At 36.6% G+C, this 72,089-nt stretch overlaps 5 protein-coding genes across 5 annotated transcripts; all 5 read right to left on the reverse strand.

Annotated features, from left to right (window-relative positions):
* Positions 1–8,571: 8,571 nt before the first annotated feature.
* LOC121411667 (putative aldolase class 2 protein PA3430) lies at positions 8,572–19,067 on the reverse strand. Its single transcript, XM_041604492.1, has 6 exons — positions 18,700–19,067; positions 16,247–16,342; positions 14,961–15,153; positions 12,452–12,626; positions 11,394–11,644; positions 8,572–9,112 (listed from the first exon to the last, which is right to left on the reverse strand). The coding sequence occupies exons 1-6, from the start codon at positions 18,759–18,761 to the stop codon at positions 8,957–8,959; spliced, it is 933 nt and encodes a 310-aa protein (XP_041460426.1). The 5' UTR covers positions 18,762–19,067; the 3' UTR covers positions 8,572–8,956.
* Positions 19,068–20,434: 1,367 nt separating this feature from the next.
* Positions 20,435–35,723, reverse strand: LOC121411666 (agrin-like). Its single transcript, XM_041604491.1, has 9 exons — positions 35,658–35,723; positions 34,682–34,808; positions 27,707–27,900; positions 26,514–26,624; positions 24,933–25,286; positions 23,812–23,970; positions 22,818–22,967; positions 21,966–22,151; positions 20,435–21,113 (listed from the first exon to the last, which is right to left on the reverse strand). Exons 3-9 carry the CDS (start codon positions 27,732–27,734, stop codon positions 21,067–21,069), a joined length of 1,035 nt encoding a protein of 344 aa, XP_041460425.1. The 5' UTR covers positions 27,735–27,900; positions 34,682–34,808; positions 35,658–35,723; the 3' UTR covers positions 20,435–21,066.
* Positions 35,724–39,724: 4,001 nt separating this feature from the next.
* LOC121411668 (UPF0746 protein DDB_G0281095-like) lies at positions 39,725–48,510 on the reverse strand. Its single transcript, XM_041604493.1, has 4 exons — positions 48,194–48,510; positions 43,923–43,978; positions 42,746–42,757; positions 39,725–40,784 (listed from the first exon to the last, which is right to left on the reverse strand). Exons 2-4 carry the CDS (start codon positions 43,975–43,977, stop codon positions 40,171–40,173), a joined length of 681 nt encoding a protein of 226 aa, XP_041460427.1. The 5' UTR covers position 43,978; positions 48,194–48,510; the 3' UTR covers positions 39,725–40,170.
* Positions 48,511–50,439: 1,929 nt separating this feature from the next.
* Positions 50,440–56,125, reverse strand: LOC121412263 (antigen LPMC-61-like). The gene is made up of 3 exons (XM_041605161.1): positions 55,891–56,125; positions 54,584–54,638; positions 50,440–51,022 (listed from the first exon to the last, which is right to left on the reverse strand). The coding sequence occupies exons 2-3, from the start codon at positions 54,636–54,638 to the stop codon at positions 50,589–50,591; spliced, it is 489 nt and encodes a 162-aa protein (XP_041461095.1). The 5' UTR covers positions 55,891–56,125; the 3' UTR covers positions 50,440–50,588.
* A 6,941-nt stretch (positions 56,126–63,066) lies between these two features.
* LOC121412264 (antigen LPMC-61-like) lies at positions 63,067–69,622 on the reverse strand. The gene is made up of 3 exons (XM_041605162.1): positions 69,377–69,622; positions 65,552–65,606; positions 63,067–64,252 (listed from the first exon to the last, which is right to left on the reverse strand). Exons 2-3 carry the CDS (start codon positions 65,604–65,606, stop codon positions 63,447–63,449), a joined length of 861 nt encoding a protein of 286 aa, XP_041461096.1. The 5' UTR covers positions 69,377–69,622; the 3' UTR covers positions 63,067–63,446.
* Between the last annotated feature and the right edge of the window lie 2,467 nt (positions 69,623–72,089).

The raw sequence follows: 72,089 nt of genomic DNA on the forward strand, positions 1-72,089 counted from the left end.
TGTTTATTACAGAACAGCTACTACATTTCAGTAAAAACAGAAAATGACCAAAAATCTCACAAGTCAGAGCTGCCATAACGAGTGTTTCAAATTAAAATCCTTTTTTTTGAGCATTACCTTGCAAAATATGGTGCAAACTGCATGGATGCCTTATCCTTTTCATTTCCCAATATATTCTCTTATTCCTGTGACCCATTTCATAGAGTCACAACAAACATTACAATTAGTATGGTAACTTTGCGACAATGGCAACTAACGTTAGATCTAGTACAGAACTACATGTACCATATGATCGAGCAAATCACAATGAAGGTTAATAATATAAAGGCAAAGTTGAAAAAGCTGTCTTTAATGGTCCATTTTTTTATACATTCATTTAAACTTTTTTTTTCACTTTTTCGTAATCCTATCTTATAAGTAATACTAACTTGGCCCAGGGTTCACAAATGTCAGAATCATTTTGCATTCCAGTTCCTCACTCAACATTAAACTCAAAACCAACTTTTCTACATGTATCTCGCCAAAATCTCGGTGCTAGTCTCGTCATGTAACTCAGTGCTATATGAGTTGCGAGGCTGCATTTTGTTGTCAGCAACTTCAAACTTTCCAAATAATTTGCAAGTCGTGTAGAGATGGATGAGCTGCCTTAATTTTTAGGTCCTTGAATTTGAAAGTTTCTGTAGGGCCTAGATCTACTCCATTCAGAATCATTCATTGTCAATTTAAACTTAAATAAAGATATGAAGTGACCAGATCTGTATAATTACTTTTATACAGTTTAAGAACAGAAAAATCCAGTAGTAGGTCTAACATACGCGACGCATTATAATTATACGAGCTTGAGTCTATTTCAAATTCAACCCAAATTCAAGACTCGAGTCTCGACTCTTTATGAAGTCGCTTCTTCGCCATCCCATCGATGCTACACGGGTTTACATGCCGAAACTGTCGGCGTACAAAACCGCTGTCGTCTGCTGGTTACATGGGGTGAAAATGGGGTTTTCAAAATAGTGGTAATATCAGTGATAAAAAATGTTTCATAATTCCGTAAACATGTAATGGTGTGATCTGAATGCTGTAGTTAAATGTTCAATAGTCAAGTCTTTGACCTAAAAAAATAAGATATTGTCTAGTGCGCAAATTTACTAGAATGAGCCAACCTCCGGTCACATGTTATCATCACCCACGAGGGGCATATAGGAGTGCGCGATACAATACTGCGCGTGCATTTCCTATGCAAATTATTTATCAGAATAGAAAGCCATTGACGGCACAAATAACAACAAAATACATGGTACAATACGAGATATTATGAAAATAACAGGCATCGACAGTGTTTCGAGGTTAAAAAATGATAGAAATGGTCTTTACCTTATTGGAGATGCTCTCCCACAAATCATCAAGGCGTAAAAGAAACCGAAATCTGTTCGAATATTGAATGCAAAAGACATCGAGCCTGTGTACGGCTTCTCACCGGACCTGACAACGATAAACAATGGAAATATCCATGCGCTTGAAAGGGGATTTTTCGTTCAATTTTCTCACAATTATCTCCGAACATGTGATCACAAAGTACAAACATATTTGTTATTATGCCTTACGATTCAAACGAGTCCATATCAACTGGCAAAAAGTCTTCTTAAAGGGCAAAGATTAAATTTCTGGTCTACATGGTCGTGTACGAATTTTGTTGTTCTTAGGTGCGCTTCGTCTCCTATTCATGACGTCAACAGTGTCACCTGCTGTGTAAACAAACCATAATGCAACGTGTAAATTACCTTAAAATGCAGCGCATTGCTGTCTGTTATTTTATGGTGATGTCTGGGAGGTATCTAAAGGATGCAGTTTCGAGGCATATAATTGTCCGTATGCTCACCAATCTCATCGTATCTATTTTGCACGCTTTTTCATATATCGCCAGCTAGCAACTCGTTTCGTGTAGTTTCATTCCAACGCTGATAATTCACTGGCCCAGGCCCAGGGACCTGGTATATATAGGTCGAGGGGATAATACGGGGATATACACTTCAAAAGAGATGGGAGGTCCCTCCATCTCCGACCGATTATAAAGGGATTATAATAAAGTGTTGAGACCAACGACATGTTTGTCTGAGCTATATGAAGGGGGAGCAAATTTAACTGAAATTAAATGAAGATATTTCTTTGTCCAATCATTGTTGATGTTGGGATTGGGAGTCTCGGAGAAAAATGTTAAATGGTCCGGGTAAATGGTAACCGGCCGGGTATATCGCATAAATAGCCAAGGACATACAATTACAAAGCCTATCGTTCGACTACCGGGGTAAATTAATATGTTCTATGATTATTATGTAATGAAATATGATCAATCATAAAAATCATAGCGACGATCCAAAGCTTCGATATATTACGGGGCGGGCATGGATATACCGCACATCATTAGATAGGCATTGTTTTGTTTGTTTATGTTTTTGCTCGTTTTTTTCTTTATTTGTTTTTACTGCTCAATTTCCCAAGTGCTGCGGAACGGTTTTGCAGAGGGAGAGGAGCTGACCATAGAAAAAAAAGTCACAAGAAGTTGATTATTACCCTTTAAAACACGTTTTACTGCCCATACCCCCACTCCAATATAAACCCGAAGAGCTGCTTCTCGCTGGTAAACTATATAGTTTATGGAAACATTACTAACATAACCAATAGGCCTATCTGGTAGAATCATACCAATATAGGATACATGACAAATCAATAAAGAATATCAGAATAAGTCAGACAATACTTGAAAAGTACCCCAAACATTCCAAAAGTACACTATATCGTGATCGTCCGAAGCAATTTCTATTTCTACCGGCGAAAGCATAAAAATGTTAAAAATGAAGAATCAATATGGCCCGATTGGAAAGCAAGCGTTTATAAGAGCGTACCTCCATTCTATAAACCGGCTAAATTTATGGGACGATGGGGGGGGGGGGGGGTCAGGATAAAAGAGGATATATATTTTTTCTTTTAACCTCTCTCTCCTATTTATAGCCCTTTTCTCTACTTTTTGTTTTGTTTACTATGTTCCATCATTTTTTTTTATAAATCACCTTTAACTGATAAAAAGGAAAACAATTTCAATATGCCCGAGTAGACGATCAGTATATATACAGGGCAAAATAAAATGAATATACATAAACAGACATAAAGTTATATGAGCAAGAGATAATATGCACATGGATTCGAGTCACTTTCAATTCAAAACAAAAATCATAGTAAAGTACTAAAAAGGGGGAGGAGGGGATATGCTAACGGGTGGTTTAACTTAAAATAGGCATAATCATTTATGCCTATATAGTTATTATTTATAGGCCCAGAGTTGATTGTAAACTCTGAACGTGTCTTTGCTCGACATCATACAGAATATAGTCACGAATATGATATTGAATAATTATGTTTCACGACCGCACTATTTGTGTAATTCATCGACGAAAGTATGTTTTGTATAATATAGCAGAGCCCCTTGTTTCTCTTTCAGTAATTACAAAATCAAATATCTAATTCATAATTATTTATCATAGCGTGCAGGACATGGGCAAAATAATTATGCGGCAATAAACAAACAATGCGACAGTTATGGGTATTGATAACACGAGAAGTGAAAGTTAATCTATCATAAACACTGCTAAATGTTTTCTTGAATTATTATTTGCATGTCACGGTGTCAAGAAAACAATAATAATGCATTTTAAGAACGGTCAAAAGTGAAAGTAATTCTTGTTAATATATCATTATGCAAAATGAATTATACTATGGTAATATCAAATCATTATGGCTATTCACCGTGTTCATGTTGACATCCATGAGTCGGATACTAAAGCGCTGTTACTGTTTATTTTTTTTATTAATTTTGTCCTGTTTTATAACAGTTATATTTTAGACTTACCATTGGAAAATGGCGAACAGATGGGGGCCTTGGGGGCCATGGCCCCCAAACCATTTTAAGACAGAAAAAGTGACAAAAGGAATTACAAAGAAAGGGTTGAATGTGATATTGGTTTCTGAGTATAATTTCAAAATTTATTGCAAAATTTGATTTTTGTTTATTTGTAAAGGTCAATTATATGCCCCCATATATACACCACGTTGCCCCCCTCAAAATGTTTGGTTCATTACGCTCGTATTATAAACACGCATTTCTCGGTCATCTGAATGGAAGGGTGAATATGAACATGAAGTTTGTTAAAATTGTCAAGTCGCCAAAAATAACAGAAAAGGGCGTCATTACAATTTCTTGCTCAGGGGATGGGGGTGACACCCATTATTATTATTTTGGTCAGCAAATTTTCATACCGCTGCTGTGCTGATAAATCTGAAAATTAAAATATTTTGACGGCAGCTCAGGACAAGCTAGATTTTAGAGCTATAACGTAGGTGGCAACCTTTTTTTTTGCCTCGAAACAGGTCTTCACAGGTATCAGGATACTACTTTCAGGCAGTATATGAGAGAGCCACCATTGCTATATTACAGCCTTATCGAAGCTGCCCTCATTTTTTTTTTTTTTTGAAATACGAGGTTTCATTCATCAGTCCAGCCACGATATACCGTCGGGAAAAACAAATAAAAAGGGGAGGGAGGTCGGTTAAAAGCAGATAAAAGGAAAGAAAGTTATGTTCTCTTTCCTTCTTTTATTTTTTTCTTTCTCAATTCCACACGACAGCGTCAAGGTTTTTTTTTCATACCATTTATGTATGGAGTTACCAATAATAAATTTAGGGGGTGTCCACCTGAAATTTTGGGATGGACACATGTAAAAAATAGGACAAGCGCCCCAAAAATTTTTGAGAAGCAAAAAAAAAAAAAAAAAAAAAAAAGGTAATCAACCTAAATTTTAGGGGGGGGACAACACACGTGTCAAGGGGGTCCACGTGAATTTGGGGGGGACGCAGGAAAAAAAATTGACAAGCAAAAAAAAAAAAAAAAAAAAAAAAAAAGGTTATCGAAACAAAATTTAGGGGGACCGTCCCCCCCCCCACCTAAAATTTAGGGGGAACACGTCCCCCCCGTCCCCCCCGCTTCCGCCGCCTATGTTACCAATAATGCATATAGCATTTCCATTTATTTGAAAGCAGGATAAAAGAGCATTGTACTAGATTAAATGCTTTGCTCACGGGTATAGTTGCCGCGGCCGGGGATTGAACCCCGGATTTTTTCATGTAGGCCTATAGCCAGGCGCCTTAGACCACTCGGCCACGGCACCTTCTTCGGCACATGAAGGTGATGTGCCGAAAGGAATCGAAATAAAATCTCTTACAAGCACTCACTCGCTTCGCTCACTCCCATTGAATCTTAACCAACGCTGTTGGCAAACAAAGTTATATCAATTACCGAGAAAGCTAAGTTAGAAAACAAAACCTGTACACCTAAAAACCGCCAGTTTATGGAAATGAAAACACGTATACTAGTACATTCAGTTTATAAAATTATTATGTTCGGAAAAGAATAACGTGATATTACTATATCTTGCGATATTAAATCTTATTAAGTCTGGATGTATTCTTTCTGTGATGTCAAATTGATTCATGTTAAAGTAAATATGGTTGTACAGTTGCAGTAAATTGCATTAATTCAATTAACATGAGAATCGTTTTTTAGTAATAAAAAAAATCAGGTCGCTACGCGCTCGATTCAATTAAGTAAGATACGCATCCATTACGCCCCTAGGAATGCCCTGGCAACAACAATCAGTTTATATTATGAAAATGGCACAATCTATCAACAACATCAAGTTTTAAACCAATGAATTTACAAAACAGCATGAAACAATATTATCTCGAAACTAATTTACTGACAACCAACTTCAAAAGCAACAAAATAATTAGGAACATTAAAGGCTAATAAAAACTAATTTGCTTCCTTTCAACCAACAATTATGTCAAAATTTGAAAAGACATCAATATAAAGTGCACCCATATCAAGTTGTAATAGTTTTACTGTTGATTTATTTTCTTTTTAATTGGGTAGTCATTAAAGTTGTTGATTGTTGTTGGCTTATTAATTGTTTCAAATTTCATTAATGTTGGTCATAACGATCACCAGTTTATCGCTTTGGTCGTGTAGATTGAGTTTCGATCTGCCAATATTGTGTAGGAGAACTAATTAACTATTTTAATAGGAAGCCTACTTACTAGTTGTGTGTGTGTGTGTGTAAGTCTTTGGGGTGGTGGCGTGGGGTCATTCTCATCCCTCCACTTCCCCTCCCTTCGCCATTAATTCCCTACTGGCATCTTTCTTCATTCTATTCTCCATCTCTCTCATTCGACTTTCACCCGTTCCAATTACCCCCCCCCCACAATGTCTCTTATGTGAACTACGTATATATTTTATATGTGTGGGGGGGGGATGTCAGCTCTTCCTCCACTCTTTTCCTCCACCGTGTTCCATCTTTCCTTGGCCCGACTCTACCAACAGCCCTTCACCCCTTTACCCCCCCCCCCTCCATCTCTCTATTAGTCTTATCATTCCCACTCAGTCTTCCTATTTTTTTTTCTCTGCCTCTTTATTTCCCCAGATTCCAAAATCCCATTAATTGATTAGAAATGATTATTATTTCAGTTTCTCCACTCATTTCTCGCTCGAGAAATAAAAGGACTGAAACAGGTCGGGTTCATGGAGCTGATCAAACAATAAAACAAAAAGGATTGTCAAAAATTGGATCGATGGACAGCGCCATCTGTGTCAAGAAGCACAAACAACACGAGATTCTTTGGAATGATACAAACACCAACACACAATGGTTGTTTTATTTTTCTGTCATTCATAAATGATACAAAACTTTCACAATATACTAGTCAATATAAAAAATATATATTTCAATAATAAAATTAATGATACAAGGAAGTCATAGAATCTTGAGTAATGATAAAAGGAAGGCATACTATCTTGAATTAATGCAAAATAATAATAAAAAAATTAGAGTTCATTCAACACTTTATATTTGCAAAAGGGCCGTCATTATAAGGAACTGTGATTGAAAAACATGTCAGCCCCTAACAAAATTCATGAAAATAATTTGAATCATATACAATGCACTAAGGCCCGTATTCTGATCTCGGGTTTTAAAGTCTGTTCCAAAATTATGGCCTAAGGATTATTGTGTAACAAATCTCTAATAGTCAATGATTAATCAATAATGACTATTAGAGATTTGTGACATTTATCAAACAATTTGTCATCCAAAATAATCAACTTACTATCTGAAAATTAATCACTGTATTAGCTTTCTTACACCACACGGTCATGATGACTGTTGAAAAAAGCATACGCAGTGAGTAAGCATATAAGTAACAAACAATTATAACAAATCATTTTCGACTTTTCATACTTTTATCACACTGGCCTTACTAAGCTAAACCCGATTTCAGAATACGGCCACAATGGGTTAATATCAAACCGGTTTAAACGCCACACTGGAACTTTGTTTCTCTTTGAGAGTTTTAGGGTACAGCTCTTTTAATGAGCCCTTCTGAACCTTATAACGATGACTTTGCTACACTTATTACTTTAATGGATTGAGGAGATACATGCCTATTATTATGTACACTACATGTATTTAAGATGGCAAGATCACATTTATTGTTATGTAGCAATATGCTATTTCTAAACCAAATCAATTTAACTCACACACATGTAATCTATAATATTTACACAATGTACATTATAGGTTGTTTCATTTTTTTGCAGATTAAATGAACGTTATAAACTGATATCACTCCAGAATCATATTCTACATTTTTCATTATATTTCCATATCCACAATGAAATATAATTCAAGTGACAAAGTACATGCATTGCACAATATGCACAAAAAAATCAAACTTAAACAATGAGTTCATTTTTAATCTTGAATTTGGGTAATTTTATATGCCTAGATTCTGTTGATTATATGTCAGTACCATAGAGATATATCTCTATATATGGTCATTACAATAGCCTAATTAGCACGCGTTCTCATAAGAATGTTGAACACTCATGTCACTTTGCCGTCTGCTGTTCTGGCAACTTTCAGTTATTCCCTTGATTTTGATTTGCTGAGAAGCGCATTTCTATGGCTATATAACTGTCGGATAAAACTTGATTAAAAAAAAAGAAACCGACAGCTTTTCATCAAGATTTTTCGTCTGACAAACAAGTTGTCAAATCTGACGATTTTTAAATTATCTTTTTTTTATTCAATTCAGTTTTAATTCAAACGTTTTTATTTCTCATTTGTCAAATGAACAGTTATATGATGCAATATAAAACGTAACAAAAAATGGTACTTGAAAATTGAAGTAAATAGGCAATAACTTTTAGATACATATTAAAGAAAAGCAATATATTGACTGCATAAATTATGACGTAAACATGAGAAATGAGACACGAAAAAGAAGCACAGCTCGTAAAACGTCTGACAGGTCTTTTCATGAAACTCCCACAGCGACCTTTTAATCTACGTTCAAAAATTTACGCGTGAATAATTATTACATTCGTGAATTCTCTACACATGTAGAAAATTCACGAATCAAGACCGACACCGGGACCCCGTTGCATAAAAATCACTATTGGTATCTTTGCCAGCCAATGGTAACTACCATGGTAACGATGATCAATAGCCAATCAAAATCAAGGAATCCATGAAAGTTACCATGATGGTATACTTTTATGCAACGGGGCCCAGTTGGTGTCCCTCTTGGTGTTAAAATTACACGCTATAGAGTTGTAGAGAATATAACACCGAAGGTGTTAAAGTGAACACCCAAAGTTGTTGTAATAACATCTGTAGGGATTGAACAAACTAATACTGTAGATTTAACGCTGGTGTAAATCGATGACGGGTATAGTCCACTATAATGATGAAAACCGATTAACACCATATTTTTTATGTGCACAATATAGAATGCTACCGCCCCTTGATTGATCGGGCAGGACCGAGGAATGAGAGTGCTTTAGGCGGCCACCTCAGTCTCTAAAGTTTGGTTTTTCATCTTCCAGTAGTTTATACATACTTTCGAAATGTGTGATGGCGTTGTATGGGTAACAGTCGTGAGATGCTATCTCCTTGACGACATGAGGCGGTGATGATCGACTCTTGGCACCCGTCGAACGAACCAGCACCTGAAAAATATGAAAATTGTGATATATTGATAGGATGTATCTCTATTCCGTGCAATGCGCAATAACAAACAAACAAATTGATTTATCATTCATAACAACACTTACAGGTCCGGTGGTACATTGGGTAGGAGGGACTGAGCCTCTATGAATTCGGGAAAGAGGGTTTGTACCATCACATCGGGTTATTGCGCCTGTGGCCCATTTCAATTCAATTCAAATAAACATTTATTTTCTTCCATGTCATTACATTTTTCGTAAATATAAATTTATACATCAATCAATTTGTTATAAAATATATAAATATGTACATATTGGGTTTAAGGAATAAGGCGTATATCCTAAAAGCTGAGGCTTGTGGCGGGATACGCCTGTAGACAAAAATACAATACAATAAACAATACAAAACAAAGGAAAGGGCAGAGAAAAGAAAAGGAAAGGAAACAAGAGAGGGAGGCGTGAGCGGGGAGGCGGGCATGAATTACTAACTAAAATAGAATGCTCAACAAAATATCAGTGGGGGCAAATATAAATGCCGCAACAACAATAATTTGTCATGGTTCATGTTATCATGTTTAAAGTCAAAAGGAGACGTAAGATGGGAAATATTTATAATAATAATAATTATATAGCGCCATCTATCTAGAAATATTCTATTCCGAGGCGCGCGTTGTTATTATTATTATATATAAAACGACAGAAGCATTTTTTTCATTTTATACTTAAAGCTGTTCGTAAGTTACGAATGACTTTACGCACGACTGGTGACCATTTCTTGTTCTAAATTATATATCTATGTAACTGATTTAGTGCTTAAGAACAGGTTCCAGTCGTTCGTAAAGTTGTGCGTAACTTTACGAACAGCTTTATGAAACACCCGCCAGGGGAGCGTTTCATGAAAGGACTTGTCAGACGTTTTATCCGACAAGTCCTATGTTATCCGACAGTTACTATAGTAAAAGTGCTTCTCAACCAATCAGAATCCAGGAAAGTTGTCAGATCTGACAACTTGTCGGACGAAAATATTGATGAAACGCCCCCCTGGTCATGCAAACGTGTAACCCGACTTTTTGAGAAAAGAGCCCCTTATAAAATGCCGAAACGTCGGGTCCAGTTTACCCAACCATTTGAAAAATCATATGGCCGTAATGGCCCCCTAAATTTCCACAAGGTCGGACGTAATTCACCAGATATTTTTTAAAGGAAATTATAGCCAAGTAAACAATGAAAGGTCGGGTAATCTTAAATTTAGGGGTCCTTTTGTCGGATTACACGATTGCCCGACCGGACGCGATAACCCGGTGTGATGACATTATGGATGACACAAGCAGTGAAAAAGAGGGAAGAGGGGGGGGGGGGGGGGGAGGTAGTGAAGAAAGAAGGGGGGGGGTAGTGAAGAAAGAAGGGAGGAGAGCTTGGGATAGAAAGTATGACTTAGTTCGAATTACCTCATATCAAAATATTTTACATAATCAGATTGATTTAAGTAGAGTGTTCATCGCCAGGGGGGGGGGGGCACTTCCATGGACGAGTGTATACCATGTGTTACCAATACAACAACAACAACAACAAAAAAAACACGTAAAAAGAATATCTTCTTCAAGATATGGCATGTTACGTAGGTAACGTAACATTACTACGTGTTTACGGTCCAATTTGCGAGGGTATCACTAAAATACTTTATAAAGGATGTAGGCCTACTTTTTGCCCCAACACTACGTTTTTATGGTCCGATTTGAGCGAGGTGTGTGGGATGGACCCAATGAAAATAAAGGTAAAGCATTGATCACGTCCGTGACATATCAATTGAGATAGTTGTATAGTACTTGATAAGGGGTGCATTTTCAAAACATGGAAATAGTTTGGTGCCTTTTGAACACCATGGTCACGCATGGTCTCCACTCTACATTTGTCAATGGAAGTGCCCCCCCCCCGGGGTTCATCACCATCACTCACTGGTGCGTAAGCCATTATGGTCTTCTATATAGAAGAAAGTGGGAGCATTAATGAATATATACGGAGGAGGGAGGGGTCTACCACCAAGAAAAAATCAATAGGGAAAGAAAAGGAAATGAAAAATACGATAACATATTCTTCTAAATTAATTACTAAATGTATTTTCAAAATATATTACAAAATTCACTTTTTGCATGATATTAAAGGCCAAAAGCTAAAAGCTCGCGACTATAAAAATCCGTATACCATGTTTGGCTCTCTCAAAATTGTTGGCTCGTTACACCACACCCGTCGAAATTCCAAAGGCTCGAGGCTCAACCCCACCTACCTGAACTTGGGCAGCCCTTTCCATGTAGTACAAGGCATCGAATGCATCGCAGACTCTCTTCCCAGCCGTCAGGAGACCATGCTGGCCCATTATCAAGATATCACGATCTCCCAAAGCCCCAGCTAGTCTGTCACCTTCCTCCATCTCGTAAGCTAACACTTCGTAGTCGAAATCATAGGCAATCCGACCCGAGAATCGCATACTGTTCTGACACATAGTTTCGTCAAACGGCGATGGTTCGTCAAGGCAAGCTGGATAATAATGTTTAAAACAAGAAGAAAAAAAGGAAAAATGTTTTAAAAGTGGAAGTGAAATCCATTGGCGGCGGAAGCCCCCCCCCAAAAATGGGGGGGGGGGGGGTCTACCTGAAATTCTGTGATGGACACATGTAAAAAACCTAAATGTTAGGGGGGACAAGCGACATTTTAGGGGGGGTCCACCAGAATTTAGGGGGGGGGACGCAGGAAACAAAATTGACAAGCAAAAAAAAGGGTTATCAACTAAAAATTCAGGGGGGGGGGGTCTTCCCCCCACCTCAATTTTTTTTGGGATCTGTTCCCCCGTCCCCTCCCCCCCGCTTGCGCCGCCTATGGTGAAATCTCATTTTTATGTTTACTCGTTTTACGTGACACCATTCTCATCTTTAATATCAGTCCATAAAACTATTATCATTCACAATTTGACATCATAATAAATCCAGTCTTCGAGCAGTCTATACTTCTTTCTTTTATAATTAGACGCATCATGATCATCAAGAGAGTTGCACATTTAATAAAGTAAAATAGTTGTCATTATCATTCAATGCTCTACAAATTCAATTTGTGCCGTCAATGGAGTTAGAACCCCTCCATCTCCTAACTATAGGGGACACGAAAAATTTCGGCCTATTCAAAATGTAGTTTTGCGACAGATTTTGATAAATTCAATAAATAATACTGTTCCATGCCCTGTTCCTTTCCTTTTCTCTTTTCATAGGTCGTATGATCGACTCTTTTTTTTAGGTGGGTTGGGGCAAGCCCCTCAATTATGTACGCTAGTGTCTGCAGTCGTTGTCTTACCCAAAGCTGTTACGTAGGGTTGGTGTGTATGCATGACTGCGATGGTCCCGTGTTTGTCATATCTGGCCTCATGAATTGGGATATGGATGCAGACGGCACTCTCCAGTGCCACGCCCTCCCCTTCAACCTTTTCACCTGTCTTAAAATCTAGGCCGATCAGAGAAGATGCCGTCACCTACACAACGTAAAATATACAATTCATAAAAGTACTATAATAATGATAACGATAACGTCGTATAGGCTTACACGTTTTTTCGTTTCTTTCCCTTTCTTTGTTTTTATACATTAGTTGGTATTAAGCACCCCGCTGAAGATATTTGGTATATAAACCCCCTTGCATTCTAATATGCCAAGCGATCGGCTTGAAAAAGGAGGCATTTGGTGACATTTCATTACATGAAATCACAATTTTTGCCATTTCAGGTTACTTTGACAAAATTGATTGCCGATAATCTCTGCTGAAAATTATTTTGTTACAAGGGAGACATTTTTACTAATAATTTTATGCATGAAAAAATTATTATATCATGTGATAAACTAAGTTCAGGGAAAGTATAGGGACATGACAATCAGTCTATGCAGCATTACACAAAATATTGCTTAATTCAAACATTCATTAAATTCATCATTCTTTATCAGATTTTGTTGTGTTCTTAGCGTTTTGCTCATTCCGTTTTACTCCATTTATTCAGATGGTATTATTTCTTAAAAGTTATTATTTTCAGCCTGGAGTACCCAATTAAGCGACAGGTATGACTGGGCTGAACCCACAACGGCCAGTCCAGTGAGCCAACTTTAGTGCAACCAGAAATATATGCAATTTTTAAATCCAAACTAAATTGAAAACAAAAAGCTTTATCTAACAGGAATGAAGCGAGAACATGTCCACTTTAATAAGTAGAACAACTGCCCCCCCCCCAAATCGGCAATGTTTCCCCACATTAACCATGTTAACAAGGATCCCAGTAAACTGCATCAGGTTTATATACACAGACTACTTCCGCTACTCCCTAGACGAATGACCCGACATAAGGTCACGGATTGTCCCGACATTGAGGTCACGCGGTAATCTGATTTCGCATTACGTAATAGCCAATGATAACATCGTTTGGTTTGACAGCAGTCGTGCGTAGGTAATTTATTGGCAGTATTCATGCGATTGGAAGAGTGTCCTCGAGGTTTTTTGACAGGTCTCTGATCTGTGGTTTGATCAAGACACTCAATCAGAAACTTCTGTTATTTAGGAGAGCGCCACCTTTTTCGAATAACCAAGCATCATTTTGCGAAAGTTCGCTGATATACACCAGTATCACTGAGAAAGTGAGGACGTGAGAGAATGCGATGGGGGTGGGGGTGAAAGAAACATCAATAGGTGAAGTCATTTGTATCAATTTCAAATGAACACCTCGGGTATAGAGTTACACAAACCATATCGTGTTTTTTTTCGTTTTCAGCCGGAAATTATACTTTCGTAATCCCCAGTTTCTTGTTTCTTGTTTAAAAAATATCAACATATAAATTGATCAGGCAGTCTCCGGGTACTGAATGGATTATATAAAATATGAAAGTGCAAAATATTGAATATCATCTTTTTGGAACAGGGGCCTGAGCGAGCTCCTCCAATCACGATTACAGGGCGGTCTCGGTGATTATTTTTTTGGCCTTCCAGTTCATCCTTCGAATCCTTCTACTCTTCTCCAAGATAAGACTATTTTGTTGTTGAGAATTTATAGTGAAGCTGCAGACATCAAACCCCCCTCTCCTTGAAATAAGGACATTGCAAAAGACATTAATGTGAATATTGTGACCATTGGGTGCAACACCGTGAAAATAGTTTAATGCTTTAAAAGGTGGCACATGATCCCAGGGGGGAGGGGGGGGGGGTCACTCGCAAAAAAGTGGTAGGGGTGTGCTGCGGGCGAGACAAAAAACTGGGGCCTTGGAGCTTGGTTTATTGGCTTGGCTTATTGTAAAAAGGAGGATCCTCGGAACGGGATTCTGAACTACAAATTTGTGAAAACGGGGGTCCTTGGAACGGATCGCCAGCGTGTGAGTACGTGCGCATGCACCCTATATGGAACGGGCATGCGTGCATGATGCAGCTGGCGCGGCCTCCGCCGGGTGCGTTCGCGCAGAGACGATGGTCGGACAGCGCTCGGCGGCCGCTTTTCACCTAAAATTGCAGCAGATCAATGCGACCGGAACGGCGTAACCAAAAATATGCGAAACTTTGGAGCGGATTTCTTTTTTCTTTTTTTTTCTCGATAAGAACAAAATGCTATGCATTGGAGCGGCTTTCTTTTTTTTCTTTTTTTTCTCAATAAGACAAAAATGATAGGCCCTATGCCTTAATTGGAACGGAAATTTGGTGTGTAAAAATGGGGGTCCGCGGCACATACCCACTATGCATTATATACTGAGTGCCCCCCCCCCGGGCACATGATGTATTGGAATCAACAAAAATAAATCACAATTGTTTTAATCAATTTTCAGAGGAACGTTGACTCACTTTTTGCCATGGTAACCCATAAGGCACGACCAGCATGACGTCATCATCAGTAGTCCTTCCTGGAGCCCTCATGGTGAGGTGATTGCATATACCCTCTCCTAGATCGTAGTGATGAACGGCTCTGTATGCAAGTGCAAGCTCCACTCTTGCTTCATAGTTTGCCTTTTCTCGTGTTGCCTGGTCCATGGGAGCCCTATAAGGGGGGGGGGGGGGAGGAGGATGAGACTTTTTTGAAATCATGATTTAGGATATTTTGTGTATGCTCTAAATGATGCTAACGGAATGGGACACACACACACACACGTTAATTATAATATCACATTCCTCATTTTGCTAAGAAACCCATTCGGCAGAACATTATAATTCATCACTGACAAGCGGTTATCTAACATTTTCAGATTATATTTTCGAAAGGGGAGATAGCTTAAAGGAACTGGAGGATCAAATGGGAGGGGGCACATCAGCCGGCCCGTGCCCCCCCTTTTGAGAGGCACAATTAAATTTGTAAAGTAAAAATGCCGTTAGAACAGAAATGAGCCCCCCCCTTTTGAAAGTGAAAACGTTATTTTTTTTTGCTTGTCAATTTTTTTTTCGTGGACGACTGAATGTCTTTAATTTTTGAAAAATTTTAAGTTAAGACATTCTTAAGTTTTGCATTATTTTCTATGAAACAATCCTATGCATGACTTCATGAATATGCAATGACCAAGCTGATGATTTCATAGCCCCACTCATTCTTTTGTATTTATCATATGAAATTACATATATTCGAATTTTGTCCCACAGAAATAATAAAAAAAGTTGGATTGACTCTTGATTTAATGATTAAGCGTATCATTGCTGCAAGTAATCTTGTTTCAAGGGAGACATATACCATACACACTTATAAAACTATGAAAATAATAATTACATATATAATTTTGTATAATACCATAAGAAAAAGAAAAGTGAAGACACGACGTCATCCCACCTATTGCAAATTGAAAATCTATTGAAAATCTAGGTTAATGAGTGATAGATTCTTACATAGTATTCAGAAAATAACATTATTTCTTTATATGTATCATCATCGTTTTCGATTCATTTCATATCCTTTTCTCCTCCGTTTTCCTGATTTCTTTTCTTGGTCGTGGCACAAGCCCCTCCCCCATCTGTACGCCAGTGAACCTATTGTGATAAATTAAAAAGGATGGTCGCACTTTCTTATTTTCGCCGCTTTAGGGGAGGGGTTGAAAGGTGGAATGGGCTATCAGGAATAAAAATGAAGGAAAGGGAGACTACCTCACCTCTTTGTGTTTGGAGTGGAGACTGAGGATTGCCATCTTGAAAGCAACCAACTTGCTTGTTTCTGACAATTTGCAGCACCAGTCCTTCCGCTTAAACTATGGAGGAAAATAAGTAAATTGATGAAGAGCAACAGTAATATGACATCTTATTCTTACGCAAATCATGATAATCATGTAGATAATATTTTGGTAACGTCTTATTAGGCATTTTGTGCCAAAATGTATACGAGCAGAATGGGTTTGTACATTTATGATTTAGGTCACGTCACATGCCGAATCCGTTGCATCAGTATCCGAGGGCTGAGAGAGAATGGATTTTTTCCCTTTGGTAACAAGGTAACTCTATAAAATTCGCCATAGGACGGTGTGATCAACATACATATCATATTCACTTTTTTCAGTTTATCTATCAAAGATAGCTCTTTTTGGGGTAACACTAATTGCCGACCGAAGACCTTCTATTTTACTAAAAATCAAATCGATCGACCGATGTTGATATTAAATTTTCTCTCTCAATATTCGGGAATGTCTTGGCGGCGTAAGCGAGCATGTGCTGTCCCAGGGGCGGATCCAGGATTCCCCCCCCCCAAAAAAAAAGGGGGGAGCACATTTTCCCAAAGAAAAATTTGACAAGAGAAAAAATCACTTAAAAAAAGAAAAAAAAGGGAACTCTCGTTATCTATGGGGGGGTTGTGCCCTCCTGGATCCGCCAGTGCGCTGGCCAATTTACAAACCAATCCTTGTCATTATTACCCATTAAGTCAGTAGCGCAATGAGCCAATAGATTTCAGGGGCACAACACGGCATCATTGACAAAAAAAAGGTTGCCAACAAAAATGGGGGATCATCCTCCCCTTTGTTTCCGCCGCCTATGGATTTGTGCATGTTATCAACAATTTGCATAGCATCGCCGTGAAAGTCCCCCATATCCCAGAAACTACAATAAATTGTTGCCTAGAAATTTAGTTATGAATAGAATAGGACTTGTACTTTCATTTTCTGCAAAAAATAAACTAAAGATCGATAAGAAAAAACGACTAAAAAGCAAATTTACTGTTACGGCGGTTCGGTTAAACGCCGACGATAATTTATTGTTCATAGAGTAACATCACATCTTACCTTTTTTACTTTCCTTTTTTTGCCGTGTAACTTTTTTACGAGGGGGTTTCATGGCCCCTAAGCCCCTGTGCTTTGAATGGTGTATTATAAGTCTACGTTTATCGCACAAATTTGGCACAGGCCATTTCCGTTATCTCCTGAAAAGTCAACCTCTTTGAGGTGAACTTTGGTGCTACGAGTATAAACATGTACTTTGTGTTGTTTTGTGTCTTAATTAAAAAAGATATTCCAAAATTGTGATTTCAGACCAATAAAAACTAATTTTCACTTTGATATTATAAAATTATTTGATATATAAATATCTTCTTCTTCTTTTTCTTTGTCCTTCTCTTCTTCTTCTTCAGTTCTTCTTTCCCTCCTTCTTTTTCTTCTTTTGTTCTTCTTTTCCTCTCCTTTCTCCTATTCGGCCATTGGATCCGCAGTGCGTCATTACCGACACTTAGGCGGAGATACTATTCCTATTCCATCCCACGTCTATAGGTCAGCAGCGCCAAATGGGGCAAGGCAAAAGAAGTGATCGCGCTACAAGCGATTAAACATAAAAGAAAAGAAGGATCGAGGAAAAGGGAAGAAAGAAAATAAATGTAATTCAAAAGAGAAGATTGGGTTGCTGCACTATATAGTCCTTTTATTTTAATGGAGACGAATATGACGTCACATTATTTTATGGGAACAATTGGGGGTTCAGAAAATAAATTGACTAGCAAAAAAAAGTTATTGCTTCCAAAAGATGAAGATTTCGGTAAATCGAATTGATTTCCAGGGGAGGGGGGGGGGGGTTGCTTACACTCTAAAAAGATATTGGGTAAAAATGTTCAATGAAAAGTACTGGTACTGAAAATTTCAGGTAAATACTGCTCAAAATTGGTTGGACACTTAATTACCCTCGTGCTGGTTGAAATTTTACCCAATATATTTTACAGGGTATATGGTACGGTAAATAACATAAGCAGCACCCCGAGAAAAAGAAAAAGGTCTTGGGAGTACTGAAGCAACCCGCTTCCCAGCAGGGCATGCATGCACATTATTTTAGTTCCTCTTGACTTGCTCCCCTTTGTTTCACATTTTTTACTCATGTCGTCATGGAATTATTATAATGGTTCAATATTGAAAATGAAGTTTACATTAAATAAAAGTCAAACGCTATTCGGGTTGTTCTTTGCAGCGAGCTTCGCTGCCAATCGTTTGGAATGGATAGACAGTCTGCTTATCCAGGTATCACAAAGGTATTCTCTCACTGTAGTATAAGTCTAGCCATTTTAGGCCTACTAATGATTGTATTACCTGCGACTGATATTCATAACAAAATAAGATGAAAAGCTATAAGATATTACCTTGCAAACGATGCTCTCTGTAGGATGGTGGAGGCCGCTTTTTGAAGAATTTTTGCAGCCATAATGTCAGGTTCATGTGCAGATGACCCAATTGCATTGAACTATTATGATGTACAATGCATGTAGACTTTGGCTCATGTTCAGATGTCATAAAGGCAACTACATGTACAGTAGATGTATAGACCCTAGTAGTTGTGTTGAATAGCGTAAGCTGATACTTGACATCAAAGTACAGTATACAGTACAACCGATCTAACACAACACTAGCGCATTGTCCAAAATGCTAATATTTTGAATGGATTAAGCTATAAATACATATATAGGCCTAATCAATAGGGATCTAATTCATACACAGAATTTGTTTTTTATTGTATTGTATTGTCATTATTCAGTGGGCGTGTAGGTCAGCTCTACACGACTACACGTTTCAAATCTGGTTATCAAAATCAAAGTCCATACCTGAAACCCGATGTGAGGTAGCCTTTAATCAAGGCCATTGTTTATTCAAAATAATTCGTTCAACTCCATGGTACATAATGGTATCCTTTTAATTATGAATTCGTTCGAAAAAGTAAATCAGATAAATTCTACAGCGAAGGAATAAAGTATCTACCCAACATCGTAAGTAAGATATGTTGAAACATTGATTTTATAGTAACCAGCTGATATACATGTATTTATAGAGCTTTTTTATTCTTACAATTAAAGGATAACAATAACAGAAAGACTACTTCGAGCACTTCGATCGAAAGAATGCATTAGGTGTTGGAGTGGAATAATTACTCTTAAAATTATGTAACATGGGTTAAAAAAAATCTTTAGGCATACCGTATAAATGTCGATATGCTAATTTGAAATTTGAAATATTAAAAGGTCCGAAATAACAACAATGAACATAAACCGTCATAAGAAATAAAAAAAATAGAAAAAAAAGAACGATGTGCTTCGCAAGTGTTATTCGGTGTAACTAAACACGTTTGTCAATGCAGTAATAAATGACTCGATAATTCGATAATCTCGTTATGATATGACTTCGTTATTATTGAAAAACTTATAGGTTAAAAGAAGCAACTTCACTTTTTCACTTTAAAGTAATGTTTATAGCATTGGCAGTGATGGTAATATCACTTTTCAAAGACAATCCAAACGTAAGCATAAAATCATATTCTTACATCCTCAAACAACATTTTGGATGCATTATCCGATATATATTTTTAAGCTAAAATATTTTTTTTATGGTTTATACACTGAAAAAAATCCCAGAATATGGGAAAGACATCTTTCTAAAATTATCCGAAGATGAATTTGTATTTGAGGTGATATTGATGCTCAAATCTAGATTAACTATCACGCATTTTTTTTTTTAATTAATGGTGCTTATCCGGTTACAGCACAAAATAATATAAACTACAAAATGAATTTAAACAGTTTTGAAAATAAATAATTATAATGCATTTAACTCTCAACATTTGTGTATTTACATTTTTGTTTTAATCTAAAATACATGGCTAATGATCCTTTTTTTTTTTTAAATTTAAGGACAAAATCAAACATCATCTTTCAGTGGTTAGGTTTTCAGTGCATTTGCATATTGTTTAAAAAAATGATATAATTTGCTTGAATGATAACTATTATAGTGACCAGCATCAATATTGTTTATAATTTAAAAATGTTCAAAGAGGGGGAATATCTAATTGGAATTTATTTGATTAAAGAAATATAAATTTCTCGTCGTGCCACTTCATTTGTAAAAGTACATGACAATACTAGGGCACCAAAACAAGTTGCCGTTTACCATAAACATTAGTGTATGACTTGAACTATTATGATAGCGTGCTCTTGTTTGTCATTTTTGTTGTGTTTGAAACTAACAGATAACTGACCATATTTATCAATTATTATTCAGCTCCCAAATGAAGTTATTGGTTCCTCTTGCCTTGACATCGTGAATATCACGTGCGTACATTCCAGGGACCGTTGACCCCCCCTCCCCGTGGGGCATTGCTTCAGCCAAAGGCTTCAGCCCTCCAATTTACGTGAGAAAAATTATGTGCGTGTTGGAGGTTCAGCCCCCCCCACATCTGGGTCAGCCCAAACTTGTTTAATTCAAACAATATATCTTGGGCCTGAAATTTACACCATAATTTGATGACAAGTAGCCCATATTCACCAAATAATAAACCATAATGAAATGAATAGAAGAAAGTTCTTTCAACAACACAATCAATATGAATTAACACCATTCTTAGATCTTAAATTTCATAAGCATTTCAAGGCCCCTGTGTTATGTCGTATAGAAGAACAGAATAATATTCTGGAGAAAATACTCAAGGAGGTCAATAAGGCACCATGGAGACGAGTCTCTTATTATGGGAATCCGGTATATGGATTCTTGGACCCATAAGCTGTGTAGTCTGGAATAAAGAAAAAAAGAAGAAAAAAAGTCTGGAAGAGAATCAATATTTTCATCATGTTCATTAGGAACTATCTGCGGATTTATGATGTGCATCATATACCTTTGCATCATCATCATTGGACTCTGATTTTTCAAAGTACAGTTGCGTATCAGGGGGTTGGATGAGGGCGTGTGCTCCAGGCCCCACTTTCGGGGGGGGGGGGGCACAGCAACATAATCGAGGGGCAGACAGACAACTCGTGAACGTTTAATCTTACAAATATCCACTGAAGCTACCGGCGTCAATTAACTTGAAAAAGGGGTGCGATTTCAAAACTAACCCCAGGTAGGGCCAATTTTAGCACTAGCCCCATATGTCACTGAAAATAAAGCTTGAATATAGATATACCGGCATTGATCTTGTTATTTTTTTTCATAAAGCTTAATAAATGAATAGTATCATGAATGTTAATAAGAACTAATTGTTTGTAATCATTCAAAATTATATAGGTCCAAAGATGTTCTGATTTTGATTGATGATAATTTTATTTTGGGATTGCGGGCTTTCCAGTAAAGGGGAGGGTAAAAAAACAAATAAATTATTTTACTCTTTTGTTTACTCGTTCAGAGATTTTTAAATATGTTACCCGGTAAGATATGTATGTGATCCCTCAACAGTATTTGGCTGATGAGTACGCCACTGATGCATGCAAACAGAAGAAGTGATCTAATACCCAGTCTCCTTGACCTCCGTGACTGTAGGCTATATAACAAAGAGTTTCGCGTGATATTTCATATTTCTATTCCCTTTAATCAAATTTTCATTTTTTGCAATCTGTAAAATCCCTAAATAATTTATTGCTATACTTACATGGTTTGACATAACCATGACGGGCTCGGTTACTCCTGGTAGAACCCATACATATCCCACGGTAGGCTAACGTGATTGATGGATTATTGCAGTAGGCTAGCTGGAGAAGACACGGATTCCAGTAAGTCTGTCCGTCCGTACCGCATACAGGGTCTTCAAAACTATCACATATCCGAGAACAAGGGTCTGTTGACAAAATGACAAATTGTTATCGAACAGGAGCGAGGAAGAGTTCGAAAATGATCACAGGCATTTCATCTTTCTCTGTGTACCTATGATGCTCTTAGAGCAGCATGCATGGTTTTGGAATACGAAGTCACCACATTGCGTTTTTATCATCATCATCATCGTCATCATCATCATCATTTTTATCCTCCTCCTCCTCCTCATCATCAATATTATCATCATCATCATCGTCGTCGTCGTCGTCCTCCTCCTCATCATCAATCCATCATCATCAGATATGATGGGGGAATATGAATTATTAATCGCGAATTATTCATCACCACCAACCACCACCACCACTACCATTGCAATTTACCAGATCTGGGGCCCGTTGCAGAAAGAGTTGCAATCAATCGCAACTCAAAAAAATCATGCGCAAGTCCCGAATGCGCGTTGTTGATTGGTCGAAAATCAAATTGCGCATGATTTTTAGAGTTGCGATTGATTGCAACTCTTTCTGCAACGGGCCCAGAGGCCCGTTTCATAAAACTTGTTATAAAAACAAAATAGCAATAACCGTTAGAAGCTACTGAAATCCTTCAACCTGATTGGCTGATATTAATTCTCTTCTAGAAATTGGTGCATTATTTTGTTATTCTAAAAGTCTTTAAGGTTTCGAAAACTTACCTGCAGTACCAGGTACACATGGTCCTTTGTATCTGAGCCGCAGGGTGGGGTCTTTACAAGCAGCTACCCCGTACTCACACAGCGAAGGATACGTGACCCCATCACTGCCACAGTGAGGATCTCGAGATGGTTTACACAGGTTCGGACATCCTAAAAAATATATATTCGGAAACATCCTTAAGAATAAGAGAATCAGCACCCGTCGGAAATCGAGCGAATACCCCATTTTGGATCCTCATTTTTTTTCCCAGTGAACTCGCCTTCATTTTTGGAATGAAACTTCCCTTTTTTGGCTTGTCATATATTTTTTTTCGGAGGGGGGGGGGGGTCGGCTTGTCAATTTTATTTTTCTAACTAAAATGTCAATTATTTCCAAGCTATCAATCCCTCTTTAAAAATCGTTCCCAGGCCCTTGAAAGAATTTCTGTAGTTCTTAGTCTGACAGAGAAGCGCTCGAGCATCCTCAGGAAAGTTTCGATTAGTATTTTCTAACTTATCGACCCCTGTGGTAGTATCTCCTCAATTATTCTACTGTAGTTGTAAGTACTTCATCCATCTGAAGTGTGTAATATGAGAGCGCCACCTGCGGTATGATTATACCATTAAATCGTCCGCTGCTTCTTCTTTTGGGGAGGGGGATGAGGAGACCATATAAATTTGATTTAAATCTGCAATCGATGTTTATTTACTAAATGTAATTCTATTATTTTTTGATAACAATATAATAAATAAATAAATTGATACAATAAAAAGATGTCCTTACTACCTCAATTTTAATGTGCTCTTTTAAAGGCTAACTTTTGAAGAAAAATTGTGAATCAGGAACATGAAGAAATAATGTTATAGTTTTAATGTTAACAGTTAATCTAACCAAGACAGACTGATATAAATCAATCGCAAATGCGATTCACCATCTTTATGTCCGAGATGCAGCGCATGCAGGCGTTCTTCACACCCAATCACATTCCCCTCAAAATAAGTTTCAAGTACTTACTTATCGGTGCATGTGGACATGCCCCTATGTAAGCCACATCTGTTGTCGTATCCTGGGTAATACATTTATGTCGGCTCAGTTCACATTGACTTCGATATGTCACGTTCTTGGTGCTGCACACTGGTTCGTAGAGCGGATCACATGGAAAGTTACACTGTCCTGAAAACGTAAAAAAAATCATAATCATAATTGAAAATTCTGAGCAAAATCATAAGTAACATGCTTAATGTACCCATCATGTTATTCTCTCCCACTTTTTGAGGGAGCGGTGCCTGTTTCGTAAGGACTTATATGGTAACTTTACCATTATGGTCATTACCATGGAAACGCTGCTGAGTTCTGTTACCGTCTTGGTAATATATAATTACAATGACTACATAGTTTCGACTCATTTGTGAAACGGACCCCATTGTACACACAACAAATTAGCTAATTGTTACAAAGTTGTTATTAATTGTTATAAAATCGTCACCCCTATACAGTTCCTCGCTCTTTTCCCGTAAACTTGAATAAAAACGTGCAAATTAACGTTTTATTTGTGTTTTGCGCATGACCAGTCTTCATATTCAAAACCGCCCCGTGGCTCCTGTTATACACTCCAATTTCATTATTTCTAATTTCAGTTTTCTTTCAGAAGGCCCCATACCCCACCACAAGTACATAGAATATGTAGATGCGTACATAATTGTATAACCATAAACCTTAACTTGTCTTATGCAATCAACAGCGCTTTGTATCCTCTGGAAAACGCTATATAAATCCAATTATTATTATCATTATTATTACATTTTAGAGATAAAGGAAGCTTACCGTTGTAAGCGAGGTAGCGTGAATATGAATACAAGGTCCATGGTGAATAGACTTATATTTCATTGCGCAAAATAATAGGAATGTAACAAAAGAAAAGTTCACGGGGAAAGAATAAATCAAATAAGAGAAGTATAATTCATAATGGTGATGAAAGTATGCATAGCATCGTGTTATTTGTGTTGGATGCGACAAGTCATCGATGTACATTATAAGGTTAAAGGACGTGCCATTGCCCCCCATATTGCCGCTCCTTTGAATAATTATAGGCCTTACGGGGCCACTAACTTGAAAATATATATCTTCTAATATACCTTGCAAGTCGGCGACGCATTCTCCTCGATAAGACATCGTCATCGACTTATCACTATGTCGACATGCGTCCTTTTGCATCTCGCATTGGGACGTGAAGGTCCTATGATTCGGGAAGCCTGGTCTTGTGCTCATGGCACACACTGGCTCGTAGACCATCGGGCACGCCTCCGGGCATTGGCAAGGTCCCCTGTAGTTGACGACCAGGGATCGATCTCGGGTTCGACACGCCTCCAACCTCATATGGCACACGGAATCGTAGGTAAAGCCGTCGCTGCCGCAGACCTGGTCGGTGCTCGGAGCACACAGGAGGGGGCACGGGTAAGGCATGACCCCATCCGGTGCGAGGGTAGGATCTGAAATCATGGCAATAGATATATAAAATAATATATAGATAATAGTATCATTTGCTTTTCATATACGGGGGCCGTGGAACGGATTTGAAAGGGGGGGGGGGGGGGGGGGGGGAGCAGACCATGCAAAAATCACAATGAGATGGTCATTTGTACGTTTTTGTACACGGTTTTCGAAAAAAAAGTGTGTGTGTGTATGGGGGGGGGGGGGGGCTGAAGCCCACAAGGCCCCCGGTTCCGCGGCCCCTGATATATACTTTGAATTATTATTTTGGAGACCATCAATTCAATTGAAGTATCAAACATTATACATATCGCACGTCAAACTAATAAAAATCAAACACTGAACACTAAAGTTATACTTTTGTCAGGATTGCCAAGTAAAGGAAAAAATTATTGTTGAAATTTGGAACCCAACAAAATTAGCACATTTATTCAACCAAAAGTAAAAAGAAAGAAAAAAAAAAGAGGAGTATCATGACAGTGAACAATTGAGTTTGATACGAACATGTTATGTTAAAAACTTAAGGAAATAAAGCAATCATCGTTATTTTAATACAAAAATGGTAATGATATCTTAATTTTGATACGAGAAAACCAAGTTTATGCGGTTATAGGCCGAAGCCGACTTCATGTTATGAGGGGAGGGGGCGGGCAAAGGTCATCATTCCAATATATTTTGAGTATCGAAGGGTATTATTGATATTATACGAAAGAGCGAAGCAAGAGAGCTATGGGAAGCATATTTAAACTCCAAGAAAAGCAGTAATGGAAAAAATTTGTAGTTTTCCATAAAGATAGGCACATGACCTTCACATGGGAGCATTTATCTATATTAAACGTTAAAATTCTAGGGGGGGGGGGGGTATCCCAGGTATAAGATTGGGGTGGGGTGGCGACCTGAGACTAGCTGATCTGGATATTAAGTATTAATATATACCAAGTCTCGGCAATTAACCCTTTAATACCCTTCCTTCCTTCTTCCAAACTTTTGCCCAACTTTCTATTTGCACAATCTGAAAAACGACTCTTGTGACTTTCATAAATGGTCATTTTTAATTCAATCTTTAATTACTCATGCATGACTCAACCGATCAATCTTATTTTCCCCAGGAGTTGCTTAATGAGTGTAAAAAATCACCTACAAAATATCATATCTCAAAATAATTCCGTTCAAAAGTTACTGCAATTTGATTTAGGGGGACTTACTTTCTTTTGTTCCAAACTTACTATTTGTTGGTGCTATTGTCATGATTGTAGTTCCTCGAATTGTTGGTTGTGTAGGTAATATTACCTCGGTACTCATCTCCTCGCTGCTATGCGTTGCTGAAGCAAAGGAACCTATATGAAAACATTTACCCATATATCACGTTCAGTATTCACTTTTAATCTCACATAGATATTAAAAGAATACCACTCTTTTTGAAAATTGTTTTACAATTACATTGTGTTTTACTACTACTATACTACTACTACTACTACTACTACTACTACTACTACTACTACTACTATACTACTACTACTACTACTACTATACTACTACTACTACTACTACTACTACTACTACTACTGCTGCTGCTGCTGCTGCTGCTACTACTACTACTACTACTACTACTACTATAAACAATAATCGTTCACTCGATCATGAAATTATTTCTCTCTACATCTTATGATCCGTATTTATTGATAAAATAATATTTTGGGTCCTGTAAACGTTATTATGATCTATGAGCGTTTGATCATGGGTCACATTTGTACGATTGATTGCACTGATTAATACGAGGAGCGACAGCTCAGTCGGTATTGCGGGGGTTTCGGATTTTGGTGACCCGGGGGTTCGAATCGATTCTGCCCTTCGCAAAGCCATTAATCCTCATTACCAGGTACCTCGGAGAGGACCTTAAGTTGTCGGTCCTCTATAGTTGCTTGCTACAAGCATTCATTGCTTCCCTATCAATCAGGTAAAAGAAATCACCCCACCCCAAAAAAAGTGAATGATCAATTGTAAAAACAAATCAGCCCATGAAGAATCTTTCTGTATAGGCTTATGTTCCGGGCATTTGTATACTAATAATATATTCTTTCATCTATTTAAAAATACCTATTTGTGTCTTTAAGCATACCTCTTTCTTTCTCTGCTTTTCTGACTATTTTCAAGGTGCCATATGCGCTCATATAGATTTGTAGATTTGATACTATTCCGGGGTTAATTTTCATCTTCGTTTATATACGCTTCATCAAGGTCATGGGTTTTGAAAGTGAAAGGTGGGGGGGGGGGGGGGTGCTGACCATGCAAAAAGTTTTACTCAGGTAGTAATATTTACATTTTTGTACACGGTTTTGGAAAAAGTGGGGACTGAACCCCCTTGTTCCCCTTAGATTCTTGCTCGATTTTTAATAAATATATATATATATATTTTTACCTGGGTAGATCGTCTGCCTCTGTCTCATCTGTTGATCCACACAGTTTCCCGCATAGGCAAACTGTACGTAGAGGTACGGATCGTTGCATTGTGCCCTTAAGATGGCGCAACGATTATCCCATGTTCGACCGTAGGTGTCACAAACGGGCCCCGCCGACTACCGTACGGGCACCGTCGCCGAATTTGTCGACAATCTGAAGGTGAGGATAGTTGCAGGTTCACATAAAAAGAGAGAAAATACAAGTACATAAATGTAATGTTAAATATTCAATATAATTATCAGATGCAAGAAATTGGAGTAGCTAACACCAACTGTCGGTGAAAATGAGAAAACTTTTCATGGCATAGTCATGACCCCCATCATCGCAGTCTTCTATAACCATAATGTTACGTCATAAAATCAACTATTTATGAAAGATATTAATGACGAGTGTCATTAGCGAGTTTTCACAATTGAACCGGGGAAGGATTTTACAACATAGTAATTCTATTGAAAATGTCAGTCAGGTCACATTGAACAGCTGGCAGGTCTTTGTCGAAAACTTAATGGTCAATCAGGACAGCTGATCGACGTAAAATTCTGAGCTGTCGAAAAATTGCAAACATGCCGAAACTGTTGTTTCGAAGCACCGATCCTCGACAAAGACTTCATTGCCATGAACACGATGAAGGGAATTTGACTGGTTCTCTTCGTTCCAAAAAGCGTCTGCGTACTGTTGCGAAACTCCTTGATACGTCATTAAAACAAATACTTATGAACAACGTTAATGACGGATATCATAGCCTCTCATTAACTATGGCATTTTAAAAGGTTACATGCTTACCAAACAATGATCACGTTTTTACAGTTGTAACGATAACAAATCTCACAGGAAAATGACATGATGGCGACTGTATGAGACAGCAATGGTGGTCATCTTATCTCGACGTCGGATATGATACTTTCATCCATGCCATCCTTGGCAACCGTCTTTGTGTCTACGGTTATGGTACTCATTACAAGAGGATTTTTTTTTTTTAAACTTTAATATTGACGATTCAAATGCGGCAATTTGACTTTTTCTAGACACTCGAAAGACATAAGTGACCACCTTAATTTTCCTGTTCCTGCTTTCCTATATCCTAATGTGTTCATGCATTCCTGGGACTCCATCTGAGTAAAGCAGGTGCAGATTTCCTGAAAGTTGTTTGACGTTAAAATATAATTACTGTTTTAGAAGTTTTAATGTTATTTGCATTTGTCTAAATATCGTATCGAATTGAATTCAGTTGTATTTTGCTAGTATTAATAATCAAGGGAGTATGTTTATTGTCCTTTATTTTTTTTTTCGCCATTTCACTGCTTTTGAAATTAAAATCATTATTGCCAGAGTGGCTACTTCGTTTTTTCGCCCTCTTACCCCTCCTCCTATTTTGCTCCTCCTCTTCTTTTTCTTCTTCTTCATCTCCTCCCTCTTCTTCTTCCCTTTTTCTTGTTCTTCTAGTTCCTGTTCTTCCTTTTCTTCTTCTTCTTCTTGCTCTCCTTCCTCTTTCCTCCTCTTCCTCCTTCTTTTTCTTAATCTTTCTTCTTCTCCTCCTTTTTCCTCTCATCCCTCTTCTTCTCCCCCTCTTTCTTCTTGTTCCTGTTCTTCTTTTTTCTCCTCTTCTTTCATCTTCCTCCTTCTTTTTCTTATATTTCTTTACGTTTACTCACGTCATCTTCTTCTCATTATTCTGTTTTTATCTTCCACTTCATCTTCATCATCAAAATCATCATCATCATTATCATCATCATCTATTTCTTTATCTTAATCATCTTCTCCTTTGTTTCTTCTTCTTCCCCTTCTTCTTCTTCTCTCACTCTTTTCCATTTCTTTCTCAAACTATAACTTGATATATCCTGTCAATGCTGAACTGATCTCCATCGAGTGCTTTTCATCTTATGAAGAGGAAGTTTAATGCAACAGATAAGGAAATCAAGCATAGCACTATTATACGGTCATGACAGTGCGAATTGAAAGATTTTTAATGACAGCAAAACATAACCAACTGAATTCTAGCATAATTCATCTTGAATGGTATATTGTCTTGAAAGGATATTGTCTTTATCTTCTTTCTTTCTTTTCTCTTCCTTCCTTCCTTCCGTCCTCCCTCCTTCCTTTCTTTCTTTCTTTCTTTCTTTCTTTCTTTCTCTGTCTCTCTCTTTCTTTCTTTCTTTCTTTCTTTCTTCCTTCCTTCCTTCCTTTCTTTCTTTCTTTCTTTCTCCTTTCTCTCTCTCTCTCTCTCTCTCTCTCTCTCTCTCTCTCACTCTATTTATTTATTTCGTTTATTTTACATTTTTTCTTCCCCTTCTCCTTTCTCTTTCCTGTAATTTTACTTTTCTCCTTCTTTCTTTTTCTTCCTCGTACTTCTGGTTCCTCGTGTTCCATCTTCTCCCTCCTAAATTTCATTGCTATGTTTCTATTTTCCCTTCTTCTGTTCTCTTTCTCCTCCTACTTCTTCTTCCCTTTTCTTCTTCTTCTACTTCTTCTTCTTCTTCTTCTTCTTTTTCTTCTTCTTTTTCTTCTTCTTCATTTTCTCTTTATTCTCCTCCTCATTCTCTCTTTCTTCTTATTCCCTTTTCCTACTTTCATAATAATCGGACTGCTCTCAACTTGCTCATAACATTATCCAACGCTATGTAACAGTCCCAGCCGGAATCCCATGTCCTCTCCAAGATCTCCTCCTCACATTCATGGCTTCGATTAAGCTCCCTTGTCTGACGTCATAATCATGTCAATGTTCCAATTCACGTCATTTCTATAAACCAAGCTCCTAGTACATCGCCTCTGGCCATGGGCGAGGCTCTTGTAAGAATTGGCTTCAAGAATGAGTTGGCAAACACCGGTAGGCACTCACTTTGGGATATCAACGCATTTTTTTTTTTTTGGGGGGGGGGGGGGAGGGGAGAGGCAGTGATGCCCAGTAACAGATAAAAATGATAATAATCTTAAATACAAGTAGAACTGGGCAGATGTGGGGGTGGGGGTCCCGTATTGGGGCCTCGGGATGTATATGCAGTTATTATTCCCTGTCATATCAATAATGCATTTTTAGCATTACTTTTTTCAAAGGCCAACACAAGTGCGGTTTATACATGGAACTATTGGCTTAACACATAGTACAAATATCATAATTATATCATTCTCTATGGTATTTTCTAGTCATATGATAGCTAAATACTTAGCTAATATAAAAATAAATGACTATAATGATATGAATAAATAGTTAAATTTTGCTTTACACATGCCATTTCGACTGAAATATACATAGACAGCATTTTACATACTTGGTCATGTAACTTTAACATGCAACATTATTCATTTTCAGAAAAAGAACGAACTTATTGGAACATTGCCACATCAGCCCTAAAATTAGAAATAACTAAATTGCATCTTGAAATGACGACGCTAGACACGCCAATTAGGAAACTCAAATCATGACCAATATCCAGTAATCTTTACAAATATTTCTATTAAAAACCCAGCAAATATACAGGTATGAGTTCAAACCGAGAAAGTCTGCATTATGCGTATACATTCCGAGATTATGGAAAACCTATATGTCATCAACATCTTTTTATAAAGTATGCACCTTTTCATTTATGATATTATGATATTAAATTTTCATTAGTAAAAAATAATTCACCAATGACAGAAGTACAGTTTCGAACCACAAGCCCGGGTATGTTTTGGGGGCCAAGAAGCGCGCCAAGAAGAGAGATGACCTCTTGACTAAATTTAAAGGGATGGTCCGAGCTGGAAATATTTATATCTTAATACATAGAGTAGAATTCACTGAGCAAAATGCAGAAAATTTCATCAAAATCGGATAAAAAATAATTAAGTTATTGAAGTTTAAAGTTTAGCAATATTTTGTAAAAACAATCGTCATGAATATTCATTAGGTGGGCTGATGGTGTCACATCTCCACTTTCCGTTTTCTTATGTTATTACATAAAATCATATTTTTTCATTATTTCATATACTTGTGTGAATAATATGTCTCCCTTATAATGAAATAAGTTGCAGCAATAAATATCCAATGCACTAAATCAGTTGTCAATCCAATTTTTTAGTTTTTGGAGGAACAAAACTGAATAAACATAATTTCATATAATAGAATACAAAAGAACAAGTGGGGATGTGACATCGTCAGCCAAACTTTATTTATATTGCTAAATTTGAAATTCAAGAACTTTGTTGTTTGTTATCCAATTTTGATGAAATTTTCTGCATTTTGCTCAGTGAATTCTACTCTATTTATTAATTTATAAATACTTTTGGCCCAGACAATCCCTTTAAAGGTGTGAGGGTATGTGTGTGTGAGGAGGAGGGGGGGGGGGGAGGAGAGAGTAATATCCTCTAAAAGCCTTGATGAATGTTTTGTCATACTGTATGTAGACACACGTGGGACCTTTCTGAAATGATCTGTTCGTATTTTCTTCGTTATTGCGTTTAATATACTATCGAATTATCATGTCTGTGTAGATTGTGAAATGAAAAAAAAAAAGAATGGAGAAAGTAGAGGTTGGATGCTCAAAAAGACTATTGATTGTTGATTACTTCGTGGAATTTCCCTGATAAGGATAAGGTATTTAAATACAATAAAAGACAATGTACAAAATAAAGCCAAAAAACAAACAAACAAACAAAAACAAAACGTCAACAATGAATAGATGTATCGATATGAATTATGGAAATAATGATCCAAGACGATGAATGATAAAAATGATAGAAACAAACTTATTGAAAATAAATAGTAAGAGGAAGAAGGAAGGGAGGGCCCGGCAGCATTAATATTGGAGGGGGTGGGGGGTGGGGGTCATAACAGATCATAATAATGTCTTTCATCGCTACGATCCACCTCGCCATCTTTCATCATCATGGCTCTCGACACGAGAAATTCCATAATATTTCCGCTGAGGTTTTAATATCAAAGCTATATGGGAGAAAAGATCAGAGTTCACGTGGACACCCGAAGAGCGTTTCACGAAAGGTTTGTCACTGATTTTCATCGACAGATGTTATAAGCTACTGCAATTCCTTGCATCTGATTGGCTGAGAGCGAATTAGTTGGTGACAATCATGGACAAAAACTTTTTTGTGAAACACTCCCCTATGATGCAAGGAGGAAGGGATGACACTTGCCCGTCAAAAGGTTCTGAAAACATAACAAGGAAGACTCCTCCCTGTTCAAGGAAAAACCTACGAGAAGTTTCCCCCTCTGATCACCATGGAAACCGTCAACAAATCTCGTCAACCTTGCTTTTCTAAAAAAAAAAAACTGTCAAATCTAGAACGTTTCTTGAAACCAGTAAAATGTAAAGTAGGACTAACGCTGTACTTACTATTAAGAAACTATATGTATATGTATACGTGTACATGCATTATGAATAAAGACGATCTTGATTAATCATTATTTACAAAAATGGCGATTTATATTATCTTGAAGTAGCAGTGAAACCATAGCCTACAATACAGGAGGACCAACATACAGTTTATGCAATAAAAAGTGTGTGAAAATATCGACTTCCTCATTTTGCATAAACTGGCATTATCAAATTTATTGGAAATACAAATGATAATAATAACAATAATGATAATAATAATGATGATGATGAAAATAATGATAATAATAATAATAACAATACTACTACTACTACTACTACTACTAATGATGATGATGATACTACTATGATGGGGTGTCCAAACTTCGCGCATTTTTCAAAAATATTCATCAGGCTTAATTTTGTCCACAAATTATTCATAATTTATACAAAACCAATTCAAGAAATAGTTACCACATTGACGGCAAGATTGTAAACTATAAAATCATGGACGAAAATGTAAAGTAGGTCACGGGGTTTCGCCGGTATCGCGATCTCAAAATTCTATTCCGATCGGCGAATGCGGGCTGTGCTGGAAAACGTTCAGAAAAAGTGTGACCTAACTTCGCGCACCAAAGCTTTTGTGGAGATTTAAACAAAGACTCAAGCTCAAAAAATGAAATATTTATATCAGATTGATGGCAAAATGCTATGGAATCGGTTAGTACCACATTTAACTCACATTTTTTATGATTTCTGCTTGTAAAATGGTGATATCGTGATGCTTGTTGCTTTCTTCAAAACGGGCGCTACTGGTGACAAATTTGCCGATCTTTTGCCAATATTTTCATGACTACTGGACTAATCCTAAAGAAACTTTCAGCGAAGGGTAATTTTAGGTCGCTTTTCACATTGATGATGTCAGATTTTAAGGATATTTGCTAGTTTTGGAGATAATGACCGTCCGCGAAGTTTGGACACGCGCGAAGTTTGGACTCACTGCCATACTACTACGACTACTACTACTACTGCTACTACTAATAATAATAATATGATAATAATATAATAATAACAATAATAACAACAATAATGATAACAATAAATCATTGCCGATTGTTGCTTTAATGGTGATCAGGGGCAAACCTTGGATTAATCAAAAGGAAGGGGGTGGCACACTAACTTTTGCACAAAAAATAACAAACAGAAAAGGAAAGAATTTTCCATTAATTTTTTTTCTCAATATAAAAGGGGGAAAAAAAGAGAAAAGTCAATTTCTTAAGGAGGAAGAGGTGGACACGTTCCCCATCCCATTCATTTTCGCCCATAGTGTTTGATGAAAACAGCACAGCAAAAACTGTGGTGTTAACCGGTGTACATAGAGGACCACACCAGCTATTTTACACCGGTGTTAAATTGGTGGTGTTAGTTTTACACCTATAGGTGTTATTACAACACCTTTTGTTGTTACATTTACACTCTTTGGTGTTATGTTTAATCTCTAGGGTGTAATTTTAACACCTCAGGGTGTGGTCCTCTATCAACACCAATTGGTGTCAGTTTTAACACCACAGTTTTTACAGTGCAGTGTTTGATGAAACAGGGGAGGTTTCATATAATTGAATATTCACCTCTTTGTCCGAGCACATCTCGATAACCAATAAATAGACATACTAAGAGAAGACCATGCTTAATCATGCTGCTTTCAATCATCGTCGAAACTCGTCTTGATATATTTCCACACGTCACTCTTCTTTTCTGTTGGAGACAACAATAACAACATTTTTTATAAGAATTAATTTTGTTTTGGATTTTTATACTTGGTGATAGCGGCGAACGAGCACAAAAATACACTTAAAAACGGGGGAAACAACGAAAAAAAAGAAGCGAAAATATTCGTTAGATTTCTTTTCGTTCCTTTTTTGAATTGTGTATTTATCTTATATTTTCACATTTTTGTCACTTACATGCATGTATACCTTGTATCTTTCTGCTTCCAAAGAAGGTGTCGTAGGTTATTAATTGTAAATATGCCGTTATTCTACCAATAAAGTATATTTGCTTTAAACATATCTTGCATAATATAATCGCAAAAAAGAACGAGACTACTGTTTTTTAATCAAACTTTTTCAGGAACTTCATCAATCCCGTAGCCAGGGGGGGGGGGGGTCGGGGTTCGACCGAAGCCCCTAAAGTTTTAAAAGCAAGAAATAAAAAACAGGGGATGAAACCATTTTTTTTTTGGGGGGGTGCGAATTGGGCAACAGTTTTTCCTAAAAACATTTTTTTTTACCTGTCCAATTCTTCGGAGACGAAATACCTAACAAAATGCACGAGTGATGACCTTTTAAGTGTTATTTGAATCATCATTATTGTAATTTGGAAGCAAAATATTTAAAGTGGAGAGTGAATTCTTGTAAAAGAATGTCAATTTAAGATTTTTTTTTAAATGTTCTTCTCTACGTTGATTTTATTTTTTCGATCGCCGACCAACATGTGCACGGAGGAGGGGAAGGGGGGGGGTGCACGGTCCCAGTGCATCCCTTGTTAATTCCACTGATGAAGGAGATAATAAAAGAAATGATCACACTTCAAGCTGTCACTTACTCTTCTTGACTAATGTTCTTGAACTTCCACTCGTCCCTCACGTAGACCTCCTCCTTCCTAGATGTGTTACATCAGGACATGTCTCAGATGATATCAATCTTCGTGGTTGAGTCGCTGAACGATGACGACATCTAGAGGAAGAACGACCCTGGTGGAGATACCGATTATCGCCTCCGTAGACTAGACAAAGCAATCATTGCTGTAAAACACTTAAAAAGTGGAAATCACGAACTCGTCACATTAAGACTTCATCCCCACGCATTCCAATCGATGTTGGCGATTTTACCTTCAATTGTGCGAGTTCAAGTTCTTATTTTTTGGCAAGGTTTGAGAGGATGTTGGGTTCCGTAAGATGTAACCCGTCACTGCCTTTCCGACTTCATGTTGAGTGATGTTTCTACTTCGTCTCGTCAAGAGAGGAATGATTTGTTGGATGATGTATAAGAGGTATATACTTCTCGCAAAGAAACTGATGTATACATAGATAGTTCAAAGTAATAATTAGAAATACGTTATTTTTAGAACGCATATCAAATTGATTGTGGCCTCCGTTTCCCTTTTTTCCCTTTGTACTACTACAAAGAATTTAATTCATTTAGAACCAAATTATAGCATACACTTACATTGCTGTCTGATTCAACAGATCATTGAATTGAGATGATAAATTGAATGATAAATCTGATTAGAAAATAGATTGATCGAGCTGGGTTAGGTGGTGTTCCAACATGATGTTTTACATTGAAATGAGAAAATAGGTTACTCATTACGCTTGTCAAAAGTTAACGTCTCTTTCTCACTGATATATGCTGTCATTACACCAATGGCACGAATGGATTCAAGATTGAACCAGAGTACGGTATGGCTTTGTTTTAGTGTTTTAAGATCGGGAAATATTTCTTGTTGCATAATTTGATAGGAAAGAAGAGCGGCGAAAAAAGGGGGAAAAACGCAGTCGCAGTGCCCCTCTTTTTCTAAAAAAAAAAGATAATACGAGAGAGTGCATGTTTGAATTGACAATTAATTCAAAGATAAAACCATGGGTTAAAAAAAAGACAGTATATCGCTTTCGTTATAAAAAAATCCACCATTCAAAATTCTTTCTCCACCACTTCTTGATATTTGTACCCCCACAATTGTCGGCCTACTTTGCGCTCAAAACAGTATCATATTATGGCACGCAGAGCGCACCCCCCAAAACAACAAAGAAACAAACAAACATACAAACAAACCCAACAGACAGACAGACAGATAGATAGATGAATAGATAGATAGAGATTGCGCGAGAGAAAGGGGAGAGAGATAGAGGGGGGGGGGGAGAATGGCAATGGCGCAAGAGGGTCATCCAAATCAAAACAATTTCCCTGATTTATTTCTGTGCAACACATTCACGTGATCTTTTATCTTTCTACAAGATCATTTCATTTTCAGTTCTATTTGCACCACCCATTTCTCCCTCCCTCTTTCTTTTGCCTCCCTTTTCCCCTCATATAATTTCTACTCAAAATTTGTCATTATTATCGTTATCATTACAATTATCTAAACTACTTTCCATTTTTTGTCGTCGCTTATTCGCTCCATTTTGGTATTTTGTAGCTTGCATATTTTAAGCTCGTTTTCCGTCCGTCTCTTGTATATAGGTTATGTTAATTAGTATTAGACTAATACTAATTAACATAAGCTATATACAAGAGACGGACGGAAAACGAGCTTAAAATATGCAAGCTACAAAATACCAAAATGGAGCGAATAAGCGACGACAAAAAATGGAAAGTAGTTTAGATAATTGTAATGATAACGATAATAATGACAAATTTTAAGTAGAAATTATATGAGGGGAAAAGGGAGGCAAAAGAAAGAGAACCAAGTTTAGGGACTTGCCTTTTTTTTACAAGGTCTGCTTTTCTTGGCAAGTCCCTCCGTTCATTTAACTTCAATATTTTTTTATGAAATGTCTGTGAACTTTATGTACTATTTTTAACATGTATTTGTACTGTTACTCCGATTATGTTATTTTGTTGAACGGAAATAAATAAATCTTAATCTAAATCTACAGATTAGACTCACATCTACCGTAGATTGAAGGTAAATGAAGTTGAAATCATACATAACCTGCCCTGACGTCATTACTGTAGCCGAAGTTTTTTTTTGCAAGCTCTGCATGCACTGTTAAAAATTAACAAAAAAAGAGACAGATTTTGCAAAAAGCAATAACAGAATCATTCTGTAAATTCATAAAACATGAATTTTTCTGCAATTTAACAGAACAGGTCTGTTTAAAAAGGGTGTTTTATTAAAGGAAATTTGTAAGGTTCCATACACCAAATACCAATTTCCTGTAATATTACGCAAACTGGTAAGATTACAGGTGTTCTCGAGACTCTGCTGCAGGAACTTCTTTTATTTTAAGGAAAAATTTTCTAGCAGTGTGGATATTTCAATCCTCAATTCAATCACTCCCTTCCCCTCCCCTCTCTCATCTTTCTATTATTTGGGGGTAACAATGCATACATCTACATGTTTTTTATTCACATTATTTATTCATATAACATTTACCAAAGATATACTGCTTGGGATGTTGGCCTCAATATATAAAGTGAAAAGAGTAGAATTCTTGGAATGAAGGAAAGTTGGGGAGAAAGGGTGAAATACAAGAGAAGAGTTGAACAGATAAGGGATGAAAAGGAGAGAGAGGGAGAAAGAAAGAGAGGGAGAGGGAGAGAGGGATGCAGACATGAAAAAGGGAGTGAAGAGACAATGAAACGAAACGACCCTCTACCCCTCCTCCATGAAGTACACTCTAAAAATCAAGGATTTAAAGTAAATCCAGATCAGCTGTGGATAGTGACCGGCCGAATGTTGGATTTATTTGAAATCTTTAGATTAGCTTTCAAATCTCAAAAGATTTAGATTCAAATCTTTTATATCTATATTTAAATCTACAAGGTTCTAAACTAAATCTGATATTCAGCTGGTCACTAATCACAGCCGATCTGGATTTATTTTAAATCCTCGAGTTTTAGAGTGTAGCGAGGGGGGGGGGGGGTGGCTCGAGAATAGTCCAGAGCCGAAACGGCTTCATAATGATGATAACATTACTACTACTTCAACTACTACTACTACTACTACCAGACTACTAATGATGATGATAATAATACTAATGATAAATGTACTGATAATAATCATGATAATATGCAACATTTACAAGCGCTTAATACAATGTTTGTAGGCGCTGCATTACCCCGACTGTAACACTGCTACTCTGATTGAGTGCACAAGGTAAAAGGGAGGAGGGCAAGGAAATAGAGAAATAAATGACAATAAAGAAAACGGAAAGAGAAAAGGAAAGTGTAAGGAAGAGTTATGATTGATCCGATCAAAAAAGAAATTTTCCCAATATCCTTTGTAAACAAAAAGAAGCAACCTAAATTTTCAAGAAAGCTATATGTATGAATTAATATCTTGTCTAATTTTTTTTTTGGAACAAACACGCATGTTAGTTGACGTTGCTGGCCGTCCATAGTTTTGGTTGTTCGGACCAATCGTAACTCTTTGTAAGATGGGGCCCTTGGGCCTGTCTTACAAAATCACAACTATGGAAAGCCAGCAAAGTCAAAAAAATTTTAGATATGAATGTATATCCATAAATTCATTGATTTGTTGACAATTTGGTGTGATCTCCTTTCTTTTTATAGGACATTTTGCAAATTTCCTGTCGAAAAAATTATGACACTGATGGATTTCCATAGAGTTACGATTGATCGGATCAACCGTATCGGATCAACCGTAACTCTTTGGAAGATGGGGCCCAGCTGTTTCAACGAAATCGTGAATCTTGGAGCCGAAGAGCCCTTGCCTCAACTTTTTCTAAATTAGATAAGTTCGACAGGTTGTAACCGTATAGCATTACGCAGAATTTGCAGAAGAGGATCTTATCCACAAAATCTTGGTTTGTCCATGATTCTGTCTAATTTACTTCTCGAAAATCATCACTGTAATTTTCGTCGACTTAAATGACCTTGCTAAATCATCACAACATCAGAAGAATTACAACGGAAAGAAACGAAATGTAAAGATGAAAGACTTTATTATTTCTTTTCAATTGGCAGTATATATTTCATTTTCATATTTCATATTTCGATACATCCATCTATCTTTCAACTGTTCAATATTTTTTATTTTCATTCCATTTTGGTAAACTTACATTCTTATGGCAGAATGGTGGTTACGGATGCAAACAAGCTTCAACCACCCTGTTTCTCATCAGTTTATAGTCTCAAATAGTGACGATTTTACGTGAAATCATACAGAAAATATCCTGGATTGGAGAAGCCACTAGAACATGTAGAAGGTGCCGGTACGAGGCGTTGAATTGGGGGAAACTTGGACCTAACAAGATCTTAGTCAATCTTGATACAATAAAAAACTACCTTATGTTGACCTCTTCTTTGATATATATATTTTTCGGAAAGTAATGATTAATATATTCATATTTCTTCGTGTCAGAAGAAAGAGTCTAGATAAATGGTCCGGAACTGAGGTTGGAATCACTGGGTGAACTATAAGAAACCTCGACGTCCTCGTCTGATTCTTCGGATGTGTTACCCCCTTGGGCCGTCTGAGCCTGGGGTCCCTGGAGGTTCGCAGCGGCTTGTTGGTCCTCCTCATCCTGTAACTCCTGCTGCTCCTGCATTTCCTGCATTTCCTGTTGCTCCTGCATTTCCTGCAGCTCCTGCATCTCCTGCTGCTCTTGCAACTCCTGCTGCTCCTGCTGCTCTTGCATTTCCTGCTGCTCCTGCATTTCCTGCTGCTCCTGCATTTCCTGTTGCTCCTGCATGTCCTGCTGCTGTTCTTGCATCTCCCACTGTCGTTCCTGGGCCTCTTGCTGATACTCTTCTCTATTTTCCTGCCCCTCGAACTGTTGCTCATTGCCATCCTGTTGGTCTCCGTCATACTGACCCTGTCCCCATGGGTCTGGGTTCCATTGGTCGGGGTTCCACTGGTTGGGGTTCCACTGGTTGGGGTTCCACTGGTTAGGGTTCCACTGGTTGGGATTCCATTGGTTGGGGTTCCACTGATTTGGATTCCATTGGTTAGGATTCCACTGCCGCTGCTGACGAGGTCTTGAGCCTAAATAAGAGTTGTTTTGGAAAAAAAAACGAGTAGCACATCAATTGCGTGTTCCTATTGTCATTTATTATTTCTCTTTGCGAATAATCAAATGTACCACAATGCTATCGTCAGTTTCTGTTTATTTTGTTAAGTAACCTGATGGATGTTTCATAAAGCTGTTCGTAAGTTGCGATTGAATTTATGCACGACTCGGTAGCGGATCCAGGGCCAGGGGGAGGGGGTGGCGGCACATCCGGCCCGTACCCCACCCCTTTGACAGGCACCAAAATATTCTTTAGAGGAATATGATAATCATGCACATTCTACTGAGAACCTTTTATTTTTTGCTCGATTTGCTCGAGAAACCTTTTTTTTTGGCTATACAGTGCGTCCCAGAATAAACGAAACCAAGGTTTAGCGATCATTTATCATAACTTAATCATAAATAGAATAGACAAATGACCTACCAATTTAAAGCTTGGAATCTCCTCTTTCATCTGATATTATTTAGGTTATTTCTCATTCACGCATGATTGAGCAAAAACAACTTGAAGAAAGGATACAAAACTCATTTGACGGGGGGTATCTGGGTTTCAAAAAGAAAACCACATTTCTGAAAAGTTCAATATCTGCTCTTTAATTTGGTACCTCAATTACAGAAAATGGTCAAGAAATAAAAAAGTTCTGGTCATTTGAAATAAGGCTTGTATTTCCATAATTTCATGAGATAAACGTGTTTTCACCGGTTCCCACAGAAGCTTTCGCATGGTGAACAAAAGATTTAATGCATGGCTGATCGTCAACAAACGGAGTGTCGAGTGAGTTTGAAAGCCAGCTTGGAGAACCTCTTCATTTTATGAAATTATTGAAATTCAAGCCTTATTTCAAATGACCAGAACTTTGTTAGTTCTTGACCATTTTCTGTAATTCAAGTATCAAATTAAAGAGGGATATTGAACTTTCCAAAAATGTGGTTTTCTTTTTGAAACCCAGATACCCCCTGCCAAAGAGTTTTTGATATCCTTTCTTCAAATTGCATTTGCTCACTCATGCGTGAATGAAAAATAATTTAAGTAATATCAGATGAAAGAGGAGATTCTAAGCTTTAAATTGGTAGGTCATTTGTCTTTTTTATTCATGATTTAGTAATGATAAATGATCGCTAAATCTCGGTTTCGTTTTTTCTGGGACGCACTGTATAGCTTGCGTAAATTTTCCTGTACAAAAATGCCCCCTTGGATAATCCGGATCCGCCCCTGGCACGACTCGTGAGCCTTTCTTGTGACAAATGCTACATCCTCATGTTTAGCTGAATTGGTACCTAAGAGCATGCTCCACCCGTGCGTTAAGTTTTGCGTAACTTTAACGTAACGGCTCGTTGATTTTTTTTGGTTAACCCCCCAAAAAAAAGTCGAAAGGAAATGATTTTTCATCTGGATCTGAACGAGAAAAACGTCGGCCGACACATCTCACGGTGATCTTTAGCCTAATGTCAGAACGGTTAAAAGACTCCGGGTGACGAACATTAATTGCAAGTGGATTCGTTTACATTATTATTTTCCAGAGTGATTCTTCCTTTACTCGGCTTTTTATATGCAGCTGGTGGTATTTTTGTCTTCATTTCGAATTTGATCTGAGTTTTCAAAATTTCTATAGGATTTTGATGATGTAAAACATTGTATCTTTATATTATTCATTTTCTTTGCTGATTTCGTGTTTTCCTGAATAAACTTATTTCAAATAAAATAGAAATTGAAGTTACAATAAAAAATATGATTTGATGAATATGATTTTTATGCCGGTGTAATTTTATTTTATTTTAGAATATCTGAATATCTAAAAAAATAATGTATATAAAGATCAAAACAAACAAAGTACGTTGACAATAGTGTATATCTTATGGGTGGATGGAGGAAAAAAGAGGGAGGAGAGAGAGAGAGAGAGAGAGAGAGAATGGGCAAAGAGGTGATTACACTTACCTCGCGGTCGAGCTGTTGTAAGAAGTAATGAAAACAAAATAAAATGATCATTAGTGAACTTTTGACATGACAACGCCTTCAAAAATATACATACATGTATATACCCCGACAATATTGCATTTTTCTATCTAAATGCATAACTACTTTAATTTCCCACTAATATCAATACAACAATATTGCTTTAACTACTTGATATTTTTATTAAGCATTCATAATACCCAGTTCCCACGGTCACGATTTGCACCACGATCATGACGATTTAAACGATGGTCTTAGTCGTGGAGTAATCGTTTATTGATCGTATCAGATCGTATCTGATCGCATCAGATCAGTTGTGGCAATCGTATTGATTCTTTTAATGGTTCAAAATTAATTATTGTCGTGATCAGTTGCGAAAGGCCACTCGCCACGAGGTATAAGATCTAGAAGGCAAATTAATTCACTGCGATCCAAGGGATGAATATGCTATAGCATGCTAAAGTCAGACCAACGAAACTGACTCCAACATTTGGGTTGAGATCTGATAATCTTTGGAGATACCATTAAAAATGTGTACACAAACGTGTATTTGTTTCAGATTTACAAAGAAATGTCAAACAAGCACAGCACTGATAACTTCATCAAAGTCGGAATACAAAATAACAAAGTTGAATAAAGGTGACATTTTACATTTTTTCTTGATTTCATCAGTTTGATTATTAAAATAACGGTGATATGCAAATGATGCCACACAATTGCTATTTCTCTGTTCCACTTTATAATGTGAAATAAGAAAAATTCAATTTTCGTAGATTTGATAACAAAGAATCCTTTGCTGTCAAAATAATAACTAATTATACTGATGGATAATGCCAAAATGTTCAGGGTTGAGTGTAACAAGTTTTACATTGAATGGGGAAAAAACTTAATTTATTTCATATTTCATAATAATGAAATCAATACAAAATGATGACTGTGTCACGTAATCGGTTCATTTATTTATTCCATCTGTGATGTGATATATATATTACATAATTTCCCCCATTTTAGATATTTTTTAATTTTAAATCCGAATTCGATGATTGTTTCAGTTTATCGCTTGTTTGTTTTGCCTTTTTCATCTAGTCAACTTGTGATTGGGGTAGACTTAACAGTGTTGAAATCAACATAAGAATTAAACAAAAAAAAAGAATAATACCTTCTATTCCTGCTACTAGAGCAACAACCACACACACCGCAAAAAGCGACTTCATTCTGTGTGGACAAAGGGAAAGAATAAGAATATGGTTAACTTCATTTCCATTATTTTCACTCGATGATTCATAATGGTACTTTTGATTCATAGTTGATTTAATTGGGACGGCTGTTTCCATGGCAACTGAGACTCATGACTGCGATTGATGGATTTTTTAAATTTACGAAATGGGCTCAAAATAATTATGATATACTTATATAATTTTTTTTTATTTATTTGTTTATTTATCTATCAATTTATTGTCATTATTATTATTATTATTATTATTATTATCATTATTAGAGAGTCAAAAGGGGCCTAAGCTTTCGATCCTAGCAGAATCTTCGTCCGACGAAGATTCTGCTAGGATCGAAAGCTTAGGCCCCTTTTGACTCTCTAATTTACTCCATTGGCTCTTTTTTTAGATAAGCAGTTTTCAGCAGCTTCTTTTTGCCTATTATTATTATTAGTGTAGTAGTAGTAGTATTATTACTGTTTTTTGGGGGGTGGGGCAGATCCGCGTCTTTTATCTTATTTTTTTCTAAGTGATTACCATGCAATTTATGAACATACACAATTCATTTCACCTTGACTTGCATATTTTTGGAAATCAATATGATTACTATGTTCCTTCGTGTCTTATAAAACTGATATCTGCTACGTTACCAATTAATTCAAGGGGTAAATATGACAATAAGAAAAAAATATGATAGCTATCCTGTGTTATTTGTCTCTTTTCGTATGTCACCATGTCAAGGCATACGCACACACATTTCACCCACGCACTCATCCACAAATCCTCTCACACCCCTCACCCCACACACCTTGTATTATAGTTTGACAATAAACATTACTATATCAATATTATATAATAATATTACCATTGTATATAGGTTATATTAATATTACCATTGCATATAGTATAATTCATCATGGAGCAGAAAAAAAAATGAAATAAATTTCATCTTGGCCTGGGGCTGGGGGTTAGAGTTTTCTTCAGAAACACGTCACCGTTAATGAGATTCCCATTAGGCATCATATCCATTGTTTTCTCGCTGAAAGATTCGATTTGGTCAGATTTCCGCACTACCTTTGATATGAGTCATCTTAAAGGTCAAGTCCACCTCAAAAAATGTTGATTTGAATCAATAGAGAAAAATCAGACAAGCACAATGCTGAAAATTTCATCAAAATCGGATGTAAAATAAGAAAGTTATGACATTTCAAAGTTTCGCTTATTTTTAACAAAATAGTTATATGAACGAGCCAGTTACATCCAAATGAGAGAGTCGATAATGTCACTCACTCGCTATTCATTTTGTTTTTTATTGTTTGAATTATACAATATTTCAATTTTTACGAATTTGACAATTAGGACCTTCTTGCCTGAACCATAAAAAGTTAAAATAATGGAATTCCACGAGTTCAGGGAGGAATGAAACTTCATTTTACATGACAATGACGAGAAAATCAAAATATTTCATATTTCATATAATAAAATGCAAAAGAAATAGTGAGTGAGTGATGTCATCAGTTCCCTCATATGCATACCGACCGAGATGTGCATATAACTGTTTTGTGAAATGAAGCGAAACTTTAAAATGTCATAACTTTGTTATTTTACATCCGATTTTGATGAAATTTTCAGCGTTATGCTTGTTGGATTTTTCTCTTTTTATTCAAATGAAGTTTTTGTTGGGGTTATTCTTGTCCTTTAAGATAAATTTGGATAGAATATTTTTTTTACTAAAAATAGTATAGATATAGTCTTATGTATTATGATAAGGGTTGTTTACTGTGGCTTTTCGCTATATTGTGGTATAAAATAATGACAAAGTTGTCATCACTGAATATAACCGGTCAAATATTTGACCCAAGTGAACAGAATTTTATCGGGTCAATTGTGTTAGCACATTGCCCACTGGCGTATAGATGGGGGCGTGGGGTCATGGGAGCCACCCCCTCCCCCGAAAAATTCTTCCACCAAGGAAAAAAAGGAGAAAGGGAAAGAAAATGAAATGAAAAGAGCGTGAATAGGATACTATATTTTCTAAGTTATTCACTTCGCTCGCTCGTTACTCCTCAGAAATTTTACCTCATTACGCCATTGTTATTGCCTGTACTGGATCTGAGTGGTCGTTACACAAAGCATATAAATTGCAGAAAATCAAGTGGTCAATAGGTTAACGTTAATTGAAAAGTATTCAAAAACATCTAAACTGACAACAAATTTGATTTGATTTTTGTAGAGGGTCCGGTACTAAGGAAGCTGAGCAAGGTTGTCTTAGCATGAGTTGATTCCTCGGTATGAAAGGTCGAGGAGAATCTAACTAGCCTACAGGAAACTCTAGCAGACAAGGGTTATCATCCAACCCCCAACCAGCCCATCGCTCTCCACTTTGAAACCGTGCCAATAATTCCCCGCATTTCAGAGGAAGGGGTAAAATGTTAAGGAGGTATAGTTGTAAGATTTAAATTCATATTGTAAATCCCCTCCTGCTATTTCAGTGGTATTCATATTGGTTATATTGATTATTAGAAGGGAAACACTGTTTACATAAAGGTAATCCCCATCTATCCCCAGAGAGCTACATCTGTTTCGCCTCGGTGATGATATACATTTGAAATAAAAATAAAATATATAGTAAAATGTAAGTCGTATTTTCATGGGTACCGGTAGGAAGTTATTCCTTAAAAAGCTGTGTGCGCTATGAACGCCTAGCTTAGCCGGGTAATATAGGAGCGCCTTGAGCACCTAACAAGGTGGATATGTGCGCAATATAAATACCCTATATTATTAGTATTATATATCCTTTTAACGAGTATAGACTTCACTTTATTGAATTCATTTCTTATCCGTTCATTTACAATTACATCATCACCATCACCACCGTCACCACCACAACTACCACCCTCACCATCATCCTCGTCCTCCTTCTCATCACCGTCGTTATTATTACATACACTGACATATACATGTAGATGGGAGGAAAAAATAATGACCAAGAACAAACAAGAAAAAAAAAGAAAAGGAAAGTGAAAATAGACAAATTTTATACTATTTTCTGAATTTTATGTCAAAATATATTTCAAAGCACATATTTGTATCACTAGTAAATGGGGTCAAAATTTCGCTCGCCGTATTTTCTTTTAGAACTATCGTTACAGTTGCTATATCATAGGGGTCATTACGCCAAAGATTATATATTGTTGATATAATTGGCATTAGTATGAATATTCTTAATAATAATTTAATCGTTATCACTATCATTGCGAGCTTGTATATCTATATCCTTGGCGATGAAATGCTATATAATTATCTTTCCTCATCTTCGCTTCGAGCTACATCTAAATCCCCTTGGAACGTATAGCTTGTCGTACTCTTTCACTATAGCGGTAACTATTTGCCTACTATCATGAATTGTAGTTAGATATATTATTCGGATAATTTGGACGATGTTATGATTTTTTTTCTGTTGGACAACTTCGGTCACCTTCCAGATCACACATAATCACCGAATCACAAATACGACTCTAATCAGAACCGATCAAGCACAAAAATTCCACTAAAAATAACAAAATACTTTCCAGTCTGCACAATATCCCTTTACCGTCACACTAGTAGATTAATGTCACAACCCTAACTTTATGAAATCGATCCGTTTCCTTATTGCTCCAAAAACTTCCCAGAGGTATTCCTTTGAGATCAAAACTATCGATCTCTTAAGTTGTTTCTCGAGTTGGCACGGGACAGGATATCGGATGACTTCTCTGCCAAACCAGCTGAGCTTACACATCGAACAGCTCACACATGTGATATCATGAAATAGAGGTTTTACATACTTCCGATTATTGAGCCAAGATTTCATCCAATATCGACTCTCAACTCTGACCACCACACCTATTAATTAACAGAACATAACCTTCACCATCAGATTTTTTTAACCAACCGAAAAGTTGGTTAAAATATGAATCGACCAATTATTGTTGGTTATACACATCCCAATTAGTCTGCATGCATCATTATATTTGAACCGTCTTGCATGTATGTTGAAATTTCTCTGAGAATGTGCGTTATATTTTGAATCACTGCAACACCTGTAGTGCATTCACACGAAAGAGTCGTAGTATGAGCATGGGAATGCTCTGATTAATTAAAATAATGAAATATTTATCAATAAAATCTAAAGAACAAAAGATACAAGCAGTCATATCTTAGCGAGAAGCATATTTACCTTGATAATGACTGCGTGTTATTCAAGAAAGACCAAATGAAGAAAGATGAATCACCGAACAAATCAGTTGCAGCACTTTGTCCAAGTAAATAATATCAAACGAAAACTCCGTATTTATTTAAAAATAATCACGTTGATACAGACCTTTCTTTGAACCTCATAAGATATCTTCCAGACCCATGAAACCGAATGGAAATTCTTTCATAGTTGTTGTGGAGCAAGTGACGTCACCGTTATCTCCACCAATCGCATGGCTAGAAGCTAGCAGGGGTGAAAGGTGATGATCGATTTGTATCATATCATCGGGGCACAAAAATATGAAGTATCTGTCTCTCTTCATTTCCTTTAGCAATGGGATCTTCCGCTTTTGAATTTTCTCACGCCGGAAAGACGACTTGAAGCTTAAAGAGTTTGAAAACTTTCAAAACACTGAAATATTGCTTTAAAGGTGTACTCAAGGCTGGAAAGAATAAATGTCAAAATAGATAGAGTAAAACTAAAATTAAATGCTGAGAAATTCATCCAAATGTGATAAAAAAATTAGGAAGTTATTGAATTTAAAAGTTTGACAATATTTTGCAGAAAATGTAATGCATGATGTCTTAAATTGGTGGGCTGATGATGCCATTACCCTTTGCTCAATAAATTACATAAAATCACGATTATTTTGTACTTTTTTGGGTACTTTTTATACATTTGTGTATATCATGTCTCCGTAGTAATATTGAATGTTGCAGCAATGGTTATCTAGTCACTAGTCAACCTTATTTTCACATTTTTGAGGAATCTCTTTGATTAAACATATAATAAGTACAAAAGAATAATTGGAGTTATGACATCATTAGCTCGCTCATTGCATATTCATGACGCAAAGCACAGAACTGTTTCACCGAAATAATGCAAAATTTCAAACTTATATAACTATGTTATTCCTTCTTCGATTTTGATAAAGTTTTCAGTATTTTGTGTGTCTGATTTTACTATATCTTTTAGTATTTTCTTTGTATTTCCTTAGCTTGGAGTACTCCTTTAAATCATTTTGTGGTCTACATAACTCCAGAGGTAAATAAACGGTCGAGAGAAGAGGGCACAATCATTCGAAGTTCAATATAGGCCTACTTAATCAATACCTTTCAACAAACTATTGACATTGAACTAGTTTGTATTGATAGTTAACTTGATTTGTACTTGGTCCTTGACTTTAATCGCTCAAAGATACGATACCATGATTCATCTCTATCATTTGCATTTCTTAACAATAATATCACTCTCCTATTCGAGAGTTGATTTTTGTTGTAGCAATATCTTTTTTAGTAATCCGCTCACACAGAGGTGCTGCATTACATTGGAGGGGGAGGGGCACCAATCCGACCACCCAGTATAATTTTCAAATAGTAAGTAAATGAGGAGGGGAAAACAGGAAAAGGGAGGAATAAAATGAAGAAGAAAGAAGAGTATAAAGAGAGAGACCTTGGTCATGTAAATCTATATTTCTCCTCTTTTCCAATTGAGAAATGAAATTACGTCAGTGCTATATCTTGAAATTTTTCTCTCTCTCCCCCTCTCTCTCGATATTGAAGAACATTACAAGAGGTGGCTTTTAAGGTAATGTAGAGTTCCCTTTGCCTAACACGCACTTGCAATTCAATGTTTTTTTAAATATTTTTTTTGTTCACACTCCTGAAAAAATGGCGCAATTAGTTAAGTATTTGGAACCAAGTTAAGAAGTGCCAAGCCGGACAAGATAATCATTAACGAGGCATTCCACTCACGGGAATTCGTTCAAGATGAATCGTCGTAAAAAAACCCATACCCGAACGAACATGATGAATGACTAAATACATTGCGAAATTGGACATAATATTATCCGTTTTCCAAGACGGTAATAAAATAATTTCATACACTTAACATACTAAGGTTATAAAAGTAAACAATGACATGATGAATATGTTTTCCAAATTTATACATCGTAATCATAACGAAAAAGCAATTTTAATATTATTTTGTTCAAATTAATTTATTTCAGTCATGAATCATTAATAATTATATCATGTATGTAGAATGTTTCGGTGTTACAGTTGGTTTTTAACATATTCTAGCACTACCCGAAGATCACTTACCCTACAATTACCAGTTACTACTACTACTACTACTACTACTACTACTACTACTACTACTACTACTACTACTACTACTACTACTACTACTACTACTACTACTACTACTACTACTACTACTACTACTACTACTACTACTACTACTAGCACTACTACAAGTGATACCACTACTACCACTAATTATACAAACAAAATTATATAAAAATTCTGGTAAAGTTTGGGAGAAATTAGAATGATCATGGAGTAGATTCTGGAAGTAAATGAAGTTTGTTTATTGCTTAGTCCCACTGGTTTGGATTCCAAGGTTGATAACCATTTCTGTAATAAGCATTTGGTGGAATTGATGAGAGCACGTAGGAACCGTAATCTTCTGAGGAGAAGGTTGATCCTCCAGGCGCAACGTAAGGGGCAGGAGCGTTTCCAGCAGCACCGACAACGACCTCGCGAGATTGTGAGTTGTAGACCAACTGTCCGTTAGCTGTTTGTCGTAGAGGGCCTCTCTGGTTCTCAAAGGCATCCTCACGAAGCTCCTGCTGATTCTCCAGCACCTCTTCCTGCTGTTCAAATCGTTCCTCAGGATCTAGAACCCACTGGGTTTGCTGACGCTGGACCTGTGGCTGTTGTTGGTACCATTGCTGGTACCCCTGATTGTATCCCTGACGCCATTGGGGTTGCCATTGGAGCAGTTTCCGACCGGCTGGTGCACACTGCCCTAAAAGATGAAGATTGAAGACAACAATTGTTTAGGACGTCAAAGAATGAATGTACATTATCTTGCATTCCATGACTAAAGATATAAATAACAACCCCTTATATTTGAAAGTTCACTACCAAATCAATAGCAAATGAACCAATTTCCAGTAGATGATTATTGAAAATTCTTGTTTACAATAAATAATTGCATTGATTGTTGTTTGGTTAATTGGTTGCTTAGTTGGTTTATACGTTGATTGGGCTGTTGATAAGTTAATGAAAATCACAGGGGATGGGCGGGGTCACCCACGTCCCATTAGCACATCCCCTGCACTGTGATCAGACCAAGAAACCCAACAACAAATGAATTACTGTCATACCAAATCAAGTGACTAAACAAATGAACAAACTAATTTACCAAACCGCGACGCAATGAATATTATGCCAAACAATCAACCAAAAAAGTTTAAGTTCCAGCTATCTACGGAACCTCGATTTTCATGGGCTATTTTGTCTTGGTATTCTATACTCTTCACCTTATATTTGTATTTGTGACTTTATATCTGGCGAACAAAGTCAATCTATTAATTAATCGATCACTTATCAAACGAGATTTAATATCCCCAATCTAACCACAGAGACAGGTTCGACTCGATGCCATCGAAATGCATAATATCAACGATTTTTTTTGCAGGATTTTCTGCATTTATTGAAATAATATACAAAACAAATTAACAATGCTTGAGACATAATCATAATATAGCATAATGAAGTACATAACCAAGTGACAATCTAATATGTAGTGACTGCAGAAAGACATGAATACATTAAAAGAAATATATATATACATATATATATATATATATATATATTAATGAGTAAAATGCACAGGCAAACTATATAAGCAAATATATGCTTGAAGCATAGCAGCCAAAAAACGGAAGGGCTACATGGAAACCTAAGAAATTGTGTCTGTAAGAAAAAAAAATTATGTAACGAATCACCAAACAACGGGAAAAAAGTAGAAATTGAAAAATGAAGTGTGTGCTTGTGGGTGCAAGTGCACGAGATTTATGAATATCTGGATAAAAGGTATTTTTTGAATGAAGCTTTAAAAGAAAAGACAGATGCAGTGAGTTTAATATGATTGGGTATGTTGTTCCATATATCTGGGCCGTGGTGTCTAATTGTTTTCTGTGCTAAAATTATTTTCGGGTTTGTCAAATGAAAGTCTGATGAGTGACGTGTAGGATATGAATGAATGTCCCTATTGTAAGTAAAAAATGTTTTGAAAGGATGTAGGTATAGCATTGATTGAGAATTTGTACATAAAATGGCAGATTGTAAAGTATGGATATCGTTTATTATATTAACAACGACCATGTGTCATCAAAATGCTCACACAGTTATTATATCATCATGTTTATTGCCTTTATAATTCAAGAAAATGTCGATGTCGTGTTTTACACAAGCATTAAATATCTCTTTTTTTAAATCACCTCTTAAACTAAATTTTTCGACTCATAATATAAAGATTGACAACATGAATGAAATTAAAAATATAATTTCAGTGCTAATCTAATAAAACACGTCTTCTTATTATCGTGCACTCTTACACTGCAAAAACTCCGGTGTTGATTTACTATCATGCAGCCCAGAATCCATATATATCCACACCAGAGAAGTATTGAAACAACACCAGTTTGGAATCAATCCGATGCTATTTTAATACTAATTGGTGTTTTATAAACAGCTATGTGGTGTTAGACCCAAACCAAATTGGCGTTGTTTAACCCTATCTAGGCCGGGGGGGGGGGCCTCGGAGGCCCTCAACGAATCGCGCGATATTTTCGCCGTGCGAAAATTTTGACCGCGCCGCTCGCTGACTTTTTACTTTTAAGTCTTGCGCAACTTTTGAGACCAATTTTGCGTCACTCGGGTATGTGGTTCCGAAATTACGCAACATTATGTAAGTGCATGTCAGACTGGAAATTGCTCAAAAACGTGATTTCGTGTACAAAGTCAATGCAAATTGTGTTTTCAACCAAAATTCATAAATGTATGATTATTTTTAGTTTTTCTAGTCTAAATATATTCATTTATGCTTTTTATGATCAAAGAAGAGTCTCCAACAAATTTCACTGAAAAAAACAATGAAAAACAAAAGGTAAAAAAAACAAAGAAATACATAAGAAATTGCAAAAAACAATATAATACATAAGAAAATGATTTGATATCACAATTTTTTTCATGTCCACTTGCTAAGGACACCACAAAGAGTTTCTATACCAAAAATGAGTACATTTAGAGCTTTATTTAGGGAGTTAGAGGGAAAAGTATGATTTCGCATACTAATTACGCATAAATTAGCATAATCACTTAATAGCGATTCGCATGAAATAAATCACTATACAATCTTGTAGATTATGCCCCAGGCAACCCGCGTGCCAATTTTCGGCGCGATCGCGCGGTCGAGATCTGTACAGGGGGGGGGGGCCTGGGAGGCCCCCCCCGGCCATAGGAACTCCCAAAATACCCCGGCCTAGATAGGGTTAACACTTCTTTGGTGTGGACATGTATAGATTCTCGGCTGGTGGTAAATCAACATCGGAGTCTTTGTAGTGTAGAAAGGAAAGGGTGCTGATTCGAACTTTTTTGGACAATAGGGAGTTTTCGAAACCACTACGCAGACGCGTTATGGAACGTAGAGAATATATTATCAAAAGCCCTTCATGACAAAGCAGTCTTTGTCGAAAAATCTGTTAATCAAAACAGCATTGTTGTCCGTGACTCAAGACATATTTGCAATGTTTCGTCAGCTCCGAATCTTAGGACGATCTGCTGTCCCGGTTCACAATTTTTCCACAAAGACCTCGTAGCTGTTCATAATTGTGATTTGATGGGCATTTTCAAAGCATATTCTATGTTCTAGAATCAATCCCCGTTGCAAATGCGAAAACTCACAATTTTTAGATTCTTCAAAGACGCAGAAAGGGGTTCTAAACAGTTCTTCGGGAACCGCCTTGAGGATCTGGGTTTTTGATGGTGTGAAGAACCCTAGTAATTTCCTACAGATTTCTTTATACAATCTTTTTTTTTTCCTCACCAAGAACCACACAATATAGTACATTATGTTTCTATTTATGGTAACTCCCGTAGGAACTCGGCAGGACAGCGTTTTGCTGGTTAACGCCAAGCTGGCACATAACCAATTACCTATGAAACATTACGTCTAGGATTTTAATCAGTCATAGTGGCTGACGTTATAGACGACAGATATCACTCTCAGGCCTTTTTATTAAAGTGGAGACAGTAGCAGAGTTGGGATTCGAACTCACAACCTTGTGATTATGAGTCCAATGCTCTAACCACTGGACCACACAATCCGTGCAGTGTAAAACGTTCTTTGGGAACAGCTTTTGGTTCCACAAGGAGCTCTTGAGGATGTGGGCTCTTGATGGTGTGAAGAATCCTAGAAATTTCCTACAGGGAAGTACTGTATTGTTGGAGAACCATGAAATGTTCCAAATATACATGACAAAGACAGTTTCTAAGATTTCATGATTGTGGATTTGCTTACCTTCTAGATAGAGAACACAGAGAACAAATGAACCTAGCAAGATGGTTGACTTCATCTGAAATAAGAAAAGTAAATGCGTGCCTTCACCATGCATGTAAGGTTGTTATATTGCAATGTAGCACGATACACAATTAAAGTACGGTACACAATTACCGTTATCATTTTTATTTTACTTGGAAGAATAGCCCATTAAGCCATTGTTTTGAAAAAAATTCAGCAAGAGGGAAAGTAGACGCAAGGAAAGTTTTCAGACCAGACAGTTTCGGACGACAATTAGGGGCTACTGAACATCTCCCAAGTTGTCGGATCTGACAACTTTCTTTGGCTTGGATTGGCTTAGGAGCAACGATGTCTCCTACTCAGGTAACCACTTTTACGAAAATAATTGTCAGTGCTGACAACTTTCGCGAAAAATCCAATGGTTACAAATAAAAACTAGTCAGACATTCTAAAGAAAAATAAATTATGTTTAGGGGAAAAACAATATATATTTATTTCTTCCAAATTACGTCAAGCAAGAAATAAGAAAGTATCAAGAAGTATACGTAATGTTTCATCTAAATACACTGAGTGAAATTTTACCCAATATTGGGCACGATATATAGCTTGGTATTTTTTTAAACCCCATATAGGGCTTTTTTAACACAACATTGTGTAAAATTTACAAAAACATTACTCAACCAACATACATGTTCCCATTTAACCCAATATTGGGTAAACCTTTTTTTAGAGTGTTTTCTTTTTTGTTTTTTTTATTATGTGATTTTCTTTTTTGTTTAGAAAGAGTCGCTATTCATTATTCACGACAGTTGATGGTGATTTTGATCAGCAAAAAGAGGGTACATTGAAGAACGTGTTAATTGTTGCAATTATTCTATAACATTGAACGTCATTGGATAGATATACATTTAAGAAAATTATCTTCCATATTTTCAGGTAATAAAAAAATGTTTATTTACAGAAGCAATTTCCAAATGTAACACTAAAGACATATCAGTCGCTCGCACAAACTCACCCTCGTGCGCGCACGCACTCACCCGCGCAAACACACATTTCACACCTACACATACCAAGGAGATATCACCTCTATCTCCTTGCACATACGCACAATGTCGTGATTGCATGTGAAAGGATAATAATCATGCATGGTGGTCGCAAAAATAATTTTTGTCAAGAAGTGAAAGCGATATAAAAAAATACAAGAAAATACAACCGAATAAATATCTTACAAACTAAACGCAAATTTGAAAAGAGGAAATAATTAATTATGGTATACTAAGAACAAATATCAAGGAAGGAATGCTTACTTTGATGATGATGATGGTGAATTACAAGCTGAGATGGTAACAAGAAAGAAGAGGCAGAATGAACGAAACAAATTCACTCCGGGATGTAAACACTCTTCAAAATGTGCTCTCTGGACTGGTATCTGCTCCTATATATGGTGAAGGGGAGAAAGCATTTGACTTTTCACCTTTCCTATTTAAATTCCTAATAGTAGTGGACCTCAACTTCAGTCCCAGGATAGGAGAAAGAAGATACCGTTAAAGAAAAACACCCAAACAAAAAAGTGCCTGGCTAACACTCACGTGTTTCAGATGCTTAGTGCAACAAAGAATTAAATCAACTTAAAAGTGAAAAGGGGCAGTATGATATCACGAGGTTATTGACACAAAAATAAACAAACACCAAAGAGAACATGCTAGACGCATATAAGGTCTACATCTGTAAATTCTAGCGTTATCGTCACATCCTTATGATATTTTTGTTTTTTGATTTGATATGAAATAAAATCGATTTTCACATTTAGGAAAACTAAAAAGAAATCGACTTAGTACCTGTAGAACAGGGAGCCATCATTGTGATGTCATAGATTAAATTTTAGCCAATGGTAATCACGATAAAGGGTATACGTGCGAAGAGCACGGTTTCATTTTGGACCGAAGGAGAAGTTATCCTCATTTTTCTTGGCGAGAAAGAGAATTTCGTCAGTTTTCTTGACGTTTGTTGCTGACAGAAATCTCTTATTGGCAAAGTTTTACCGACTGGCAATTTGCCTCACTTCTACTTAAAATACAAAATATCAGACCTTTCAGCTGATATGGTAGTTCAGTTGTCATTGAAAGTGGCATTTCTCGTTGATGCAACTGAGGAAAAGGTAATGAAGTACCGAACATGAAATGGGAATGAGAGCATATAAGGGACACATACATTCCTTATATCTTGACATTGTGGCTGAACTTTCACATTCAATTTCACGTCGACGTTATTACCGTATTTCAGCAAATTCTCTTTTTGAATAAGATAAACATGGTTAAGAGAGAATGATATATTTTAAAACAGGAATGAGAGAAGAAGAGCCCTTTATTTCTCTAAAAGAATTTGTCATTTTATTATACGTACTTATTAAGTGTAATCATTCAAGTATTCAATGTTCTCGAGAACATTGGTCATGCGTTAAAAGTAAAGGAGAATGACGAAAGCATCATTTTCTTCCTTTGCCGAGTTATAATCAATGTTTTATATATACATAGAAGAGGAAAAATAAGGTTCTGACAAGAAAGAGTGGGGCAAATTTATTTTTCATAAACATACATCATTGGCAGGAAAACAATATAAAAAGGGTTGACCTCCTTAGCATTTAAAGGTTTTACCCAGGGATCTTTTTTCTTCAATTCAAGATAAGATGTTGAGTTAACCTATTCCCTTTAGTTTAGGTCGAGATAAACCTAAGTAAGATGTTGATGTGCCCTTCAAATCTACATCATGTTTTGATAAGATCAGATTTCCTCTCCTTCGAACAGGACAAAACTTTGAAGGTTGCGTCAAAATCATCTTTTAAAAAAATATTGAAAGGAAAGTATCGCGTGTGGAATGGTTGCCATGGTGACGAATGGACAGTCATCCCCGCGAGGATGTTCATCTTTTCCTCCGGGGATGATGCCCTCACCCAGATATCCCCTGATTGGGGAGGATGATGTGGGACAAAGTTCTGCTCTTTTTTTCTTTAAGATTTAAAGAGTAAAAGGCCTATTTCTCGACTCTTGCTATCCTTCGTCAGCTCAATATTGACCTTTCAAAAAGTAGGACTACAATCACGCCAAGAGCATGATTTTGTGAAAATGGTCATTAATTGATACATTGATAATGGTAATGCTCTTAGACTTTTCAAGACATTTATGTGGCAGTCACGCCAAATGACAGAATCAATCCAAATGCTCCGAATCTTGAGCATGTTGAATAACAGGTATTTGATCGGCATGGAATCACAATCGTTGGTGTGGCAGCACCAACGGCGAGGTGCCGTGGCCGAGTGGTCTAAGGCTCCCTACTACACCATGAAAGTCCGGGGTTCGATTCCCTGCATGGCCCTTGACCAAGGCAAATTTTATATCCATTGCTCTTTTATCTAATTGCATCAAATAAACAAAAATTCTTCATGCATTAACTGATACCAACGTGTGCACGTGTTTGAAACTAATAATAATAGTAGTAATAATGATAATAAATTATGAGATTTGAAATCAATCGAGCGAGTTCTTTAAAGGCCAAGTTCACCCCCAGAAACAATGTTGATTTGGCTCAATATAGAAAAATCGAACAAGGATAATGCTGACAATTTCATCAAAGTCGGATGTAAAATGAAAAAGTTATGAAATTCTAAAGTTTCGTTTGTTTTTCACAAAACAATTATGCAGTCTTTATGAGAGAGTTGACGATGTCCCTCGCTCGCTATTTTTTTCATTGACTGAATTTTACAATGTTTCAATTTTAAAAGATTTTACAATAAGACCAACTTAATTAGACCACGCAATTTCAATAGAAAGGCGAATTCAATATGTTCAGGGAGGAATAAAACTTTGTTTCACATAACAATGAGGAGAAAATTGAAATATTTCATGTTTGATGGCAGAAAATACAAAAACAAATAATGTGTGGTCGATGTCCTCAGTCCCTTCATTTGCATAACGACCAGGATGTGAATATAACTGCTCTGTGAAATTAAGCGAAACTTTTTTGTCTTACATCAAATGTTGATTAAATTTTGATTGTTATGTTTAAGTGTTAGATTGTACTCCTTTTATTAAAATCAATTTTTTTTTCGGATGGACTTGTCTTTTTACTTTCATCAGACACATGTTGAAGTCCCACCAACGAAACCTTCCCCAGACAGATCAAACCAATGAGTAGAGTAATGAGCGAACAAATTTACAGGTGCGTTATACCTCCATGACCTCAGTCACATTTGCCCTACGGCGGCCGTACGGCGAGTCGAAAACAGCAGTGTTATAAATTTGTTTTTATTCCAATAACCTATATCTTACTATATTAAAAATAATGTGACAACGGTCGTTTTCACCGTAGAGCAAATGTGACCGAGGTATAAAGAACTATTCTATTGTTAAGTAAAGGACAAGTCCACCCCAATAGTAAGTTGATTTGAATGAACAGAAAAAATCCAACAAGCAAAACAATAAAAAATTTATCAAGAATGAATGTAAAATAAGAAAGTCATGAAATTTCAAAGTTTCGCTTGATTTCACAGAACAGATATATACACATCCTAGTTCGCTCACTCACTATTTCTTTTGTATTTATTATATGAAATATTCTAATTTTCCCCTCATTGTCCTGTGAACCCGGGGGGGGGGGGGCACTTCCATTCACAAGTGGATACCATGCGCGACCATGGGGTCTCGAAAAGCACCCTAAACACGTAATTTCCATATTCTGAAAATGCACCCCTTAACAAGTATTGGCGTGTGAAACCCTACCCTTAACAAGTATTTGGAAACAAATTGATACTCTTGGCAAATATTCCCTGAAATGAACCCCTAAACAAGTACAGGAATGTTTTATTGTTACGGGTCCTTCGGTCGTCGGCTTTACCTTATTTGGTTTAGTATGACCCAACCTTCTACACCTCGCGCAAATAGGACTCTAAACACGTAGTGTTGGGGCAAAAGGACATCCTTTATTAAACACTTTAATTTTGTTTTATTATCCCCGCAAATTGCACCCTAAACACGTAATTTTCCTAGCGAAATAGATACCGTTTTTTATTATTTTTGTGTTTTTGACACCCTTATCACGTTACGTACATAACGTGCCCTATCGTGAAAAGGACATCCTTTTTACGTGTTTTTTGGGTCGCGCATGGTATCCACTCGTCAATGTAAGTGGCCCCCCCGGGCCTGTGAAACAAAGTTTTATTCCTCCCTGAACATGTGATGACATTATCATTGTTATACATGTAACATTTTATGATTCAGCTAAGTTGGTCCGTGATGTCATATTGGTAAAAATTAAAATATTGTATAATTCAAACAATAAAAAACAAAAGAAATAGTAAGTGATGGACATAATCGACTCTCTCATTTGCATGCCACTCTGTTGCGCATATAACTGTTTTGTGAAAAATACGCGAAACTTTAAAATGTCATAACTATCTTATCTTATCCTATCTGATCAAATTTTCAATATTATGTTTGCATGATTTGTCCCTATTTATTCAAATCAACATTTTTCTGGGGTGGACTTGACCTTTAATTAATAAAGTAACGACATTCTTACTAAATGAAGAATGAAAAGAGGGAGAAAAATCATTGCCCCTCCCCCGTGATTTTCAAGTAGTGAAAATGATAAGAGGAAGAAAAGACAAAGAGAGAAAAAATAAAGAATATTTTTTTTTAAAGAGAGGTATTATATAGGTATATAGGTGTTACCCTATAATGCCTATATTATTCCATTGCGAAATCAAATGACGTCACATCGGGGTCTGTGTATCATCTTCCCCCTATATACTCTAGGCTGGTACATTGTGATTGGGGAGTCGACCCACCAGCTAATCATTATATTATTCAAAATGACCGCTAGTCATAATAAAAAATAACAGTAGCTCAACATTAATTTGACACCTTCCTTGCGGAACAATGTCATGGGTCACAGAGTAGTGGCCCATCGAAGGCAAAGGGTACAAAACTCACTTTTTCCAACTTCCAAGTTTTGGGTTTTAATGTACAAGCACGAATCCCTTTTTTGTTGTAAGGTTTTTATTTCATCAGGGTTTTCCCTTCACAGTTTCAGTGAAATCCCACCCCTCTGTATACTTTTGTAAGTTTCTGGTATTTACAAATTAACTGCATAGTTTCAATCTCTTTTGAACCAAGGACTTCCTTAGTTGAACACGTCTTTCACTCCTTACGTTTGCACTAACACCAACACGCTGCGTGCCTTGCATTGCTCTTCTAACCATTGCGGGATGTGCTGAGCCATAATTGAAGCTAGACACAAGTTATGTAACATATACTCGAAAAAAGGTTATAAGACGGGTAACATTTCACTGAAATTTGCAGGGAAAATCTACAATGAAACCAAAATCTTACAACAAAGTTAGTTTTGTGCTTGTACATTAAAACCACAAAAAAGGGATGAAGTGGGTTTTGTACACTGTAAAAACTGTGGTGTTAATAGAGGACCACACCCTGAGGTGTTAAAATAACACCCTAGAGATTGAACATAACACCAAGAGTGTAAATGTAACAACCATAGGTGTTGTAATAACACCTATAGGTGTAAAACTAACACCACCAATTCAACACTGGTGTAAAATAACTGGTGTGGTCCTCTATGTACACCGGTTAACGCCACAGTTTTTGCTGTGTACCCTTCGCCTTCGATGGATCCTAACTCTGCATCCCGTGACAATTGTGACGCAAGGAATATGTCAAAATAAACTTGATGAGTTACTCAAATATGTAAATTAGAAATCACAAGAATAAATCGTGTATTCTTGATAAAGCTGATATTTGAATTTTGGTTACCTTTTTAAAGAAACATCCTGTATAATCACGGAAAAGAAAATGATCGCCAGCCAAACATGTTAGCCATAATTGAATAGATCAGGCTAGCGAACTCGCATTCTCGCATTATGACTATCGACCCCTGGATTATGACTAGCGACCTTTTCTCTAAACGAGAATATGAGTACATCTTCGATATATTAATGATTAGCGATACTATTTTTGGATTATGACTATAGACACTCGTCTGGTAAATTTACGATTGATTATTGATGGTGGCCCTTTTGATTATGATTTTTGACCCTCCGTATACAGATACCCTCGTTCAATTTCATGAATAAAATCTCAATAGCCGTCGTACATGGTTGATTGCTCTCATGGTGGATTATGAATGACGATCTTCATTATGAATAACAGATCGTTTGAATAATGGTCCTAATAAATTTATAAATAGTGACCCTTTTTTCGATTTATGACGAGCGAACCTTCGGGTATAGGACTTTACACGTTTATGACTAGTGGTCATAATTGGGTCATAATAATAATATTAATAATAGTCATGATTGTAATGATAATACTCCCCTGTAAATGGATCAAAGTCGAAATATTTTTTAAAATGTTCACCATTAATATAAAACAAATATACTAATCGATTTCAGCTAGTCGAAGAAGTTTTAGAGAATTAAAATAACAATTCTCTTATTACCACATCTTCATTGATTAACTAATTTTAAGAGTACCCTATTGAAAAAAGTGTTTGAGATTAGACATTGGTGTCAATTTTATGAAATGGGATTTATTATGATGATGTTTGTTAGAGTGGAATAAAATAATTAATGAGGTATATCATATGGTTTTTCATTTCATTTGCGACTCATGAATGAATTCACTAATGCATGTAGTAGGGTAAGATTTAGTTAGAAGTGATTTTAGATGTGAAACCATTATGAAGTAAATAAAATAATGTTTTCATAATTCAGTAATGTAAATGATATGTTAATCTGCTGATCAATTGCGGTACGGTTTCCAATGACTTTATTCCCCCTTGATAGGCTTATATGGCAATCACAACTTTAAAATTCTGTTAACCTTAATTAGCAATATTATGTTCAATCACTCTTCCATCAACCTTGTCTCATTCACCATGTAACTATCTACCTTTTCTGTCACATCAACCGATATGTAAGCCAACCACTCAATCACTCACAAACTCAATCAATCACTCACACATTCTCTCTCCCGCTCACTATTCCATTTTCTCACCTCATCCATTCACTCACTCAATCATTTACTCAATCAAACAATCATTCTCTCTCACTCACTCACTCACATACTTTCTCACCCATTTACTTACTTCTTACCCACTCACTCACTCACCCCCTCACTCACTCACTATACCCACAATCACTCAATCACTCATCCACCTTAGTCTTATTCCTCCTCTCTCTCTCTCTCTCTCACTCACCCACCCACCCACTCACTCACTCACTCACTCACTCAACCATTCATTCACTAAATCATTCATTCAATCTAACAATCACTCAATCAATCGAGTAGCCAATCAAGTAATTTTTCAATCGACCGATCAACCATTTGCATTTGCCTACATTTCTCATGATATACAGCTGACCATCATCATTTTTACTTTGAATCTAATAAAATAATGCCAACATCAGTGTATTCATTTTTCAGTTAGTGTTTTATTGAAAATATCACAGAAAAATTTTGTCACCCCCATCTCGGAAATATTCAATTAAAAATGACATTTTGACAAACGTATTTCGCAGGATGATAATTAGAATATCAATCAATCATCTAATCATACTTCTGCTATACCATGGACGACCGTGGCTATACTATACCCACAACTTTTTTTACGATTTGTAGATTCACTTGAAATAATATCATTTCATTGGATTTTTAAAATCATTGGGTAGTTTTTGTCTTGAATACAATACACATTTTCAGGGACATATGAAAAGGAAAATAAGATTTGAAAAAAAAGAAAGGGGTATAATTTCTACATTATTTCAGAATTTGATTCATCTCCTCCATTAATCTCATGGATTGAATCGCTGAGCTGGTCGACGTTGCTGGGAGATTGGTCGCCGCCCGCGGCGATTGCGGTTCCATGTCATGGGAGCTCCATTCTCCCGCGCGTTCTCTTGGAGCTCGCGCGCTTGCTCTTGTCTTTCTTCTGCCAATTCCATGGCGTTTTCCTGCTGCTCTTCTTGTGCTTCCATGGCGTTTTCCTGCATTTCCTGCTGCTCTTCCATCATGTTTTCCTGTGTCTCTGGGTCGTTGGGAGCCAGCCCAGTCTGTCCTTGCGGGAGGTAACCTTGTTGAGGCCATACATGTTGATTCCACCAAGGTGCCTGTCTTTGGGGTTGGGCTCTGTAGGGTTGTCCCCATGGCTGCTGGTTGTACGGCTGGCCCCAGCCTTCTCGTTGTTGGTTGTAATATGGCTGCCGCTGCCCCTGCCCCTGTTGCCATTGTTGTCGCTGCCATGGCTGTTGCTGCCAAGGTCGTTGCTGTCTTGGTTGTTGTTCCCAGGGTTGTTGTTGCCAGGGTCGCTGAGGCCACCGCTGGCCGTTCTCATAGGCATTTTCCCGTTGCTCCATCATGTTTTCCTGCATCTCCCGTCGATTTTCCATCATATTTTCCTGTTGCTCTCGTCGATTTTCCATCATATTCTCTTGTTGCTCGCGTTGTTCCTCTGGGTCCATTGCCCATGTTCCTTGTGTGTTTGGATACCATGGTTGCTGGTTATATCTGGGATCGTAATTTGGTGGATGTTGCTGTTGCCGTGGATACTGCTGATAGTATTGCTGCCAGTAAGGTTGATACTGTCTCTGACGATTTTGTCCTGGAGAAAGACGGAACAGAAAAATCTTTACAATAACATACTTATGAAATATTGAGTATACTAAAGGCTAATGAGAAATTTGATATTACTGGCGAGCCTGGCATTGTTCTGATGTCCTTCTGTAGAAGGTCACAAACGATGTTAGAAATTTTGTCTGATCAAAGTTAAAGTTATACCAGATTCAAACTACCAAACCGGCACACTCGATCAAGCCCGATCAAGATAATTATTTCTGCCTGGTAGAAGTAGCTTGGCAAGGAAATCGGAATTAATCAACCATGTTCGATGTAAGTCTACATTGGTCCACATCGCTCTGGTTGGCCAAAATAGAAAGCAAACTAAGGGAGTTGTTGATCAGCCGATCAAATTATCGACCGCCTCGATTAGCTTGCCAAACTACAACGACCTGACCTAAAACACCTTGATCACATATTAGTTCAGCTATGGGAACAAAACATTAATCTATTGGGTATCTGCAGAACCGATCAACTCGATCAAGCCTGATCTATCTAGCTTGGCGAGGTGAACAGGGCCAATCTGTTCCTAGGTTTGTTCCTCTGGCTCGATCCTTAACATGCCTGCCGGAACATTTTGGACATGCTCAAACTTGTCAATATTGTACCCGGAGCGACGTCGATCAAGATAGACTGACGCCGATCAATTTGCATTGGATACCAATTGAAGCCAGACTGACCAGGCCTAAAATACTTTGATCGGGATTCATCGGTTCGACAATTGGTCAGTTCGGCAGTGGACACCTAGTATAATGGAACGGCTAGTGCGAAGAGTTGGAAAGAACACAGTGTGTTCACATAGTGGACTATGTGAACACACTATTGAAATGCTCGAATTCAACAGTATGTAGATATTCCAACATCGTGGACACCTCGACAGTGATGTTCATAGCGTGTTCACATGGACGACTATCTGAATGTGTGATTAACACTGTTGAAATGCTCACATTTAACAGTGTGAAGGTGATTCACATTTTGTTTCACACTGTGAACACACTGTGGCATACACTCTGTTCTTTCCATTAGGGAATGATTTGAGATATATCCTTTATCATCCTCAATGGTGGAGAGATTGGAAGGAACCTTACACTGTAATTAAACCTTTAACTGGAATATGAATCATTATGAAAACAAATATTAAAGAAAAAATGACTACGAAATAAATTCATATCATCAAAAGTATATATTAACACTGTGACCATGACTGAGATTTTAAGATCGGTTTAATTAATTTAATCATGGATTTTCAGAAGTGGGACACAACAATGAGAATGAATATATTTACCTGCTACAACAGCCACAAGGACCGCCATCAAACACCAGGCAATCGACAGTTTCATCTGTGGAAAAACAACATTAATTTTGATAAATGATCTATTTACATCGATGTGTTTTAACATAAACACAAATCAAATCATCATAACACTTCTGAAGGTCTCCATTGTGATCAATAAACCAGTAAGGAGGCTTCATTTTACTACTTCTTAACAAATATATTTTTTGTTTTTAATATGTAAATTTTAAATGATTATTGTTATGTTGTCTTAATAGGAAAATAAACGTGAACTCGGGTTTGAACCTAATTCACTTCTCACACTGTTCGCGACCTTTCTTGTTATCAACTTGTGTAAAGGATAGGCATGTCCTCAGATATACGTGCTCACAGACAGCTGGCAGGCCATGTTGACTAGGAAGTTACTTTCCATCCGCACAACGTTTGGACCAAGGCCAGACAGGGTCGCTCAAGTTTAACTTTGAATTGGACGGGGTTTGTATCTTCAAGTTCATCAAGATCATAAAAAAATGTAGAATGCTAGACTATGCAACCTACTTTAATTGCCCTTAGTGAGCTATGGGTCATGAAGAAATTTTGAGTTCACTTGTACTATTGTTTATGACGATTATTGATGTGGTTGCAATGAATATTTTGATGATTTGTTTTTATTTGAATTATGATGATGCCGCTGTCTCCCAGACGAAATAGATCCCAGACCGATCAAAAATATTACGTTATTTTCAATGAAATACCATCGTTCGGTTTGAAGTCGGTGATGTTGGTGTGACTGATCATAAAAAATATGTAAAAATGATATTCATATATGAAAGGATGGGAGATTAATGAGAAAGAAGAGAAGACGGGAGAGATAGAGAAGAAGAAGGAGAAGAAGTAGACGAAAAAGAACAAGAAGGAGGAGGAGTAGGAGAAGAAGGTGAAGAAGAAGAGCTAGGAAGATAAATAAGAAAGGTGAGAATAACGACGAAAAAGTGGGAGGAAGAGGAGGATGAAGTAGGGAAGGGAGGAAGAAGAGGAGGAGGATAGGGTGGACGTATGGAGATAATTTTTTAAAAGGACTAAGATGAGCAATAGTGATAAAAACAACGATTATTACGACAATGGCAACGAAAATTGCAATATTTTGCGGTATAGAAGCAAGAAGGCCTTAATACTCTACGGCGCTTTGTTATGTATCATCCTGAATCATTATCACATAGAGTTGTAATAAATTATGGTATCATACTATTACCTACAGCTATTGATTTTCTTTTTTACTTAAGGTTACTCTACAAACTTTAGAGGACGCTTTACTCTGTATTTGGCCCCCAAAAATAAAATGAATAAATAAAAAACGCGATTGGGAACGTCTTAAAAAAAACACGCATCCGGGTCTGTCCTCACAACAATTAAATTCATCATTAATAGATTGAAAATATTGTTTTCTTCTAAATATCTTTTCAAACCTAGATATGACGGATGCAAAAAAATGACGCAGGACACTGCGTATTTTTTTTTATGCCTTCGTCATACTATTCAATTCAAATCGAAAGCGTCTTCTTCTAGTAAACTCATCATCACGATACATGTATAAATCATAAAGTTGATATACTGTCCAATCATAGAAGGCAGAGAATACAGTTTTAATAAAATATAAAAGTGTACCAGGAAAAACCTAAGTTTTCAAATCCTTATCCTGTTTTCGGTGATACTGATGGGTATTGAAGTATATTAAGTATTATACACATTAAGAAGAATACATACTTTATTGTATTCCGCCAACAAACAAACAAACCCAAATCACACTCAAAAAGTTTGTGAACTAGAAAGCCCTCTACTTGCATAAGTAAAGTGTTTAATCGCACAAAAAAGAGAAAATAATCGGTGTTGTTTTAAATAAACCCTAGAAGAGAAGTAGACTTTTTTATATCCCCCAACTCGCGTTTTTGTCAGTATCCAAAACCAAATGACAAACGGTAACGAAATAAATAAGAAATAATTTGTGAACAATCATTGTTATTCCACCCGGGGTGCGTGGATGAATGTATTCATGCCAAAACACGAGAGGATATACTATACATAGAAATGTATCATTTTTTTTCGAACTACAGTGTATACAGCATTATATGATTTATATGAAATATGCATGATGTTTATAAACAATGTTACATTTTGGAAAAGGTGTCTAATTTCTGTATTAGGATATTTTTCAATACTGATTGATTGTTAACGAATTAATTTTATTTAGAAAAATTCAACAAAATTACAAGTAAATCAAAGCAAAGTAAAAATTGATAGAGAATGTAAAATACCCCTTATCAGAATGGCAGCAAATAGACGAATTTGGTTCATTCATAAGCGAATTTTTGCCTTTTTATATGAAGGTGTCAAAATGGATTGCAACAAAAAGGAATTTGGTACAATGAAAGCAGCAGTCTGCAACTGAGTACTCTAAATCACTACAGATTGTTCTTGGCATGTATTCTATTAATTTTGATATATTTGTCTATTCCGTTCAATAAGTTAAGTCTTCTCTTTAATGTTGGTTTTAGGCATGGTTGATGTAGGTAGTTTGTTCTGAATATTCTTTTATTCATCTCTGCCTTCGGCATTCAGGTATACTCATAGAAAGACTTTCATTAGAAATACTTCTCATTTATGCCCTACAAGATATTAGCTAGTTTTCGCTCACCCATATCGAATGAATCCTACAACGCAGCCAATGCATTGAAAATGCAAATCAAATCACAATGGAGTCTTTGTCGAGGGTCGGTGAATATGACAAGCAGTTTCGTTCGACATTTCAGAGCTGACGAAAAATTCGCAAATATGTCACTAGTCCAGAGACAACGACGAAACTGCTGTTTCGATTCACCAATCATCGACAAAGACTCCATTGTCATGAAGAGCATTCAACAATAGATTTTCTACCTTCCAGAAAGCGTGTATACACGTAGCTATTGCAAAACCCCCCTATTGACAGCGAATACACACCAATAATCTGCAGCCTATTAAGCACAAGACAAACATGATCATGATGATATTACGATCATGAGAATGAAATGACACATAATAAAAAACGAAAATCATAAATGAAGGCAAAGAGAAAATAAGTTGTTTTCCCATTTCATTGTCCATTCCAGCAAAAGAGTATCAGTATGAAAAACTATATATTTTTGAAAAATTATCTATTTTGTAGAAACACATTTTTTACAGCGTTTCACACACACATTTTATACATATACGTATTCACTCTCCAATGAAAACAGTTATTACTCTAAAAATATGATTGAAAATATTGTATGATAAATAAAACAACGATTCATGCAATCTCCACTTAATTAATTCAAATAATTTTGAAAATGAAATCCAATCCGACTAGCATAAATCAACGAAATAAAAAGAAGAAAATGCAGGTGAATGAGTGAAAGTGATATTGAGGGTTAGCTCTCACACCTGAGGGCACGTAATCAAGGTTCCTCATCTTAAATGGTTAGTTTTGAGTTATTGTGTTAGTTCCTTAATAATTGAGATTCATATTCAAGTCGAGTTGGTGAACTGTTTTGAGTTCCAGGTTGAGATAAAAAAACTAAAACTAAAATGAGAAACTTGAGATGGAATCAAAAAGGGAAAGTACACATCATAAATGAGAATTCTTAGAATTATAATGTCTCTAAATGAATACAACTTTAATATTTATTCTTTGTTATATGTTTTTGATTTTTACATTGTTATCATGCCAATCTATTGTAGATATTGTATGATTCTCGATGATTTCTAATATAATCACAAATATAAAATAATTACACACATACACACAAAAAAAATCGTTCTCACCTTGTTGGTGGCTGGATCAAGAAGTAAAAATTTGATTCTTATCCCCAAAAGTTTGACCTGCTGTTGACGACAGCTGATAGAATAATGAAGATCGTTTTTTCAAGCTTCCAGATTTACTAATCGGCATCCAATCTCCGCTGAGCTACAAGGAATATTTGTGATGCAAAGATACCTCTATTGCATCTTATGCCAAGCTAATATTTACATCGCGAAGGTCATTTCAAGACCATGGTGTCGAATCCGCAGCGGGGGAGTGACGTCACCCGAACATTTGACCAATCACAAATCTCGGAGGCTTCAACGCGACAGGAAGCGTTGTTTTGGCGGACAATGGGGATTCATTTCCACACTCGCCCTTCTCATCCATCCCATGTAGGACTTCCAGACATATTGGATTATTACAAAGTGGTTACGAACTTGGCTTATCTTAATGTCAAAAGTCATCCTTGTTTGTTCTACGAGTCAGCTGGTGAGAAGAAAAATAATACCCCTCATCCTTTCAGGCGAAGGCCCCACCCTTTGACGTGAGAAGTAAATCATAGGAGAAAAAAAGGGTTTGCAAACCCAACAGTGGTCGGTTGAAACGGATCCGTCTTGGGAGGTCCCTGTTGAGTTGTTGGGCCATGCTCCAAACTGAGTCATCTTTGTCAGTTCATATTTTTAAAGAAGTCAGTGATTGACTTTGTTTTGACGGAGTGGCTCAGAACTCGCCTGTTCGATCTATAACTTCGTTTAGATTAAGCCGCCATTGTACTGAAGAAGAAGAAGAAGCAGCTTCAAAATGTTAGTCATCCCATTTTCAATTTGGCCATTTTGTCACCAATTTACTGCAAAGTCAACGAGATTTCCGTTTCTTCCAGCATCTGATGTCTGAGATTGGCATTTAAATTTTATGATTATTTTTCGTCATAAAAAAGAAGTGAATTAATGCATCTTTTAGAAGACGTATTGATCCATATTGCTATAAATTCATGCTTTTTAAAATAATCTTGCTTGTGGAAGTGTTACATAATAAAGCATTCCTCCTGTAATACATATTAATTGGCTTGCTTCCAAAATTGTGATCATGGTGATAGATCTTGTTTATTAGCGAATAAAACGAGCAAGGAAAAGTAATCAATCATTGTTGCCATGGAAGTAAAAAAAAGCCACTATATTTATAGTAAGTAAAATTCATCCAGCCTGTTGAATTTAACCTGTTGAATTTGCTTACTTTCCAAAATTATATTGCATCAAACATCTCTTACGTGCCAGCATGAACGAGCTAGTAAAGCGAGAGATGATAAGAGATGTAACCTTTTGTTTCAGAGGATAAACGTGTCAAGGAGACTTTCGAGGGGGGGGGGGTGGTGCAACCCATCGAATTCGATTTTTGTACTGCTGCATAATGGAGCACGTCTTCACTTCCTCCTAAGAACCAAATACCTAACGAAATCGCCTCGCCATTGGAAGTGATAGTTTGTTATCAAAACACATTAAGACTCTTTGAAATCATCATCACGATATACAAGTTTCCCTAAATTGCCCCACTGTAATATAGCCCAAATATTAATGTAAAGATTGCGAATTCATTATCAAAATATACATTACAAGGTGAGGATATTAGAGGTAAATTCTGAATCATTCTATATCTGCTATTGTCCTACTCTAGATCGTTCTAACATTGCCGTCAAAAGTGAATTTTTATTTCTTAAAGGGAAAGTTCACCCTGAAGAAAACTGTTGTAAATATAGCAGAAAAAATAATAAAAAATATTGGTAAAGGTTTGAGGAAAATCCGTTAAAAAGTAAGAAAGTTATTAGATTTCAAAATTTTGGATTTGTGACGTCATAAACGAGCAGCTGTCCCATGTGTTATGTAATATAAAATGTATGAAATTCAAATTTTATATGGTTCCTGATGACTTCATTTTGTTTTCTTTTCATGATCTGGTGTGAAATGATTTGTCTATTGATATACAAAAGTTACAGTGAAAACCATTTTCAATTTTCTGAGAAAATGACATTTCATTGATTTTTTTACCATTCGCTATGTAGGAATGCTGCTCGCATATGACGTCACAAATCAAATAATTGAAATTCTAATAACTTTTTAATTATTTGATGAATTTTTCTCAAACCTTCGGCAATATTTTTTATTATTTTTTCTGCTATTTTTACAATAAACTTTTTGTCAGGGTAAACTTCCCCTTTAAAGAAGGTGGAGCGAACGACAAACACGTCTTCTCTCTAAAATATTTAGGTTTTTGAAAATCCACAATTATTAATGTCTATTATTTGAATCTTCGTGTAGTAAATTTCTTGTGATCAGGCATAACGCGGCATCTAATTGCCAGAATAAAAGCCACTGCTGCTTTAATTCATCCATTCGATTTCATGGGAAACTTTCAACCAATCAGCGAAGCTGGCCCTTAATAGCGAAAGATGAAAACATCGACCCTGACATTCATCCTAACGTAGATGGCGTTCAGCTCACTCTGACGGGTGATCATTGTTGAGGTGTCGAGACGATCCTCACAATAAACTTGCTGTCATTTGAAAATCAGGTTTGCTAGTTAGAAAACATATCAATAAAGAAGTATTTAAACTATCCCAATGGCGTAAATCCAAGCAGTTAACCTATCGTTCGGGGGGGATCTAATGTTTCATTCCCCGCTTGAATAGTCTGGCGTCACGGGTTTACGCCAATGAACTATCGAGTTTATCGGATAATT

This window comes from Lytechinus variegatus, chromosome 3 (genome assembly GCF_018143015.1).
Source record: "Lytechinus variegatus isolate NC3 chromosome 3, Lvar_3.0, whole genome shotgun sequence".
Taxonomy (NCBI): Eukaryota; Metazoa; Echinodermata; class Echinoidea; order Temnopleuroida; family Toxopneustidae; genus Lytechinus; species Lytechinus variegatus.

Excerpts from the sequence above, each read along its gene's own strand:
- LOC121412263 (XM_041605161.1), bottom strand. The coding sequence starts at position 54,638 with ATGAAGTCAACCATCTTGCTAGGTTCATTTGTTCTCTGTGTTCTCTAT. Across the intron at positions 51,023-54,583 it reads CTGTGTTCTCTATCTAGAAG|GGCAGTGTGCACCAGCCGGT; the intron begins GTAAGCAAATCC and ends TTCATCTTTTAG.
- LOC121411667 (XM_041604492.1), bottom strand. The coding sequence starts at position 18,761 with ATGGCTGCAAAAATTCTTCAAAAAGCGGCCTCCACCATCCTACAGAGA. Across the intron at positions 16,343-18,699 it reads CAGAGAGCATCGTTTGCAAG|TTTAAGCGGAAGGACTGGTG; the intron begins GTAATATCTTAT and ends TTTCCTCCATAG. Across the intron at positions 15,154-16,246 it reads TCCACTCCAAACACAAAGAG|GGCTCCCATGGACCAGGCAA; the intron begins GTGAGGTAGTCT and ends CCCCCCTTATAG.
- LOC121411668 (XM_041604493.1), bottom strand. The coding sequence starts at position 43,977 with ATGAAGTCGCTTTTTGCGGTGTGTGTGGTTGTTGCTCTAGTAGCAGGA.
- LOC121411666 (XM_041604491.1), bottom strand. The coding sequence starts at position 27,734 with ATGAGACAGAGGCAGACGATCTACCCAG. Across the intron at positions 22,968-23,811 it reads ATGTCCACATGCACCGATAA|GATGTCCGAACCTGTGTAAA; the intron begins GTAAGTACTTGA and ends TATATTTTTTAG. Across the intron at positions 21,114-21,965 it reads TCATGGTTATGTCAAACCAT|ACTACACAGCTTATGGGTCC; the intron begins GTAAGTATAGCA and ends TCTTTATTCCAG.
- LOC121412264 (XM_041605162.1), bottom strand. The coding sequence starts at position 65,606 with ATGAAACTGTCGATTGCCTGGTGTTTGATGGCGGTCCTTGTGGCTGTT. Across the intron at positions 64,253-65,551 it reads CCTTGTGGCTGTTGTAGCAG|GACAAAATCGTCAGAGACAG; the intron begins GTAAATATATTC and ends GTCTTTCTCCAG.